Source organism: Ursus arctos, unplaced genomic scaffold, assembly GCF_023065955.2.
Source record: "Ursus arctos isolate Adak ecotype North America unplaced genomic scaffold, UrsArc2.0 scaffold_23, whole genome shotgun sequence".
Lineage (NCBI taxonomy): Eukaryota > Metazoa > Chordata > Mammalia > Carnivora > Ursidae > Ursus > Ursus arctos.
In genome coordinates, this window is record NW_026622908.1 from 46,052,925 (window position 1) to 46,121,333 (window position 68,409).

The 68,409-nt window shown below is 58.0% G+C and overlaps 2 protein-coding genes across 25 annotated transcripts; one reads left to right on the forward strand and one right to left on the reverse strand.

The window, feature by feature from the left end:
* Positions 1 to 6,320: 6,320 nt before the first annotated feature.
* DHCR7 (7-dehydrocholesterol reductase) lies at positions 6,321 to 22,510 on the reverse strand. 4 transcript variants are annotated; one of them, XM_057317246.1, is made up of 10 exons: positions 20,653 to 20,825; positions 19,983 to 20,428; positions 18,505 to 18,634; positions 15,975 to 16,078; positions 15,201 to 15,423; positions 13,621 to 13,711; positions 12,679 to 12,892; positions 10,672 to 10,876; positions 9,747 to 9,878; positions 6,321 to 7,745 (listed from the first exon to the last, which is right to left on the reverse strand). In XM_057317246.1, the coding sequence occupies exons 4-10, from the start codon at positions 16,070 to 16,072 to the stop codon at positions 7,281 to 7,283; spliced, it is 1,428 nt and encodes a 475-aa protein (XP_057173229.1). In that variant the 5' UTR covers positions 16,073 to 16,078; positions 18,505 to 18,634; positions 19,983 to 20,428; positions 20,653 to 20,825; the 3' UTR covers positions 6,321 to 7,280. The 4 variants fall into 4 exon arrangements, with proteins under 4 accessions (XP_057173229.1, XP_026338736.2, XP_026338739.2 ...); XM_026482951.4 differs by lacking the exons at positions 19,983 to 20,428; positions 20,653 to 20,825 and adding an exon at positions 22,402 to 22,510; XM_026482954.4 differs by lacking the exons at positions 19,983 to 20,428; positions 20,653 to 20,825 and adding an exon at positions 22,364 to 22,479.
* A 2,440-nt stretch (positions 22,511 to 24,950) lies between these two features.
* Positions 24,951 to 60,167, forward strand: NADSYN1 (NAD synthetase 1). 21 transcript variants are annotated; one of them, XM_044378377.3, is made up of 21 exons: positions 24,951 to 25,122; positions 27,025 to 27,085; positions 29,915 to 30,031; positions 32,921 to 32,974; positions 33,386 to 33,475; positions 37,921 to 37,972; positions 40,724 to 40,812; positions 40,939 to 41,056; positions 41,732 to 41,863; positions 44,659 to 44,733; positions 45,453 to 45,577; positions 46,083 to 46,131; positions 46,510 to 46,612; positions 47,045 to 47,213; positions 48,157 to 48,292; positions 48,876 to 48,982; positions 55,171 to 55,302; positions 55,833 to 55,902; positions 58,719 to 58,847; positions 59,320 to 59,496; positions 59,652 to 60,167. In XM_044378377.3, the coding sequence occupies exons 1-21, from the start codon at positions 25,038 to 25,040 to the stop codon at positions 59,679 to 59,681; spliced, it is 2,100 nt and encodes a 699-aa protein (XP_044234312.2). In that variant the 5' UTR covers positions 24,951 to 25,037; the 3' UTR covers positions 59,682 to 60,167. The 21 variants fall into 21 exon arrangements, with proteins under 21 accessions (XP_044234312.2, XP_026338731.2, XP_057173231.1 ...); XM_026482946.4 differs by having other exon boundaries at positions 59,934 to 60,167; XM_057317254.1 differs by having other exon boundaries at positions 24,961 to 25,122; positions 47,006 to 47,213; positions 59,934 to 60,167.
* Positions 60,168 to 68,409: the final 8,242 nt, after the last annotated feature.

The window sequence follows — 68,409 nt, forward strand, 5'->3', positions numbered from 1 at the left end:
AGGTACATCCAAAGTGGGTCCTCACTTGGAAGAACAGGTCTTTCATTGTCCAGAGCTACGCTCCGCCTGAGCCCGTGTCCCTCCCCTGGGGAGAGGCCTGGAAGCCTCAGAGCCTGAGGGCCAGGCGGCCCCGGAATCCAGTAACAGGCTTCTGCCGGGGCGGCGGGGGGGGGGCTGAGAGCTGTGCTGTCAGGGACTCCTCTCCGTGGGGTGACTTCGACCGGGTGTCTCCGCTCGGCCCTCTGGCCTGTTCTGGGGAGACCAGGAGTTTCTGCACTCAGTGAAACCTGTGTGCCTGCTCTCTGGTCTTCCTGAACCTTCCTGAACCCACACCCCTACCCCCCCGTGTCTCCTCTCGCTCTCTGGGGCCCACCCAAGCTTCCCACTCTAGACCCCCTGCGAAGCTTGCAAACCCACCGCAGCGCCACTGGCCTCCCATGCCCCAAGCAGCCCCCAGTGCGTGGAAGCCCCGGTCAGCATTGTTGACATGGGGCGTTTCCAAAGCCCGAGCCATCAGGGCCTTGGACACTAAGCTTTGCCGGAGAGGATCCAGTCACAGAATCCCTGCCACGTCGATCTGATCCTGGCTACGCTATTCCCGGTGCTCCAGTGGGCCTTCCCTCCAGACTTGGGCATGGGAGGGGAGGCGGGAGGCATTGCAGCTCCAGGTCCCTGTCTTTTCCCTGACCCTGCATCACAGACACAACTGTGGACTTGGCAGTGAGGCTGTGGAGCGGGAGTCGGGACGAAAACAGCTGTTTCCCCCTGAGTCTTGGAGGGAGGGCAGCAAAGGTGATGTCAGGAGCCCTGTGCTATTTCTTCCCCGCCCAGGGGCAGTGAGCTGCTGCACTGGGGGCCACGACCCTCTGCACCTCAGGGCACACAGGGATGTCATGCTCAGGGGAGCCCAGGACCACTGACGGAACGGCGCCCCGCCCGTGCACACGGCGGCAAGTTCAAGGCTGTGCAGCAGACGGAAAAGACTGGGGACAGCTTGGTGCAAATCCACAGGAGGCTCCAAAAAAGAATAGAGCAGTTAACTGATGAGGAATGATAGGACGTGTGTGCAAGAGAGCAAGGACGGTGCAGGACAGAGTGTTGGTAAGCTACCGTGTGTGTTTCCAGAAAATAGACCCAACACCTGTGCCCGAACACATCCAGAACACCCCCGGGAGGGCCACCCAGGAGAGGGGCGCTAGGTGGCTGGGGCCAGGGGTGCCATGGGACATATTACCTGCTTTTTAAACTCGCTTTTTCTTTTGAGATAATTGCACATCTGCGTACAATTTTAAGAAATCACACAGAAGGACGCTGTGCCCTTGAGCCCATTTCTCTCATGGAAACACCTTGCAAGCCAGGACTTGACATCGACACAGCCCACCAGTCCTGCCAGATTCCCCCGGTGCGTGCGTGCGTGCGCATGTGGGGTTCTCTGGGATTGTGTTACGGTGCACACTCACATGTCCACCCCCACAGCCCAGCTGCAGAACCCTTGCGGTCTCCTCCAACCCGAACCCCTTCCAGAGACCCCACCTCCATGTGCCATTCCAGTGAGGGTCAGGGTTTCAACAGAGGGATTTGGGGCGACACAGACCTTCGGTCCTTGGCACTGGAGTATGGACAGACCCGTTAGCTTAACCATTTGCTGCAGACAGACTTCTGAGTTATTGCTGATGTTTGACAATGAATAAAGGTGTTGGGAACCTTCATGTACAAGTTTTTATGCAAACGTACGTTTTTATTTCCCTGGGATAAATGTCCAAGCATGCAAAGTACTGAGCGTACTGCCTATTTGAAAACATTAATAATGGAAAAGAACGCTGTGCAGAAGACAGACAAGGTGCTCCCACGCGTCCTGCCTGGAGGAGGCACTCGGTGGTGGGAGGGGGAGGCTGGGGGGTTGCAACACCGCCTCCTGTCCCTCCAGGCCCAGCCCGCCTCCCCCAGAGATTCTTCCACGCACAGTATCATGAAGATCTCGCACCCTGATGTATGTTCCAGGGCTGGCACTGCTGCTCCCCACACAATCACCTCGCTGTGTCTTCATCATCAGGCTGGAGGGCTGCGGCCCACGCTCGCCCGCAAGTCACTGCGGCCTCCCACGTTCATACTTCACCGGCCAACTGCTCGTCCCCGGGCCACATCCTTACCTCTGGCTCATCGAGGAACGCGCTTTCAAAACTACGTAGCTGTCCGGCCGGAGCTCCCAGCGGTGATGAACCTGGACCCCAATGCAAAGGACTCGGTCAGTGGAGGGTGACAAGGCTCGCACTCTTGCGTCGTGGCAGAACTCTCCCGCCAGCTAGATCCCCCTCCACGGGCGGGTCTTTCCTCTGCACGGGCCTGCACGTGTCCTGCTGCTCACGTCGTGTGTAGCCCCCTCCCACACTGACTGTGTAACCAGCAGGAGGTCTGGGAACGATGGAGCAGGGCTCCCGAGGCCAGACATAAAGGATCTTACGTCTCACCACGTCTCACCACGTCTCACCGTGGGGAGGCCGGCCGCCGTGCCGTGAGGACGCTCCCACAGCCCCGCAGAGCGGTCCGTGTGGCAGGGAACTGAGGCCTCCCGCCGCCAGCACAGCTCTGCAGACCCAAGGAACGGCCTCGGGAGCAAAGGCTGCGGCCCCACATAACGCGGCCCGAGCTGCAACCTCAGGGGAGAGCCAGGACCCCTGGCCGGGCTGCCTCTGTGAGATCATGTGTAATGTCGGGGCAAGCCGAGCAGCTGGGGGGAACTTGCACCCCAGCGGTAGCTAATTCAGCACCCTGCCCTTCTGGGATGACTTTCTGACCCACAGGTGGGCGCCATCCATCGCGTGGGAAGCACGTGGGAGAGCTTTCCATCTGGCCCACCCCGGTGTCATGATGCAGCCTTCTCGGTTATTTCAGGGTCCCCTGAGCGCTCCGGAGAGTGATGGCTAAGGGCACAGATCTTGGCTCCCAGCACTGCAGCTAATGAGCCTGGAGCCTCGGGCACATCCCACTATTGATCTGTGCCTCAGTGTCTCCCCTTCTAAAGCAGGGGTGGTAAGGACAGTGCTGACCACTGGGATTGCTGGGAGGGTCTGCTGGCGCATGTCACGTCCTTGCAACGGTGCCCACACAGGCCGGGAGCGCATGAGTAGTGGCTGGCGTGTGGTAGCCCGGGTCCTGGGGCTGGGGACACACCAGAGAACCCAGGCATTAGACGTTCACCGTCCCCGAGTTTGTGCCCTGGGGTGTGTGCAGGGCTGATAAACAACGTAAGCTGGTGATCGATATTCTGTAACTGGAATGTCAGTTCCACAGAGAAATATAAGGCAGGGAGCCCCTGCGAAGGGGACGTTCTGGCAAAGTCTCGAGGGCCCTTGAGGGAGCCATAGGGGTGTTGGGAAGGGGGCTCCCGGAAGAGGGCACAGCCCATGGACAGGTCCGGGCCTTGGAAGAGCAGCGAGGCCGTCAGTGTGGCCGTTGCTGAGTCAGTGCGACCCCTTCCAACAACCTTGGCTGTTATTCTGAGTGGCTGTGGCCTGATCTGATTCTGTTGTGACAGGACGAGTCTGGCTGTCATGCTAAGAACACACCGGGTGGCTGGCGGGCCTCTGGCGGAGGGAGAGCAGCTGGGGCTGCAGCCACGGCGGTGGTGCGAGGTGCTCAGACCCCCCGGATGGACGCAGTTTGCAGGCACAAAGGACTTTCTTCTGACTGCGTGTGGAGAAGGGAGGCAGGGACAATTCCGTGTTTGGGTCCAGGGAACTCAAGTACACACTTGCCATCACCCGAGGGCAAATTCCGTGGAGACATGAGGAGCTGCTGACATGTGGGGTGGGAGACACCTTCTGGACGCCCAAATGAGGTACAGAGGACACATCTGGACACATGGACAGGGTTCAGGCCAGAGAGGTGTCAGGAGAGGGGCCCCTGGAGTTGCCCGTGTTTGGGATGTATTTAAAACCTTGAGACAGGTGAGGTCACCTGGTGAGGTGCCTGTCACCACGAGCCCTTCGTGGACAGACTGACTTCGGGCAAACCTCCAACCCCGCCCACGTTCTGAGGTGACAGGGAGCTGCCTGATGTGTGCAGGGCTCTCTGTGGGTCACAGGTGACTCGCCAGACGGGGGACACCGAGTTTCTGGGAGCCACACCCACCCCTCCCTGTCTCCCAGTCAGGGTCTTCCCATGCAACACCCAGGACACGCTTTTCAAACACTCCGTCATAGATTTGAAGACTGGAGTTTGGTGAGGGGCAGAGAGTTCTGTGAGGTGAGAACAGCCTGCCCGTCCCTAGAAGGTCAGTGCGCAGAGTGGACTCACTTCTTAATTTTGTGTGTAATGCTCTACTCAACGATACTGCGTCGTGGGCTGGCCTTTCTCCTCCTGACCTCCGTCCAACAGAACCGTCTTGCAGACAAGAAAGGGAGATGGGAGAAACAGACGAACCCACGCCTGGGTCTCTGTCTCTCCCGGAGAGGCTTCCTCCCCGCGCACAGCGGCCCTGAAGCCAACCCCCCCCCCACCCCGCGGCTGGTGGCACGTCTCTGGAGCGGAAACCAGCCCCCCTCCCCGAAGCCCCGCTCCTCTCTGTCCCAGCCACACGCAGCGTTCCTAATCTGTGCTGCAACCCCGCTGAGCGCTTCCTGAGAACTTACACTGAACACAGATAGAAACCGATGCGGAGACGAATCCAGTGCCCCACCACGCAGCTCGGAGCCGCGTCGGCACGCGGGTGCTCCTGTCTTTCCTGCAAGCCCTTCATCAAAAAGTCTCATTCATCGTACTTGTAAGTTCCAGGCTGAGTGGGAAGGCGGTGGAGGAGGGAGACGCCGAGCTCACCTCCTCCCACGGACGCACCAGGGCTGCAGCAACCTGCACGCGGAGAGCTCGGCTCTCCGGGAGGGACCCCACGGCCGGCAGGGCGGCTCGGCCACAGCGAAGGAAATGCAGAGGAAGCCACTTCCAGAAGCGTAGCGGGGGCAGGCCCAGGCTCTTAGGAACCAAACCCTCAGCAACGGGACCGCGTGTGGGGGAGGTCTCAGCTTGGAGATCCTCCCTCGAAGGGTTCAAGCCCCACTCTGGGCACTGTCTGGGGATCTGCACGGAGAAGATGAGCCCCCACAATGTCTGGCTTTGAAGATCAGCGGGACTTCCCGCTGGGGGAGCCGGAGGGCTCGGGGAATGTAAGACCCCAGCCCAACAAGGGCCAGCATGCTATGTCCCTCGGTCCAAGACCCAGCACAGAGACAGAGGGCTGAAGAGCACGTGGGCCGCTGGTAAAGGGCATCTGTTTACTGAGTCATTTTCGGACATGCGCTGGAGGCGCAGGGATCTGCGGGAACTTTCTCCAGGAGCAGAAGGGCGGCGGGCAGCATTTTCTCGTCCACCTTCAGCACAGCGGACGCCGGCAGGGGCAGCTCTGACCCTGTCCACCGCCCTTGCTAGCACTGCTCGCCCTGCCCTGGTGTCCCCCTGCAGACCTCTCCCGTCCAACTTGCCCACCCCAGCAGACACCCCTACAAGGCAGCTCTGGCCCCTGGGATGAGGGGGCCGCCCTGCCCACCAGCACACCTGCAGGGTCATGCCCAGCCAGCCCCCCACGCCCCTGCAGCAAGTGAGGCCCAGGCACAAAGGAGGACCTGCGGCCTATGCGGGGGGACAGCCCTGGGGCACTGGCTGCTGGTGCCTCTGAGACCCACGGGACGCCTTCCACGGCAGGCCACGACCTTCCTGTGGCTGACCTCCCTGAGACACAGAAGCAAGTACAGCCAGTCGGACAAGAGGAGGAGACAGGAGACCATGTTCCAAACCAAGAAAAAAGATGCCACCATAAAAAAATAACTTCTGGAAACTGTTGAGCTGACCTCATGGGTCACAGAGTATCACTCTCCCAGCCAGCATGGGTGGGACCCTTGCTCTCACCCTCTGCTCTGCTCAGGAGGCTACCTGCCTATTCAGCCAGTTCCTTCTGGAAGCAGGGGGACCCTGCCTGGCACCACGCCCCCTGCCCGAAGCACCCTCCTCTCCAGTTTCTCCAGGCAGAAGGCAAGGCTGGCTCCTGAGGCCCCGCATGTCTGTTCACTACCATAGGCAGGCAGCCGGGCTGGGATTTCTTCCCTCGGCAAATGGAATAGACTTCCGCTCCCAGCGCGAGAACAGCCCCACAGAAGGCTGATGGCGGGGAAGGCTGGCACCGGCCCCCGAAATCCCCCAGTGAGCGTCCACAGCTCTGAAGCAGCCCCTGAGCAGGTCATCAAATGAGTCTTGGGCACCCCTTTTACGTACCAGAAACCGAGCCCCTACGGACAGTCAGGCCCAATTCGGAGAGAGAGACCACACAGAGGTTTAAACAGGGGAAGTTTAATATAAAGAATTATCAAATTGATTAAGGCAGTCATGTCCAAAGAGAGCTTTCATGAAAATCCTAGGGTTGAGGGCAAATGCTTAGGGTAAAAAAATTCACTCGAAGGCATTCCCTCCCGAGGCTGGATTCAGATCTTGTTGGAGGCCCCCTGGATGGTGCACAGGTGAGCTGAGTTGCCGGCACCAATGTGGACGGTCACCAGGCAAGCAGGAGGCACCCTTGCCGAGGGCAGGCAGGCCGAGGCCGGCGGCCAGATCTCAGGGGGTTGGACACCAGAAGCCATGGCCGCTGCTGGGACACGTGCATGCTCTGGGCATGCACCTTGGCTGTCCCCTCACTGCACCCCTGCAGCCGTGAACAGTGGGGCGTGCAACATCACTGAAACGAGAGAGAAGCCCCCTCCTCCATGCAGAGTCCCTCAAATTTAACAGCAGGCATGCCTCCAAGGAGAGAGGTCTACCGGGTCCGGCTCACAGTCACAGAGCAGGTAAGGAAGAGTGCATCTGCAGCCAAAAGGCCACAAACGGGTAGCTGGAGCACCTCCTGTATCCACGTCCCCCCCTTATGTCGTGAGGACAGGTGACCGTGAGCGGAAGATGTCCGTTCCGCATCGAACGCCCGTGCGTCTGGTCAGCGCAGCCGCTGGGGTTCCCAACACACAGGGGAAACGCGGTCATCACGGGCATCAGAGGAGAGCGGGCCCCTGCCTGCCCGCGGAATGCCGCCCAGAGGAACCTGGTCCTTTCTGCTTACGGGCAGGCTGGCGGCATAAACGCTCAGGACTCCCCTGGGGACAAGGGGAGAGGAGGACACGCCAAGCGCCAGGCTCTTTCCATTTCGGCTGAGGGACCGGAAGCTCCTGGGGGGGAGTGGGGAGCCCCAGCAGAGCCGGATCACGGGCTCTTCACGCCCCCTGGGGGCTCCTCCCAGGGGCGGGGCTTCAGAAGATTCCGGGCAGCAGGCGGTGGGGCACGGCGGCAGTGTAGCGCTCCCAGTCGCCGCCGTACTTGTTGGCACAGCGGTGCTCGTCCCGGAGGCAGCGGTGGGTCAGCAGGATGGTCATGTAGACGATGTAGAAATAGGGCAGCAGGTGGCCCCCGCCGCAGGCCAGGCAGTACGCCAGGCTGCCCATCAGGTCGCCCGTGTAGTTGAGGTGGCGGGCCATGCCCCAGAAGCCCGACACCAGGAGCTTGGTGTGGTGCTTCTGCCCGTCAGCCGACGTGTACACGCACTCGATGACCTTGGGCTTCTTGCCCCAGATCAGGCAGCGGCCGTCCGTGCGGCGGAACAGGTCCTTCTGGTGGTTGGCCATCCGGAAAACGTAGTAGCCCAGCAGGCCGAGCAGCAGGACGCCCGCGGCGTGGGGCGCCGACAGCTGCACCGGGTGGTAGACCAGGTATAGGCCCTGCAGGGGGACAGGGAGCAGGGCCTGGGGTCCGATCCCGCTCCGCCCCTACTGGCCACTACCACCCTGTGCACCTGTTTCCTCTACTGCGAGTCAAAGCACCTGTCTCGGGGGGTTGTGGGGGTCAAGTGAGCGAACAGACACCCCTGTGTACCTACCTGCCCTCCTCCCCATCCACGTGCCCACACGCACACACACGCACACACGCACACACACACGTGCGTCATATGTAGTGTAACATATAAAATATCATCTGGATATGACTGTACAACGGTTACCTTTGTGTCACCGTGGCTAGGCCACGCGCCCAGATATTCAGTCAAACACTGGTCTCGCTGCTGTGCCCACGCGCACACACGCACACACAAGCGTATGTAACCCGTACGTGTATGTAACAACCACCCCATTGAGTTTGTGTCTGCGCAACTCCAATGCTAATACATGCACACACGTAACGTACAGACAGAAACCAAAACCAGGCCTGGTACCCAGCGAGAGAGACATACAGATGATCTCACACACACACACACACGTGTGATCTGCCATGTATGTGTTACAATCTGCTGTTAAGGGTTTGCACGCCTGGGACACGGAGTTCCCAGAATCAGGGAGCCCAGGCACGTGCGACCAGCCAGGTGGAGAAACGGGTCCGGGCAGACCACACGGGACACCTGAGGGAGGGTGTCCTGCATGGTCACCGACAGCATGAGGACAGCGCTCTGGGGCCCCCAGCCCACGGCTCCTCCCAGCCCCAATTGAGGGGACGCTGCCCTAGCTTCCAGAGATGTCTGGGTGGTGCTCAAGGCCGCCTTCCCTAACCCGTGTGAACCCAGGTCCCTGTGCTCCCCAGGCCAGCACCTTGATGCCTGAATTCCGTGGGGCAGGCCAGGACTCTGCTGAGGGCTCTGAGCCCCCTGAGCCTCGCCCTCTGAGCCCTGGCCCGTCATCCTCTCGACCTGACTTTTCTCGGTAGTAAGTCTCAGCAGATGTCAGTCCACCTGTCTGGAATGTTCTCACCTCCAGCGTCTCCACTCTGCTCTCAGCCCGGCTGTGGTTATCTCTGGAGGCATTGGCCAACCACTCGAGGCAGGTCAGGGGACCCTCCTGGGCTCTCTCTCGGGAGCCAGCACCCCCACTTCCCCCCAGCACCTCCTCCCTGCACCAGGTTGCCTATTCCGTGGCCTGTCGCACCAGCCATGAACCCAAGGGGGGCAGAGCCCACACACGTCTCCTCTGCTCCTGAATCACCAGCACACGCCTGGTGCCCCGCTGACCCTCGTCATGTGTTTAAGGAACAAAGGTAAGAAAAAAAACCTCTCAACCTTCGACTGTTAAGATTTGATATGAATATAAACACCCCCTCTATCCACCCAGTTCAGCCAAATCACTCCTTTCTACCCAAAGCCTACACCATGTCTTTTCCTTTAAGTGTCACATGCTGAGCTAATATTGGAGTCCTGACCCCCAGCACCCCAGGATGTGGCCACATCTGGAGATAGGGACTTTACAGAGGCGCTGGAGGGAACAAGGGGTCACCGGGGTGGCCCTGATCCAACGTGACTAGGGTCCTTACAGGAAGAGGGGCTCAGGACATAGACACGCACGGAGGGACGACCCTGTGAGGACCCAGGGGGAGCACAGCTGTCCACACACGAGGAGAGAGGCCTCAGGGGTCCCGCCCTGCCCAGGCCTGCATCTCGGGCTTCGGAGACCAGGAGACAGTGAGTGTCTGTTGCCCAAGCTCCCCCCCCTTCTATTGTATTTGTCACGGAGCCCAAGCTGACTAATGCACCAAGCCTTCCCTTCTTCCTGGAAACAGGGAGCAGCCTCCCCCTCCAGCCTCCGGCCTCCAGTGCCTCCCAAGCACAGCACTTGTGCAAAGCTCAGCATGTGCTCGGCTGCATTTCCCAAGGGCAGCCCCGGATGTGCCGGGGACCAGAGAGCTGGCTGTTCCACGGGGCGTGTCCCACAGCCGGAGGGGCTGGCGCCCCGACTCCTCACCTGCAGGGTGTAGAGGTACGGCAGCCAGACGCAGTCCCCCCAGCCCAAGTACCACCCGAAGTGGTCGTGGCAGATGTCAATGGTTTTCAGGTACCAGGCTTCGTTCCAGAAGAAGTCCAGCACATAGATGGCCTGCAAAACAGGAGGAGCCGGATACTGACCAAGGGGCACCCTGGGGCCCGCAGGAGCCCATGCTGTCGCAGATGAGGACGTGGCACCTGGGGTGTCTCTGAGCTCCTCGGTGACCTGCTCCACTGGGCGACTCCCACGTTTCCGCCCACGGGGGGCTGGGGGGCAGGTACAGGGGCCCTTATCCTCAGAGTCTGCAGAAGTGGGGCACCCAGCAGTGCCCGGGGAGGCGACACCCAGGTTGTGGGGCTCCGGGAAGAGCAAGGTCGTTCCCAGCAGAAGGGCTCGGGACGGCCACAGGGAAGCAGCCCCGCACGCCAGAACCCACGCCAGCCTGGAGGCCCTTCGCCCGTGGGCACCCCAGGCTGTGCCCTGCCAGCTGCCCCTGCAGCACCGAGACACACATAACATGGCCAGCATGGCCAGTGACCAGTGTCCTTCTATGCAGACAGGGAAAAGGCGCAGATGACTCTCCGTCCCTCCTCCCCACCTGAGAGCCATGGGGACCGTGCGGGGAAAACACTTCAGAGACATAAATTGTGAATATGGCCAGCACCGTGGACAAGCTGTTAACACGCATCCCCTGGGAAAGAGGCCCTGTCCAGCATAGCACCCGACTGCAGTGACAGGTCCACCCCCACGTGCTCACTGCCCGCTCCCCAGAGATGCCCGGGAAGGGGGCCAGCTCCCTTCTAAATGCAGCGGGTTAAGGTTTCTTGAAAACGATCTGGCCTCCAGCCTGCCCGGCCCCCAGCAAGCATAGGCGCACCCGCCCCTTTGGCCGCAGACAGGCTACCTGCAGGACGTTGACCAGGACCATGGCATTGGTCACTTGGCCGTGGAGCTCCCGCTGCTTGGCCGCGAAGGACAGGTTGATGAGGGTCCAGGCGACGATCCCAGGGCGTCCGTTGAAGAACAGCTTGAAGTCAAACCACTTCCCAATTCGGGGGTTGAACTCAATGCCCATCATGTAGTTGTAAAAGAAATTGCCTGTGAATTTGCTGGAAAATAGAGACAACACGTATGCTAGCCAGGGCGTGCGTCTCACACCACGGGGCCGGTGTGCGCGTGGACACAGGCGCCGAGCCCAGCCCTGGCGTCCGCCGCGGAGGTGCGGGCAGCCCGGTCCCTCCTGTTTCCCACTCAGCTCCGGCTTGGCAGAGGCACCCTGCGAACCAGGCGCCCGAGCGGCCTCCCGGGGTGGGGGGAGCCTTCCCTTGAACGGCCAGGCTTCTCCCCACCCTCCTCCAGGTCCCCTTGAGGCGCGGCCCAGGTGAGCCGCACAGCTGGCTGGACTGCATGAAGATCTTCGTTTGCAGCCCAGCACGTGGTTGGTGGTGACTCACAGGGTGCTCGCGTCCCCGCACGCAAGCGACATCACGAATCCCGCCCAGGTAGAGAGTGAGTGAAAGCTGCACGCTCAGAGCCGGGTGCCCGGCTCCAGGGCCCACCACGAACCCTTGCTCGACAGTTGCTGCCCTGGTTTCTGACCCCACAGCCCTCTCTGGGGTGACCAGAGAGTCGGCCAAGATGACTGACGTGGAGACCTCCCTCAGGTAGAGCTGTGAGACACACAGGAATCTCTGCGTTCGTGAGAAAAACATTTTCATGTCCACCTCCCTCATTTACAGTAAGTTAGAAAAGCAAAATATACAAAGTCTAGGACAGGCGATTGATTATAAAGCACCGAGAATGATTCAGACGAGCCACAGAAGACCAGCCTCGGTGCCTCGGTACGTAACCACCACACATGCCACAAAGCACCACCATCCAGAGACATTTCCCAAGAGCAAGAGTTAAAGGGAACACATTTTGTCTTTTTTGGGCCCCTAAATGCATCTGGGACTCAACTGTAGGCACCCAAGCAGAAGAATCTTATTCACGACCACTTACACCCGTCTGCAGGAGGAACCCAACCAAAATCTGTTGGTGGAGGGAGAGATGGATGGAGGGATACAGGGAGGCAGGGATGAAGGATGGGAGTTGGATAGGAAGATGAGTGGGTGGGTTGAATGGAATAGATGGGTTGGTTGGGTGGATGGGTGGATGGGTGGGTAGATGGATGCATAGATGCGTAGGTGGGTGGATGGGTTAGATGGAAGGATGGATGGGTGGGTAAATGGGTTAGATGGATGGGTTAGATGGAAAGGGAACTGGGTGGGTGGATGGGTTGAATGAATGGGTGGGTAGGTAGGTGGATGAATGGGTAGATGGGTGGATAGAAGGATGGAAGGGTGGGTGGATGGGTGGATGAATGGGTTAGATGGAAGGGTGGATGGGTGGGTGGATGGGTGGATGAATGGGTTAGATGGATGGGTGGATGGGTGGGTGGATGGATAAAGAGCTAGATGAGGAGATGGCTAGCTGGGGGGCTCACAACGGTCCAACCCAAAGCTTCCATGAGAAAGCACCAACCAGTCAGGCTCTCCCTGGGAAGCTCCTACATTAAAGCCACCGAGATAACAAGACTCCGCACTAAGATGGTTTCAGGCCACACACATGTTCCAGAGATGGAGGCGATGTGCTGCCTTTCCCACTTCCCTGCTCCCGCAACAGCCCTACAGGGGGTGACTTGGCCAAAGATGGAATTGGCCACCTTCCACCACATTCTTCCTAAGGCAGAGGAAGCCCCCCAGACATTTGAGAAAGGATGTTCCCCAGAATCAAACAAGATCCGTTACGCATCTCATTCAAGGATTCTCAATCCTCAGAGCTTTACGACTTCCTATTCTAAGTTCGTAGAGAAAGGCAAGGGGTGGAAGCATCCACGTTCCACTTCCGCTTGACCAGCGGAAGAACGTACCAGTCTTTGGCATTGGTGGGGAAGAAGTAGCCCTTGAGCATGGCGAAGGTGGAGACGGCGTAGCCGAGGATGTTGGCGCACCACAGCAGGGGGATCCAGTTGTCGAAGATGATGGTGGGCGAGAACCAGGACAGGAAGTGCGAGTTTGCAAACCAGAGAAGGTGCGTGATAAGCCACGCTTGTAGGCCGTTGATTTCATACTTGTTGACAACGCCTGCGGAGGGAGATGCAACAATCAAAGAGTTTTTCCGACTGAGACAGCAGCTGGCCCAGGCCCTGCCAGCTTCGTGGCCTGTCTAGGGCACCCGGGCTGCAGCCCTGAAGCTGGTCAGCTCCTGCTCTAACCTGGGTCCCCAGGTCAAAGTGCCAGGAGCACAGGCGACGCTGTCAGCCCCGGTATTAACTGCTCCTGCTTTCGGGGTCCTGGGAAAGGGCAAAGGGGGCAGACTAGTCCCCTGGTTCTGATTCTCCTCGGCCGCATGCAGGCCGGGTCACCAGTCTGCAGCTTGCTAGAGAGTGAGGATGCCCCCACGGTACTGGCCGGGAAGCACCCCAGCCTCCCGCCGCCCTAGGAGCCCTCTGTAGGCAGGGACAGGGTGGATTCCACCTGCGGGGCTCCTCCTGGCTTCCTGGTGACTGTGGGCATCTTGGGAGAGATGTGGAGTGGCTGGGGCATCCGGTGGGGAGAGGCTCCAGCAGCCTGGTTATGTCCTCCAGCCGTGGGGGCGGAAGCCGCTCTGTGCCCTGTTCACTGAAGACCGTGGTCTCCAGCCCCCAGGCCAGCTCAGCCCAGGGCCGCCCTGGACGGCGGCAATGCCCAAGCAAAGCTCGTGTTCATTTTGTCAGGGAGCACACTTGGGGGTGGAAGCAGCACGGGGCGGGGTGGGTCCGTGAGACAAAGAGGCAGGGAGAGGAGAAGGGGGGCGTGTGGTCTCAGGTTACCTGCGGGGGTCACGGCACCCTCTTGAACGCCTCCCACGTAGCCTGGCAGGAACTTGTGGCAGAAGTCTGGAAGGGCCACGTACAAAAGCACCTGCCGTGGAGATTTGAGGCTGTGTGACCCGCCGCCCGGAGGGCCTGGCTCTTTCCACACAGCCTTGCTTTCGTTCACTGACACGACTCACGCAAAAGCACCACAAGAATGGCAGAAATCCTGATGTGGGTTGGTTAGTGCTTCCAGAAGAGTTCGTGGCTCTGGGAGCCCTGGCCGCAGGCCTGGTGGGGCTCTGAAGGCAGTAGAGCCCCGAGCAGGAAGCTCATTACTGTCTAAAGCAGCACGAAGCAGTGTCTCCCCAGGAGAGCCCATGGGTCCTTCCCACTCACGTTTCTGGGGCCACTTAAAAAAGTGAGAGAATTCACATGCCATACAATTCACCCTTTTAGACCCTTTCTGGGTCATTTAGCACATTCACAAGGTTGTGCAAAACTACTATCATCCGGCTCCAGAACAGGGCCATCGCCCCCAAAGGGAACCCCACCCCCATTCGGCAGTCGCTCCCTGTTCCCCTCCCCCACTGTCCCCCAACAACCATTAACCCACTTTCTATTTTTTCTATTCCGGGCATTTCATATGAATGGAATCATGCACCACGTGGCCTTCTGCGCGTGCCTTCCTTCACACAGCGAACGTTCTCAACGTCCATCCCCACCAGAGCACGCGGGAGGGCCCCACCCCTTGTCACGGCTGAGCAACGTTCCACGGCAGGGATGGACCACGTTTTGTTTTAGCCACTCATCCACTGACATTTCTACTCTTAGGCTACTGTGATTCACGCTGTCCCTTCTCATTTTTCACCCAAAGGGACCAAGAGACCAGAAATGAAAGGGACCCTGGAACCCAGAAGTTGGGACCCTGAGAAGAAACTGCTACTAAGGGCGGGAGCCTTCCTCCAGGGAGGAAAGCAGGGTGCGGCGGGGAGCCCTCTCCTGGCTCTGTCTCCCTGGATTCAGATAATAAACGACGTGGCCTGTTCACCAGGTTCTTTGTGCAAACAGCCCCTTCCTGGTGAACTCCTTCTGCTCTCAAAGGCCAGCAAGGTCACAACAGAGCTGAGGATGTCCTCAGCCAGGAGCATGCGGCCCCCTGCTGGGAAAACGGGCGTGGCTTTGCCAAGCGGTGTCTCCTATAATGGAGAGCACCCCTCTGGGGGCTGGAATGCTCCTTCCCATGGGCTGCTGCTAAGAGAAGCTTCTGTCATGCACAGGGCTTCCCCGGGCCAGCCCTGCCTCACACCCTCCCGTCCTGCTCCGTACGACTACGCATGTCATTGCAGGACTGCACGTGGTCCTGAACTGCGGGGAGGCTCACCCCACACGTGGGTCAGACACCGTGATGCCGCCAGGTGCCTTCTATCAGAAGACAGAGCTAAGTAGGTCAGGCTCCAGGTAATGCCCTGCTGGGTCCTGGGAAGGAGAATGCCACCCTAAGCCGGGGCTCCATCTCCCAGACAAATGGCCAGTCCCAGCAAGAGGGACGCTTGGCACCCGCTGTGCCCCGACGATAGTGGCCAGGGAGGGCTGACCTGGAACGTGACCCACAGGGTGTAGAGCTGGGCTGCTCTCTTCGTCACAGGTGGCGTCTTGGCCCAGATGTCTGAGAGCCGAGCATGCCCGGTGGCGACGTCCAGCACGGGGGCCGTCAGAGAGCAGCTGTACTGGTCACACGCCATGATGAAATAGTACACGATGAAGGGCGCGAAGAGCAGCAGGAAGAGGACGCTCGCCAGCGAGAACCAGTCCACCTCCCTGCAACAGCGGGCAGCACACAGTCACGTGGGGCCCGCCCGGCGGGGGCCGCACAGACAATGCTTTGTGCGTCCTTACGCGTCCCGTTGTTCCAACCAGGGCCTCAGAGACGGCTGCTCGCTCTCAGTGCGGAGGCCTCCCCGTTGCCTGGAAGAGCCACTCCACGCGTGCCCTACCGCGAGCTGCAGGGAGCTGGATGGACCCGTGGGCACCCACAGAAAGCCCAGAGCCCCGAGGCCTTCTGTCACTCACAAGGCCAGAGGCTTCCCGGTTCTGGGCGAGGGGGCTGCTCACCCACTCCCAAGTCCCCACGCTCTCTGGCCCAAGGAGAACAGAGACAACAGAAAGCTTCACAGCCAGGGCCAGCCTGTTTTAGTCAGTGTTTCGCTTCCTCTTCAATTCCTTACTTTATAAAATGGGAAATTGCTTACCCTTTATTAGTCTTGATGATAAAAATTGTATTTACTAGGTCCCCAAAATCCCAGAGGCTGGCAACCTCTCAGTAAGACCTCGCTGTATTTTCTAGCTGGGAAGGCTGGCAAGATCCTTACCAGGCACGGCCCCACTGCCCTTGAGTCACCGCTCTGCTGTTGGCGATGCTGCCTGGACTCTTGGTTTTGGGAGCGTCATGTAGGGATTTTGCAGCCATTGGGCCCTGAGGGAAGAAGACACACGCTGCTCAGATCGCCCCATGAGGAACAGCCACCACATCCCCCAGCCACATCTGCCACTGCTCATAGACTCTGCAGGACTGGCCTCTCACCACCTACTCACTACCTTGTCCTGAATGGCAGATTCCAGGCAAGGAAGAGATGATGGATTGTTTCAGTCTCTCCTTCCTGAAATCTGCGACAACCACCTACTTCTCTTGATTCAGTCTCCAGATGGTGGCAGAATGCCCTCTTACCATGTAAAACAGACCATCTGTGGCTCAGAACCCTCTTGCGATCTGCTCCTGCCTCCTGTTCTCCCCACTCTCTTCTCATACCTTCTAATTCAGGTACATAGGATCTGTAACGATCCTTGAATATGGTTCATTTCATTCATGATACCTGTTACTTCTGCTTAGGACATACTTTGCAGGTCTCCTCATTCAGATCTTTTGTAAAATGTTCCCTCCTTAGTATGACTTTTTATTTTTCCTGGAGTTAATTATTGCTGCACTTTTTGCATTTACTAAGGTTTCTATGCATGTCACTAATTTTTTTTCTGAACACTCTAACAGAGCTATCATACATTTCAGCAATTTTTCTAGACACTCCAACACAACAGAATTTATTCTTTCCATTCTCCCTCTCCCCTATAGCCATTCATCTTGAAACAATGTACAAGCCAATCAGCTAATCTATGTCGCTTGTACCCCAGACCCCTACCAAGTCACTCTCCCTATTTTATTTTCTTAATAACTCTTTTCATCATGTAGAATGCTTTTTTTTTTTTTTTAATTTGAGTGCATGTCTATTGTCTGTCTCCCTCCATTAGAATGTAAGCTCCCCAAGGGCAGGAATCATGTGTCCTATTCATTGCTGTACTACCTAGTCCTAGAACATGATCTGGTACATACAGTGCATTCAATAAATAATCACTCTACCAAAAAAGGTGGAAGAACTGAACTTTTTTATGGAGGAAGCAGTGACATCTACACTTCCAGAACAAGTTCTAATTGTGAAGTTTTCAAAATATCAAGGATAAGAAAACATGATATTAAAAGCTTTTAGAGAAAAATCCAGAATAAAGAATCATACTAGCAGCAAGTTAGATTCTAGAAAACAATGATGGAAAGCTTTAAAAACTCTGAGGGAAACCGTTTTGCACCCTAGAATTCTATTCCCAGATTAACTTTCATTCAGAGGAGACAACACAGGATCCGAAAGAGCTGTTGAAAAAAGGCCCAATGAAAGGACAAGAGGATGAGAGCCACGCAGTGCACCAGACAGTAACCAGTCCACACTGGTACTAAATGAATGGCTATAGCGGGAAGGAGAATAAAAATGATGAATTTTATTGTGTGAAAAAGTATTGATAGTGTGACAGCTCTAGTAGAGCATTCAGAAAAAAATTAGTGAAAGATGCATAGAAACCTTAGTAATGGGGAAAAAAAAGAAAGAAACCTTAGTGAATGGAAAAAGTGAGGCAACCATTAACTCCAGGAACAATAAAAAGTCATAAGGGGGGGAAACCCAAACCATAACTGTAGAACATTACTTGGCTTAACAGTAAATAATAGCAACTTCGTCATAACAACATAATACCTGGCTATAGACTGACTACTGGATGTGTAGAAGGATACATAAAGCTGTGAGTGACAAAAGCAAATTATTTAAAAATAAGCAGGTAAAAACAATAATACAAAAGTAACTAAAATAATGAAACGTATTTTTTTCTGGGAATGAACACTAAGGGATGAAGCGGGGAACTGTTTATTCTACATATAAGCCTTAAAAGCCACTAACTTGTTTAAAAATGTGAACATGAGTTACTTTAACACAAATGTACCTTCATTTAAAAAAATTTCAGTGACAAAAGGCATTTTCATGTGCGGTGTGGGAACTGTAGCCACATCACTTAATTTAATTTTCACAGGTAAGTTTATGGAATCTCTGTCTATGATGTACAAGGCAGGATGAAGAGTTCCTTATGGACCACCCACTTCTATAGCCCCGAAACAGAATACAGAGAGTGGTGCATAGCAGTCACTTTCACTAAACACGGTAGAAAACTGCAAAAGGGCCAGAAATGTAGAGCCTCAGAACTAAGTGTGAAAAAGCCAAATAGAAAATGCGGCTGAAAGAAAAAGTGTATCTTCTACAGATTCAAACAAGCCCAAATAAAAATTTTGAGATTGCTGAGTTCATTTCACCCAGGAGTCTCCTCTGTCATGAGCACCGAATCTTGTAATAAATGTGTAAGTTATATCCTTGGAAACAGGTAGCCAGAGACAGGGGAGAGGGAGGTGTTTGGGGTGTTTTATTTTATTCCTAAGACTCACAGACAGGAGTTGATATACCAGCTGTCTTTACTTTTTCAAAGCTAAAAAGTCACTATCTATGACAATGACCAACAGCGCTAAGATGTGCTTACCTCCAAAGTCTTGTCTAGGGGGTTCACAGCAGAATGGAAGTGCTCCTTCTTGAACGGGCCACTCTAAAATCTCTAGACTCTCTTGATTCAAAAGGCCCACTTGATCCTTCTCAACCCACTGAACAAAGTCCTGCAGGGACACAAAGATAATGAAGACACTCAGGGAGCTGACATTTCAGGATTGAAGGCAGATAAAGACCCAAATGATATTTACTCAAGGCCCACTGTTGGAACCAAGTGAGAAGTGCAAACTCAGTGCTCAGGGGTTCAAAAGTGGAAGACAGCCCATGTAGGAGGGGAGAGGGGAGGGAATATTACCACCCAGTTTCTATGCCTGGCACACACAGTATCTGGCAAATAGTAAGTACTTAATGATAATGGGGGATTGAACCGACGTCTTCATGGCGGCGTCACCCTGGACATGAGCCTTAGCATAGGCAGATGCAGAACTGACGAGTAGCAATGAACAGAAAGGCATTTTCTTTGAAGCAGCCACATATGCATCTGAAACATTTCTAGAAGCTTCTTTGTGCCACCAGCCCGATTCAAGCCCTCTGGAGCTAGCATTCTAGGAGCCAGTGAGAGCCTAAGAACATGGAACAGCAGTGAGAGTGATCTGGGCTTGGAGCCTGGCTCTCAGCAGACTCGCGGGACCCAGTGACCTTCCTGAGTGTCTTGGGTCATGAATGCCTATACACGTGAGGACTTGCAGTGGTTGTTAAAGTGGGGTGAGGGAGAGTTAGTGTCCCATACCTGGGGATAAAGACCAGCCAGAGAAGGGGATGGGGCTTTCTGGCAGCCTGGTCGGCTCCCTTGGCTGGTCTTTGAGTTCCACGGGCCAAATCTAAAGGGACATGTCCCCCGAGAGTTTGAGAATGACGCAGAAGTGCCTGACCCTAAGCTTCTGATCGGCAAGGCATTCATGGCAAAGACATCCATCTCTAATAAATACACTGCCAGCTGCTGGCCCCAGCTACCAGCCAACCAACCAGAGAAGGAACCAGGCCACTCCCACCCATACGTCCCCTTTCAGAAAGCCCTAGGTGGCCAAGACACCTGACCACTGCAGTGATCCCCCCTTCTTCCTGTGCCCTCATTGCCACTCTTATGCTTTAAACTGGCCAATAAAGAGTGAGCCCATGAAACCCCAGGTCCCCACCCTTGACCCCAACAAAGGCAGAGGCCCAGGCCCACACTCTCTCTCTCTCCCCATGACCTCACTGTGGCTCGGAGCATGTTGTGTGCCCTCCAGGACCTGTGAGCAAGAAACCCTGCTCGTCAGAGCTCCCCGAGTATTGCTGAGGCGCGTCCTGCAATCCTAAGACCACTAGGGCTGGGCCAGCCATGATGCCCCGGGAGGGAAACTGGGGGGTGGGAGAGGGATGCCCCAGTAGTATGAGCCCAGGAGGGTGCTTCAGGCATCCCCAGCCCACAGTACCACTATTTACAGGCTGAGACCCACACAACAGGTGACTTACGCCCCTTGACAGCTTCTTGGCATCTTGAAAGTTCAGACGTTTGCGGGTGCGTTAGCTGCCCAGGAGCATGGTGGAGACTTCTGGGGGCCGGCACCGGGAACGTCCTGGAAGTCCCACGGTCACCACCAAGGCTCTGAGTTCTCAGCCGCAGAGGTCTAAGGGCCGCGCATCCCCGATGCCCAGCCACAGAGCGTTCTGGTTCCCCCCTGCACCTAACCACGCTGCAACCTGGTGGCTCAGAAGTCTTTTCATCCTTTCCCATTGCTTCTGTGGTCAGGAATCTGGGAAGACTGGCTAGGCAGCTCCATGCTGGGGGGGTGCCAGAGCAGCCGTCTTCATGTGGCCTCTCCGTGGGGGCCAGCTGGGCGTCCTCACAGCCTGGTGGCCTCAGGGCCATGGGAAGAGGTTCAGGGAACCAGCAGAGTTGTACCGCCCCTTCCGAGGGCCTGAGAAGACAAGTGAAGGCACTTCCAGCACGTTCTACCAGTTATGGGGAGTCCCAAGTCCACATTCTTTCAAGGGGCAGGGACTCAGTCTCCACCCCTTGATGCAGGGATTGCAGGATATTAGAACACACGATACTGCTCGGGCCATCCCTGGGTGACTCAACCTTGACAGATAGTGGGTATTTACGGAGCATCTGTGGAGTTCTAAGTGCCCGGTATCTTACTGAGCTCTCGCACCGACCCCGGAGAGTCAGCATGACGGTGTCTGTTTGATAGATGAGGAGGTTGACATGAACAAGGTGGAGTGCGTTCTCTGCTCACGCGGGCCTGTGGCGACGGAGGTTAATGAATCCTGGGGGTGGACTGGAGGAAGAAGAAAGGCAAGGACCTTTACATTTGACTTCTAAACTTGCGTTACAGTGAGCATATGTTTTGGAGAGCAGAATCCTGGAGCCACGGTCAAAGCTGCAGCTTACCCTTTGAATCAGGGCTCAGTGTCTCTGGGCATTTCTTTCCACCTAGGGCACATGTCTACTTCTGAAGGCCTCGGAAACTGCCCCAGGAGCAGCTCTGCTGGGCCACCACTGGGCCCTCAGTCCTCTCAAGGTAAGCCAGGCCAGAGCTTCCCGGCGCCAAGAGCTTGGCGGGGCCACACATCTTCAAAGCAGCCCCTGCATTTGGAAGCGAGGCCTGTGAACTGTATGTGTGAGTTGAGGGAGTGACCACTGCAGAAGGCCCGGGGTCAGGGGGCAGGGCTGGGGGGTGGGTTGTAGAGAAGCTGCAGGTAAACCAAGAATCACCCCAAAGGTCAATCCCACCATGCCTTGGGAATGGTGGGGGGATGCACAGGCGACCTCCCTGACCCCCATTCAGCCACAAGTGTTCCCAGAACTATGGGTCTTAGGACTCCAAGAGCTGTTTAAAAACTCTTTCGTTGTTGCTAAATTGTTGTATTACATCAGTCTGTTTTCTGGAAAATAGGAAAAGAACACCTGTATTCCCATCACCGTTTAAGGTTTCGGTGTATAGCTTTTCAAGTAGTCTTTTTAAGGACAGACTCTCTCCCTCTGGCCCCTCTTGCTGTGACAAGCCAGGGAACTTGTTTCCACGCCGAGCTTTCCTTTCTACAGTTGCCAGGTATCCCACTGTGCAAGCGTATCAGGATTTCTCTGACCTTCTCACTGACAGGCTTTAGTTGCTTCTGGTTTTCGCATCTGCATGTTTACACAGCCATCTGAGTACGTCCCGGCATAAACTCCCACAGGTTGACGTTGGGTGGACACGTAGTTCTACCCGGCCTCTAGAACAGTCTTCACGACCCTTCACCGATTCTGATATTTATCGTTCTTCGTCACCTCAGGTTCGGTTTGGCAGGTCTGTATTCTTCAGTCCCTACTACTCTTGGATTCACAAATTCCCAAACCAGACCCGGGGCTGTTCAGATAAGGTTCCAAGAAATGTTTCCATATTCAAACAGTACCTGGCACGGCCCTCAGAGAGATTACCTGCTATCATAGTTACCTGAATTTCACAACCAGGCCTCTCCATGCCCCCATGTTTCTCAGCTACCCCTCTCCAGCCATCCATGTATTTTTTTGAGAAAATACACAAGCGCACTCAATATTTTATTAAAAAGGAATTCGCCAAATTGCGCTCGGGAAGAGCGGGACGTTTTCTGCTCCTACGAACAGTACACAAAAGGTCTTTTTCGCTTCACTGGGCAGCCCAGTCCCTCGCTGCCCATGTCTCAAATCTGGGCACCCAGAGTGGCGCCCGGTGGGGCCCGGTTCCCTTCTCTTTACCTAAGGAGCTGCAGGAAGAGCTCAGGTGGGCACAAAGAGGGCACTGGTCGTCAGACCGGGGCGCTTCTGAGAGTAGACCACCCCCGACCGCTCACCTGGACGTCCCCCACCTTCATGCACCACGCTCACTCACCTGGGCGCCCCCCCACCTGCGCGCACCGCGCCGCTCACCTGAGGGTCCGGCTCCGCGCTGCGGTCCCCCACTCCAGGCGTGCGGCCAACCCCGCTGCCTAGAGGGGCCGACCCGAAGGCCCGCCCCCAGTATGACGTGATACCGTAGACAACCAATCGGAGGAGGGCCCTGAGCGGCCGGCGTCCCTGCGCCCCTCCATTGGTCGCACGCCTCGCCCCACCCCCTGAGCCGACTCTGGGCCACCCAACGCGCCCACTCGGCGCCGCTGGGGCGCGAGATTGATGGCCGAGGGCCCGCCCCCCGGATGGCTGGCTGCCGGGGGGGAGCCTCCCCCCGCACCCACGCTAAGACCTGCTGAGCATTTGCGAGGGCCGGCGCTCCATCCACCCGGTGGCCGCGGGCAAGCTGCTTCCCCTGCGCCCGTTTCCTCTTTCTGCAAATGGGCCTTCCAAGGCGCGCAGCAAACCTCTTGCTGAGCCTCTGATGTGTCAGGCGCTGGGTCCACAGCAACCCACAAAATGGACAACATCCCCGCTCCTAGGGGTCAAGTCTGTTAGGGGCGGGGCGGGGGGAAGCAGTAATCAATAAACAATAATCAAATAGGTAGAGCGTCAGATGGTGAACGTGCTGTGCAGAGGATTAGAGCAGGAAGTGTAGGAGAGGTTGAGCGTGTGAGTAGCCGTTTGATTTGGGGGTGTCAGGGAGGGCTCTGTTAGGAGGCCTGGCAGGTCTGGTTCCCCCAGAAGTGAGGGAGATGGAGTTTCGGGTTGGGATCACATCTGTGCATAGATGAGAGGGTAAGAAACAGCAGCGCTGGAAAGAGGGAAAAGTTGAACTGCCACGCAAGCCCGCCTGGGGCTAACATCATGGGGCAGATTGAGTGGTAAGAAACATGACAGTTGTCCCGCTTGGCAGGAATGCCCAAGCCACATACATACTCCTCCCTGCAGAGATCAGCCACTGGACAAGGCCACCCTTGCCAGGATATGACCTTGGGCAGGGCAGCGGTGCAACCCAAGCAGCCCCTGGAGGGGTGGGCAATTGAAGGTGTCTGCTGGCCCCACTCCCAACATTTGGGACAAAGATCTTGTTTGCATAGGGATCTGGTTGGGACAGCTCTGTGTCCCTCATGGAGATATTTTTTTTCTGCAGTTTTTTATTTTGAAAAATGTCAAACATACAAACCAGTTGAATATATACTAAGGTGAGCACCCATATACCTAGGTTCAGCAGCTGCCAACAGTTTAATTTCTTTCTCTCCCTTTTTCTCTGTATCCACCCCCCACTTTTTTTTCCTGAACCATTAATTAGCTGCGGGTGATGTCTTCTTCCTAAAGACTTCAGCAACCATCTCTTACATTACCAAAATAAAACATTACACTTTGGAAATTTTGTATCAACCTAAAGCTATTATCTAGTATATTGTTCATATTCAGTTTCCCCCCAATCGTCCCATTCATGTCCTTTATAGCTGTTTATTAAAAGTCAGGATCCAATCGGGAAACCACTCTGTGCATAAGGTGTCACGGCTCCTTAGCCTTACTCTAGAGCACTGCCCCAGCCTTCCGCTTTCTTTTTTTTTTTTTCTTTCTTTCATTTCCTTTTTCTTTCTTTCTTCTTGCTTGCTTCCTTACTTTCTACCGTCCATCATGAACAAGCATTCCTTTAGAGACGGGGGTGGGGGGTTTAAACGTATTTTAAATGTGAAAACGTGTAGGACAAAAGCATCGCAAGTCGGGAATAAAAGACGGAACGAAGTTCAATCAATGACAGTGAGAGTTATTTATTCATACGAAAAAAAAAGTTGGATTCCTACCCTAAATGGACTAAGAAGAAGTGAAAACCTGGGGGCGCCTGGGTGGCTCAATCCTTACGCGTCTGCATTCGGCTCAGGGCGTGATCCCAGGGTCCTGGGAATGAGCCCCACATCGGGCTCCCTGCTCTGCTGGGCCCCTGCTTCTTCTTCTCCCGCTACCCCTGCTTGTGTTCCCTCTCTCGCTGGCTGTCTCTCTCTCTGTCAAATAAATAAATAAAATCTTTAAAAAAAAAAAAGAAGAAGAAGTGAAAACCTGCCGGCAGTAGCTCGTTGCAAGCGCTCCAGGAAAGAAATGTGGCAACAGCACACCCGCTCTCCGCCAACCTGTGCGCCTAGGGAAACGACGCTCTTGGAGAGGAACTAGCAGCGGGGCGCGGGCGCGGGCGCGGGCGCGGGCGCGGGCGCGGGCGCGGGCGCGGGCGCGGGCGCGGGCGCGGGCGCGGGCGCGGGCGCGGGCGCGGGCGCGGGCGCGGGCGCGGGCGCGTTGGCCCCCTGTTGTTCCCCACGCAGAAGCCCTCCGGCACGGAATGGACGGCCCGGCTCTGGCCCCACAATGCAGCACCCAGCTGCAGAGGAAGAGTGAAAGTAACGAGTCAAGTCGCCGGAGCACATTGGGCGCAGTTTGTGGGGAGGTGTGGGATAAAACAGACGTACTGCGGTCCCGGTACCGGCGACCGTCCCCGCGGGAGTGGGGGGCGGAGGGGGCGGGCCTCCGTCCTGCGCAGGCGCGGCCGCGAGCTCCGCGGGCGGGGCGGGGCGTGGGCGGGGCGTGGGCGTGGCCTGTCGCCGGGACTCTGTAGTCCATGCCCGGCCAGAGCGGTGGGGCGACCCGGAAGAGCCCAGGCCACTGCGGCCAGGATGGGCCGGAAGGTGACTGTGGCCACCTGCGCGCTCAACCAATGGGCCCTGGACTTCGAGGGCAATTTGCAGAGGATTTTAAAGAGTAAGTCTGCGGGCGGCGGGGTGGGGGGGGGGAGTGGGAGGAGAGGGTCGGAAGGGCTGGTGGGGCGGGGTGTGGGAGGGGAACGGGGGTCCGGGAGGGGGACAGGGTACGAGGAGGGGACGGGGGTGAGGGGACGGATGTGGGGGGGACGGGGGAGGACGGGGGGCAGAGGGGACGGAGTGGCGGGGTTATAGGGTGGGGGGGTGGGCGAAGGTCCAGGCCGACAGGCCCCTGCTTGCTTGTGATGCAGACACATCCTTGCTCTATGGAAAATTGCAGCCCTGGGCTTAGGGACAGATAAGATGATGCATGATGACCCCCCCCATAAGTGCCCAGGGCCCCTCCTGAATTGGGGGTAGTTTAAGTGCCTGGGGGGACCCATGGTATACACTGTTGGTAGGAAAAGCGTGGCTGCAGAGGCAGAGATGGAGATGAGAGGCTGAGGCTTCCCTGTTCTCAGATACGTCTGGGGTCCAGTGTGGCTTAGCTAGGGCTGAGCTGCCTGAGAGGTGCTGAGTTGCCCATGTTTAGAGGCATTTAAGGGGGAAGGGTGGCCAACCACCAACGAGGGTGTTGTGAAGAAGTATCCCACGAAAGGTGGTCTTGTTACCAGACAGAGAACTGGTTCTAACTCAGGTTGGGCAGCTTGCCATCAACACTCGAGAGACAAGTGATGGGAGGTAAGGAAGAAGTATGCCTTATTCAGGAACCAGGCAACCTGGGAAGACGGTGGACTAACGTTCAAAATCCATCTTCCCCATCCAGGGGGAGCCTGAGTGGTTTCAAAAGGGAAGGTTTGGGAGGAGGGAGGGGGCGGCGTGCAGGAGGAGCAGGTGCCCAGGCGGCAGTCAGATGTGGACATGACCCTGAACGGACTCGCTGGCATCTCCCCCCCCACCCAACTGTTTTCAAATGCTGTCAGGGTTCATGGTCTGGGAGAGTCAGGTCCTTCACTCCATGAGGCCAGTGCAAATCTCAAGGAGAGTAGGTTAGTTCTGCTACAGATCCAGGGACTTAGGTCAGCAAACAAGGAGCACGTGAGTGTAAAGCAAGTCAGACTTCAAGACAGACGGAGTGCTGTAACTGTGTCTGGTGCCTGGAGACCGCCTTGATGGGGAGAAGCCGGCCCCAAGAGGGAAGCTGTGTCAGGGTTGAGCTTGCAAGCTTAGAGACTAGGGTGTGGTTGTCGCGGAGGCCCCCATGTAGTGAGCCTTGGCTCCAGTCCGTCTGTGAGCATGAAAGGTCCAGCTATTCATACCTACAGCCAGAGAGGGGCTGTCCCGGGCAACCGCGCAGGTGTGCTCACGCCAGGCCTGCGCACGCCAGGCTGTGTTGTTCTGAGCCGCTCCTTGCAAGAGGGTTTGCTAAGAGCAGTGAGAACAGGAGGACACAAGCAAGGGCATTTTCGCAGATACGTACCCCACACCTTCAACCTCTTCTTTTCAGCCTCAGCCTGCTTTCAGCTCATTCGAGCGCAGAGCATATCTAGTGGGAGCAAAGGCAGTCGTGGCCGGACCGAGTCGTGCATGTGGGCCCTGCTACCGCGGACCAGAGGCTGCTGGTGCTGGGCTGGTGCCACTGTAGGCTGTGGTCCTTCAGGAGTCCTGCCTTCTCCCTGCACACGGTCTTCCACATCTGCCTGTTAATGAACTACCAGGGTGTGGCTTCCTCCTCCTCCCCCGTGCTAAGGGTCAGCCCTGCAGGCCTTGCATCTTATTTCCTGCTGGTGTAAGCAGGGTCTGCGGGAGAGCCGGTCCTTGGCTGCCTGGGGTCAGGGAGATCACCGAGTGCTTTTGTTTGTGGTTTGGCTTTTTATCACACCTATTACAGTAGTGTTTATCTACCTTTGACCATGTTGTACGTGCTGAGATTGCTTCTCTCTCTCTCTCTCTGGACATGTAGGTATTGAAATTGCCAAATGCAAAGGTGCCAGGTACAGGCTGGGACCAGAACTGGAAATATGGTGAGAGCCGAACACACAGACCCCCAGGGTGGGCAGGTGGAGGGATCCGCATCAGCTCCCCGCAGAGGAAACGCAGGGAGGGGGGGTGGGTATGGAGAGGTGCGGCTGTGCGGGCCTGTTGAGGGGCATTGGAAGCCCGCGAGTGGGCCCACTTGACGCCCAGCCTGGCTAGGCCGGCCTGGAGTCCCGTGTCGGGTCGCTAGAGCAGCGGAGACCCGGCAGCGGGGCTGATGTCCAAGCCGCTTCTGCAGGCCTCCACCCTTCCCAGGCCCCCCTTTCATGTTTGGCCACAAGTGTGTTTCACTTACTGGTCTGGGCATCTCTCCACAAGCCAGTGTGAGTGGTCACTTCTGCTCTGCCTGTTCGCAGTGATAGGGAAGCCCGTTCCTCCTTGTCCCTTATTCAGAAATAAGCCAGCAGTCGTCACGTGCAAGTGTCTTATGTACTACGGTTGTTTTGTCACGTGCAAGTGTCTTATGTACTACGGTTGTTTTGTGATGGATGTCAGCTGCCCTCTGGGTTCCCACATGTATACAGGTCCTGGCCATTTGTGGGATCAGAAGTCCCACCTCAGGCCATGTCCCCGCCTCAGTTTCTGGGCTTCGTGTAAACACAAACCGTCTCCTCCCAGGTGTCTTTGTATCCGACCTCGAGGCTGCCCCTGTCTTTTTCCTCGCTAGCTGGACTTCTGTCCTTGGAATCGCGACTTCAGCTTGGGCTGTGTCTCCCGTGGCTGCCAGGAGCATTTGCGCCCTCACTTAGCCTGGTCTTCAAGACCCCCCTCAGCCAGCTGCCAGGGCCCTGGAGTCCTGGGGTGTCTCGGTGAGCTCTGCTCCTGAGCTCCAGGCTCGGTCTTTATATTTTGTCTGTTCTTCCCACTGGAGGGTTGCCCTCCACAGCCCTGTCCCCCTGGCATAATCGCTGCCCTGCCACCTCCAGGTTAGGTGCTTGCCCCTTTCTTTGTCCTGTGCTCTCCCCACACCTGGCCCCCAAATCTGGACCCGTCACTTTAAAAGGCAGAGGATTTTAATTACAGGATCCCAAGATGGTATATTTGTATCGTGTCATTTATAGCCCGCGGAGCAGGCTCACATCTGTTATTTGCAACAGTTTGCAGAGAGGAAGCTGGGGCAGGAGGGGAGCCAGGCCAGTTCACGGAGCATGCCCGCTTCCTGTCTCTGGTGGTCAGGGCTCCAGCTCCTGCCCCAGAAAGGGCACTTGGAAGGGGAATGAGGAACCAGTGCCACTGGGGCAGGCTGACTCCTGGATCTAAAGGTCCTTTGCCAGAAAGGCTGGCTGTGTTCTTTGGGCCAGTTTTATTGACTTTGAGGGTAGAAAATGGGCTGGGGGCACTTACAGCCCCTGTTACAAAATGTCGCTCCAGCTGTTGGCCAGCCGAAGGGGCAAGGGGTCTGCTGATGGCTGCATAGGCACGGGACGTCTGGCATGCATTGCCATTTAGCATTACGTGTGGCCTGGGAGTTGCCAGGCTGTAAAAACCCCTGAAACAGGAATCTGCCTGTTGGAGAGGAAAGGCCAGCCCAGGTCTTGAGCCCTCCCGGGGGGTGTCTCCTTGACCTCATTTTCATCAGAGAACCCGGGCTTTCCTTCTCAGAACTGAAGGCTAAGAGGCCTGCTTTCCAGACGTTCAACATGCAGATGCCAGTTTGGGGGTCTCCGTCCGTGTGCACAAAGTTTGCTCAGCACCTGCAGCATCGATGGCTCCTTGGCTGCTGCGCAGGAGTAAGGAAAGGGTTTTGAAGATTTAGAAGTAGTTTACAGGCACTCTCTGCTTTGTTCCTGGCACGCCCGTGCCAGGAGACTGCCCGCAAGCCCATCTTCGCACTTCACGACGACCTGGAGCACTGTATGAGTTTTCTGGGGCTTCTGTAAGCACAGTTCCGCAAGCTGGGAGGCTTCAAACAGCTGGGGTTGAGTCTCTCACAGTTAAGGAGGCCAGAAGCCCCAGATCAGCCTGCTGGCAGGGCCCTGCTTCCTCCAGAAGCCCCAGGGGAGGGTCCGTCCTGCCTCCTCTAGCTTCGGCTCCCAGTCCCTTGTCCTGTGGCTGTGGCCCTCCATCTCCGTCTTCTCACGGCCCCTTCTCCGTGACTTCTCCTGTTGGATTCAGGACCTGCCCAGGTCATTCGGGCTCATCTCATCTTTAGAGCCTTAATTACCTCTGTAAAGACCCTTTTCCCAAGTACGGTCCCATTCATGGGCTCTGGAGGCCAGGAGGTGGACACACCTTTTTGGAGGACACCGTCCGGCCTGCTACCAGCACGAACGACAGCAAGAACTAGGAGTGGCTCTGTGAGTGGTAATGGAAGGATATTAATGATCCTTGCCCGAGGAACGTGTTCTGTGGGTCCAGCTTTGTAGATCAGTGTGATTTTGGCTACATTAAAAGTTTAAAAAATATCCACAGGCAGACGGACGGGTTGACACAAGAGAGAATTTCTCATTGTAGCTTAAAGCTAGGAGAAAGAGCCTGGAATCAGAGGTCTCTTCATTTCCAGTGAACTGGATCCTCTTTTGTAGCAATGATCCTAACTCAGGTTGCACAGTGGAATCACTGGTCTCACCCCAGCACGTTCTGACCCCATGGGCCCGTGGGCCCCTGCCGGCCCCCCCGGCTGCCCCGGTGCATCTTGGGGACTCCCTTGCCGCCCCTCACCAGCTCCCCCTGTGCGTCTCCGGGCTCCCCTGCTGCCCCTCCCCAGCTCCCCCAGGTCCCCCAGTGCGTCTCCGTCTCCGGGACTCCCCTGCTGCCCCTCCCCGGCTCCCCCTGTGCGTCTCCGGGGCTCACCTGCCTGCTCCTTTCCTCTGCAGCGGCTACGGGTGTTGGGATCATTATTACGAGTCGGACACCCTCTTGCATTCGCTCCAAGTCCTGGCTGCCCTTCTGGAATCTCCGGTCACTCAGGACATCATCTGTGACGTGGGAATGTAAGTGCCAATGCGCGGGTCTGGGAAGGCAAGCTCAGAAAACAGGGAAGGTTCAAAGTGGGTGCTATCCTACCTTGAGGGGTATGGAGTCTGCACATTCCGAAGACAGGAAAGGCCTTATGTTGAAAAGTGGGTTTTGTTCCTGCCCCAGACGATAGACCTCTAAGTCCCCCAGCGGAGGCGGCTCTAGGAAGCAGTTTTTGTAGGTTCCCCAAAAGCTCCTGGGTGTGTGGGAGCACACTGTGTGCAGTGGGAGCACGGTGTTCACCCTGTCACATATGGCACCTTCTTCACTTAACGGTAAGTCCTGGGTTGATGCCACGTCACTCCACCTCCACACGCGGACCATATGGTTCCGGATGATGCAGGGTCCACAGGCACAGGTGTGTACGGCGCAGGTACGTAAGGGGCGGGGTGCACAGGTGCAGGTGTGTACGGTGCGGGTACGTAGGGGGCGGGGTCCACAGGAGCAGGTGGGTACGGCGCGGTTTTGTAGGGGGCGGTGTCCACAGGCGCAGGTGTGTACGCTGCGGGGTCCACAGGCACAGGTGTGTACGGCACAGGTACGTAAGGGGCAGGGTGCACAGGCGCAGGTGTGTACGGTGCGGGTACGTAGGGGGCAGTGTCCACAGGCGCAGGTGTGTACGGTGCGGGTGCGTAGGGGGCGGGGTCCAGGGCGCAGGTGTGTACGGTGCGGGTACGTAGGGGGCAGTGTCCACAGGCGCAGGTGTGTACGGTGCGGGTACGTAGGCGGCGGGGTCCACAGGCACAGGTGTGTACGGCACAGGTACGTAAGGGGCAGGGTGCACAGGCGCAGGTGTGTACGGTGCGGGTACGTAGGCGGCGGGGTCCACAGGCGCAGGTGTGTACGGCACAGGTACGTAAGGGGCAGGGTGCACAGGCGCAGGTGTGTACGGTGCGGGTACGTAGGCGGCGGGGTCCACAGGCGCAGGTGTGTACGGCACAGGTACGTAAGGGGCAGGGTGCACAGGCGCAGGTGTGTACGGTACGGGTACATAGGGGGCAGTGTCCACAGGCGCAGGTGTGTACGGTGCGGGTGCGTAGGGGGCGGGGTCCAGGGCGCAGGTGTGTACGGTGCGGGTACGTAGGGGGCGGGGTCCAGGGCGCAGGTGTGTACGGTGCGGGTACGTAGGGGGCGGCGTCCACAGGCGCAGGTGTGTATGGCACGGGTCCTTAGCGGGTAGGGTCCGTATGGCGTGGGCACATAGGGAGCGGGGTCCGCATGCGGAGGTGTACATGGTGGGGGTGTAGGGCATGGGTACGTGGGGGCGGGCCCACTGGTGTAGCTCGTATGGGTGGGATTCCACTACTACTCGTGCGTGCGTGCGTGTGCGCCATCCCTGCCAAGCCAGAGCCCCTCAGTGGGCTTGTATGTCGTTCCTGCTTCTATCCTCAGGTCCGTTCTGCCTGACGGGAGTGGGGCCGTGTTTGCTTTTCTCTGCTTAGTGCAGCCTTGCTGTGCCCAGCCCTTCCTTTCCATCCCCTGTGACACGTGTTTATTGGGGCTTCGTTTCAGCAGCAACACAAACAGGATTTTTAACCCAGTGTTCAGGTTTATCATGACTCTTGATACGTTTCCCATCGCTGCTGTGACAAATGGCCGCAAACGTAAGACACAAAAGGAACACAGATTTTTTGTCTTGTTTCCGGACGTCAGATGTCTGAAAAATGGGTCAGCCAGGCTGGCTCCTGGAGGCTCCTGGGGGGCAATCCCCCGGGGCCCCTCGTCCACCTTCAGAGCCAGGAGTCGTCCTGCGTGTGCTTAAGGCTCCTGCTCTGACCCGCCCCCCCCCCCCCCCCCCGGGGAAGAACCTGGTGACTGTATGTGGCGGCCCCAGGTAGTCTGGGGTAATCGCCCCGTCTCAGGGTCTGTAACTTAGTCATCACGTCTGCAGAGCCCCTCTGACCATGTAGGGGGCTCACATTATAATCCCTGGGGCCCAGGGAATTAGGACATGGGTGTTTCTGCGCGTCCTGGTTCAGCCCTCACAGGGGCTTGGTCCTGCTCGGGTCCTCTTGTCTTCCTCTCATTTTCCCTTCTTTGGTTGCTCTTCTGTGCTCCACTTTCTTCTGTTGCTTGGTGTATAATCCTGTTTTTAAAAAAGATTTGTTTGAGAGAGAGAGAGCAGGGGGAGGGGCAGAGGGAGAAGCAGATGCCTCGCTGGGCAGGGAGTCCGACGTGGGGCCCCATCGCATAACCCCAACATCTTGACCTGAGCCAAAATCAAGCGTCAGACACTCAACCGACTGAGACACCAGGCGCCCTATAATCCTATTTTTATTTTTCTACTTTTTGCTCTTCAAATGTTAATAAGCATATTTATAAAGTTATTTTCTTTTCAACTTTTTTACTTATAAGCTCTGAATAAAACAATTATATCACGATGTCCTTAATACCGGGCCAGCCCCGCCCTAGCAGAGCCCCCGGCTTCCTGTGAAGGGGGAGGACGCGGGGGCGGAGGCGTGAAGCCCAGTATCTGTGGGAGGGGTCCAGACAGAGTGCCGGTCCCTAGAAGACCCGCCTTCTAGAAGGGGCGCAGCCCACAGGTCAGGGGGTGTTCTGAAGGAGAACCAGGAAGGCTCAGGTGCCTGAGGCCAGTAGGGGACGGAGAGGTGACAGGGTGACAGGGCTGCGTGCAGATAGGGGGGTCTGAGAACGTTCCAGGAGAGAGGACGAGCCCTAAGAGGGGACGACTATGCTCATTAGAAGAGTTTCTCCCGCTTTAGAGCCGACAGCCAGGCAGAAGCCCTCCGAGAAAGCTGCAGGGGGCCTTCCGCTTCTCTTACAGGCCCCAGGAAGCTTCGTCCTGCAACAGACATAGCACTTTGCTGTTCACAGACAGGCGCGTGTGTCCCCTCTCTCCACAGGCCTGTCATGCACCGAAATGTCCGCTACAACTGCAGGGTGATCTTTCTCAACAGGTAGGTGGCAGCCGGGAGAGAGTGACCTGCATGCCGCCTCTCCCAGGCTCTGCTGCCCTGTGGTGTGCTCCCTCCTGGGAGCCGCACGGTCCCTGGGAGCCGTGTGCTAGGAGACCACTTCCGGAAATGCCCAGTCCTTAGTGTCACTGCTTCTCCCGGTCTCTGCCCACCACGGACCCCTTTGGGTATTAGAAGGACAGACCGCAGGGTGGGGCTGCTGGCCGGAAGTCGTTGGAGGGAGGGTGGTGTGCCCTGTTCCCCTGGCAGACCCCAGACGTCCGCTGCCCACCCAGCACCCCTGCTGGGTCTCGGCAGCTCAGTCATGTCCACCGTCAGGGGAGGGTGGACCAGTGGGCCGTCCCTTGTGACCGGGGGCTCATCTCAGGAGCTGACCTGTCCTCCTGCCTGCAGGAGGGTCCTGCTCATCAGACCCAAAATGGCCTTGGCCAACGAAGGCAACTACCGGGAGCTGCGCTGGTTCACCCCATGGTCACGGAGCCGGTGAGTCGCCGTGCCCCGCCGTGGCCTCTCCGTGGATGCTTGGGTCACATCTTCCCTGGGCGGAGCCGTGGTCCACGTCACGGGGGAGATATGTGAGAACTGGGGGCAAGTTCCTGCTGTTTTAGGTACGGCTGTCTTGAGGCTGCTGGTTACAGTATGGCCACGTTATCACGGAAGGCTCGTCGGCCGCGGCCGTCAGGCATCTCGTGTCCGGAGCCATCCTATATGCCAGGGTCTCTCAGCCCCGGCCCGAGGCTCGGGCTGTCCCATGCGTGGCACGCGGTGCAGCAGTGCCCCTGGCTTGCCCCGTAGGTAGTCCGTTTGTGACCAGCCCGGATGCGTCCCGACTTTACCAAATGTGCCCTGGGGGCACAGTCACCCCTGGGCGAGGAACCTGCCCTGTGCTCTTGCTGGGTTCCTGGCGCACATGTCGCTCTGCTGCTCTTGCAGGTAGAGCCTTTAACAGCGTGTCTCAAATGCTCCGTAGTTGGATGTAGGAGAGCGTCGGGGGCTTGTGTATTTCCGCCACCCCCTTCCTGCACAGTTCTGTGGGACTTTCCTCGCTGTCCTGGGCTCCAGCTGCCTGCACCGCTGTCTCTGACGAGTTGCTCATTCGCTGGCACATGGCTTAGTAGATTCCAGAGGTTCCCACCACCCCCTCCTGAGGTTGATGTCTAGATCACGGTTTAGTCTTCAAGGATATAATCAGGACAGCCAGGTGGGAGAGATGCACGGGGCCGGCCGTGGGGGTCCACTGCTGTCCCCGGATCTCCAACGCAGTCGCCAACCCGAGAGCTCCCCAAACCTCCTCGTGCTTTGCCGTTTTCTGGAGGCTTCCTTACAAGGCATGATCGTTGGCCTTTGGCCACTGAACTCAATCCCCGGCCTGGCTCCCTCCCTGGGTCCCAAAGCTCCAATTCCTTGATCCGCCGGGTTGGCTCCTGCAACCTGGGGCCTTTCCCACTGACACCATTAACATGGAAACACCTTTATGGCTCTTATCTCCGGAAAATCCATGGGCTTTAGCTGCTCAGTGCCAGGAAGACCAAATATATTTCTTATGATAAGTCGTAACGTCATACTTTCTAAGCAACAGTCCACCAAAGGTGAATTTTTGATACCTTGCCTGCCTGCAGATGTCTTTATTGGACTCTTATGTGTGGTGATTAGTTTTGCAGAATTAAAAACAAAACCCCTAGGTTAAAAATAACCTTCCTGTGTAGGTATCGTTTGTAGGATTGCTTTTGGCTTGTGCCCTTGCTGGGAAGAAGCCCTGGTGCTACTGCGGGTCTGCTTTGCTCTCACGTGATTATTTTCTTTTCTCCAGGGCATGCGGAGAAGTTTCTCATTATCTTTGGTCTTTTAAAATTTTGTTATATGGGCCTTGGTGTGGGTCTTTGGGCCTTTGTGTGAGGCCCTCTGACCCTGTGACCCGAGGCCCAGGTGACTTAGTTTTGGGAAAGGTCATCCGGTCCTTTCTGGGCAAGTTTCCATTCTATTTTTTGTTTCTGGAGCACCTCTTGATGGGGATTCGATTTCCGGGACCGTCTTCTCTAGCCGTCTTATCTTTTCTTCCCCACATTCTAGAAGATTCCATCATCTTACTCTCTGTCTCTACTGAAATTTAAATTTAGCTATCTTTTTTTTTTTTTTAAGATTATTTATTTATTTGACAGAGATAGAGACAGCCAGCGAGAGAGGGAACACAAGCAGGGGGAGTGGGAGAGGAAGAAGCAGGCTTATAGTGGAAGAGCCTGATGTGGGGCTCGATCCCATAACGCCAGAATCATGCCCTGAGCCGAAGGCAGGCACTTAACCGCTGTGCCACCCAGGCGCCCCTTAAATTTAGCTATCTTATTTTTCATTTCTGAGAGCTCTTTCTCATTTTCTCATGCTTTCTTATGTAAAGCACCTGTTTTGAGTGCCCTCTTTGATCTGAGCCGCACAGGGAGCCGGTTTGCAGCTCTTACAGAGCAGGTGTCTCTGGTGTTGGGAGGTCGAGCCCACCTCTGCCACTTGGCTGGCCCTCTCTGGGCCAGCAAAGTGACCAGACCTCTCTGCGCCTTGGGGACAGTCTCGGCAGTGATCACGTGGGGCTGTGGTTGTGGGGATGACACGAGTCTGTGCGTAAAGTGCCAAGCGCAGCATGTGGAGAGTGTTTACGTGGCATCCGTGTCCTTGTGGCTTCCTTAGTTCTGAGAAGAGTGCTGGCAGGTGGGGGGGACCCAGCAAATACTCGTCGATTGACATGCCCAAAGGCTATTGCTCAGGGTGTATAGAGGACTCCTAATCAGCAAAAAACAGAAAAAATAATCAGAGAAACTCAAACAAAAATAAAGGTACAAAGAAAATGGAGAAATCTGATAGAAGCAAAACACAAACATGCGAACCGATGCTGGATATCGCTAGAATTCAGGCCGATACAAACCGGCACCACACAGATTTCTTTCTGCACCACGGAACGGTGCAAGGTTGGAGAGCGCCAGGTCCCAGCGAGGGCGCCAGACCAAGGGGGACTTTGGAAAACAGTTGGGCGTTCCCTTGTGAGGGGCAGTGGCCCGCCTCCCCGTGCAGTGGGCCTGCAGGCACCTCAGGGGATGAGGCAGGGGTGAGGCGGAACGCCCGCAGTGAGCAGGGACAGTGTGAGTCACGTCGAGGCCGAGAACAGGTGCACTGGCCGTAAGGGCAGAGCTTCTGCCATGCTGGGCCTCTGCTGTCCTCATCGTGTGCGCACAGCGGTTTTGACGTTACTGTTGGGACTTTAATTTTTTTTTAAAGATTTATTTACTTATTCATTTGAGAAAGAGAAAAAGTTCGCACACGAGCGGGGGAGGGGGAGGGGGAGATATAGCCTCCCCGCTGAGCAGGGAGCCTGCTGCGGGACTCGATCCCAGGACCCCAGGATCATGACCTGAGGTGAAGGCAGACGCTTCACCGATGGAGCCCCCCAGGCGCCCCTATTCTCAGGACCTTGATTTCAGGAACGTTATCTTATTTCCCATTTCCAGAGGCTTTTGTCCTCTTGCTCTTTGTGTCCTGGAGCCTGTGCTGTCGGACAAGTCCGTGGATGTCTTACGTGTCTTTCGTCTGCTCTCTGCCCGCTTACTTGTATTTTCTCTTGCAGTGCATTCCCCTAAGTCTGTCATCTGTGCCGTGCTCAGCGGGGGGCTCTGTTCTTCAGATCTGTGCACGTTTCCAGTTTTTCAGATCCTTTTCATCGTGTGCAAGCTCCCTTTTTGTCTTTTTCTACTGTCTGATCGTCTCTTCTTTGAGATCTTTTACGGGGGCGTGTTGGCTCTGAATTTCCTGGGAGTACGTCTCTCTCATCTCTGTCGCGTGGATGCGTGGGTCTCACGGTGGCTCCTTCAGACGGTCGTTCGTGTGGTTATGCCTGTGGAAGGGGTGGCGGCGGGCACCGAGCTGGAGCGGCTGGCTCACGCTTTGGCTCCGTTGAAACGACAGAGATCTTCACCCTCTGGGTGCTGTGCCAACATGGTCGTGGTAATTGGGCACGCTGCTGTGTCCCCACCGTAGTAATGACCACAGGACAGGTTCGGGCCTCTTCAGAACACAGAAAAAAATAACCCAGTTCTTGACTGCAGAGAATTTAGGAATCTGCTCATTTTCGTGATGTTCTTACACGCACCCCCAGACTTAAGCACGGTGAGACGGGCCACAGGAGCTCTTGTAGCTCCTCGGGGGTGGAGAAGGCTTGCAGTCGGCATGGCCAAAGCTGATTTCTTGGCAGGAGTACACAGCTGGGATTTTTCTAGAGGGTGTTGGCTGGGAAGAAAGGGCATCCAGCCAGAGAAAGGCCTAGGCTGTGAAGAGGAGTCAGGCATGGGGACCGTGGGAGGAGATCGGGCCAGCCTGAGCCAGGTGTTGGGTGACAAGCTCCAGTGCAGGACTTATCCTCACGCTATTTTGGGTCTTGATGAACCCCGGTGAAGCTCCCTGGCCACAGGCAAGGTGATCGCTGGCCTTGGAGCAGAGAGTGAGCGCGGAGGCGAGCGTATACCGTCTCCTGGTGGTGTTGCTTTGGTCTGGTGCTCGGTGGGTCTTACTGGGCTGGAGGGGAAGGAGAGGAAAGGAGAAACCTTGGTGGGAGCTCTTCCTTTTAGAGTGAATTTTGACGCCGTGACATCGTCATCAGCAAACCTGCCCGTGGTGGATAGAGAGCTCACTGTGGGATGGCGGGGCAGCCGAGACGGTCAGAGCTCCCTGGGCAGCGTGGTGTCAGCGAGGAAAATGCACGGAGCTTCCTCTGTTCACCCCACATGCTTCTCCTTCTCTGAAGGGGTAGTTAAGGCGTGTGGGAGCGGCTGACAGTTCTCTGGCGATCCGGGGGTTCGAAGCTCCTGGGTTGGTGTTTGTTCCCATCAGGATGCCATCCGTCCTGCTCTCTTTGATGCTTGTCCTCAGGCCTACGGTGTTTTCCTCCCCAGGCAAACAGAGGAGTATTTTCTCCCCCGGATGATACAGGACGTGACAAAGCAGGTGAGTGTTTGGGAATAGATCTCATTTTCCAGCCAGATGTCACGGTTCTAGGCTGACGGTGCACCACGTGGGGCAGGACCCTTTGGGTGAAAGCCCCAGAACCCGCCCTGACTGGTGAAGGAATAAAGCCAAACAAGGGGAGAGATTCCTGTACAAGTAGGGAGACTGGAACCCCGGGGGTGCTGGGCACTTCCTTTCTCTTACGTCAGTGATTCTGTGCCTGTTCATGCCAACCCCTCTCCTCCGGCTCACCTGCTGGGGTACCCTGGCGACCCAAATTTTGGAGAGGGGAGGGTTCTAGTTACAAAACTAAGGAAGACTTTACCTGGCTGCCCCTTCAGTCCGTGAAGACCCAGCCTCGGACACCTGCAGGGTCTTGTGGACCTGACTGGCCTGGTCTTCAGGGCTTCGATCTTCCAGCCTGATCTGGGCGCCGCGTCCACCTCTTCCTACAGGAAGCTGCTGGGGTGACGGCTGGAACCCTGTTCTGTCCACTTCCCACAGGTGGCTGGAAGCCAGGGGCACAGGGGGTGCTTTAGGGGGGCCCTGACTTCTCTAGTTTCTGCCTGAGTTCCCATTCTGGTTGCCAAGTGTATTAATTTGCTCAGACTGCCGTAAGCAAGCAGCACAGATGGGGGGGGGGACGTTGTTGAATAACAGATACTTAGCTCTCGGTCCCAGAGGCCGGCGTCCGAGATGCAGGTGCAAGCAGGGCGGGTCCTCCCGAGGCCCCTCTCCTCGTGTGTGGACGGCCATGCTCTCCCTGTGTCCTCAGGGGGTCGTCCCTCTGTCAGTGTCTGTGTCCTGTTGTCCTCTTGTTACAAGGACCCCTGTCACACTGGATCAGGGCCACCCTGGTGACCCCGTGTTAACCTTGATCAGCTCTGTAAAGGCCCCAGCTCCAGATAGGGTCGGGTTCTGAGGTGCTAGGGGTCAGGGCTCCAACACAGGAATCTGAATGGGACACAGTTTAGTCCCCAGCACCACGTTCTCTGTACCCCTAATGACTGCACTTCGGGCATCTCATAACGATTTACGGAATCTCTCCAGTGGAGGGTTGGCAGGGAGTCGGCTGGACCTTAGGGACAGACCTGAGCCAGCAGGGGTCCCTCTCGCCTGATTCCCACTGGGTTCCGGCTCCATTTGCCTCTTGGCCATCGGTGGCTTCCTCTGCTTTTCCCTGGAGGACGTTGGCCGCCCCAGCCCTTGGATGGAGGTTCCCTCTGCTCGGGAGCCACGCTGGGTCTCTGGCACAGGTCTCGGTTTGTGAGTGAGGCCCTTCCAGGGGCCAGCTGGGGCTCAGCGCCTTCTGCACGGACAGTCAGGGACAGCTGAGGTTTGGACAGGGACTCTCAGCCAGGTCTGGTCATCTCCAAAGTGACCTGGAAGCTCATTTGACCACGAACTGCAGCAGGGAGCACAATCTGAAATCATCGTGACCCAGAACAGACTCTGTGTCTGTGCCTGAAACAGACGTGTCTGCAGCAATCCTGACGGTGAGATGCTCCCCATTTCATTCTTCTGGGATCGTCGTATGTCCTAAAATCCATCTGAGTGGAGACGCACTCAGCTGACGTGGGACAGAGGCTGCAGCTGGAAGGGTTTGCCTGGTAGCTGACTGAAGGAGGTTGCATGAACTGGCCCTGGTAACTGTGAATTGAAGTTCAGGAGCATGTCCGGGAACAAGGCAAGAACAGCCCAGGACCTGCGCCCCGTGGACAGCTCAGGCCGGGGGGCAGTCAGTGAGCATGGCTTTGGATGTGTGATTACCAGTCTGTTGCTCTGAGCCCTGGCCTTGCACAGCACAATGGTGTGTGGATTCCAGCCATGCCCGTGTGCTCACGTTTGCCAGGCCACGGTCCCACAGTGGCCGGCAGGGCTCCTGGGTGAGGGCTCACCTCGCAGCCACAGCGAACAGCGACTTTGTCTATGGCAGGGGGCATCAGAGAAGAAAGGGCCACGTTTACACTGTGGCTCTTGCCGTCGGCAGTAAAGGGTGTCAAACTCACAGACGCACACACCCACACATGTCAAGGAGCCCGACCAGGTGTTCTAGGATGTGTTCCAGGCCTCAGGATCATTTCTTGGCTAAACAAAGTAACGCCTCTTCTGTGACTTGGGGATTAAGGGAGGAGGCCAAGTTGGACCCAAGCCGGCACATACCAGAAGCGTCAGCATGCCTGTCGGAGCATCCCACGCTCGCATGACCAGTCAGCACACGGTGGGCGCAGGGGCCCACAGACCTGTCTGGCAGCCAGGGGAGCTCCCACCACAAGTGGTTTGTGAATGTGGTTCTTGGTGACGGACACACTTAAACTCTGGCCCTGCCACTCGGGAGCTGGGCGACTTTGCTCAGGTTTCTTGAATGAGCCTCAGGTCATTCTGGGCACAGGGATGGGACCACCCAGTCAGACTGGTGAGAGCGTGAGTGACGCAGTAAAGTGCATAGTGCCACGGCCAGCGTAGAGCGGCCTGGCTAAATGAGACCTTTTAACTCTTAATAACGAGGATGACCATGGGGATTTGTGCCAACGGAAACTTCAAGAGCAGAGTGACAGTTTGTCACGGCCACAGTGAGCCCTGCAGCCACGCAGAGCACAGCCTCCAGCTAGTGAGATGCCCGCCGGTGCTGGGCTGCCGGGTCTGGGGATGCTCCACGCTGGGGCTGGGAGGAGAAGAGCAGCGAGGCCAGGATGCAGCCCAGACAGGGCACGGCCAAGAGATCTCGTATGCCCTGTCCTCCGACTGCAGGAGACCGTGCCCTTTGGAGACGCGGTGCTGGCCACCCGGGACACCTGCATTGGGAGCGAGATCTGCGAGGAGCTCTGGACCCCTCACAGGTCAGCCCTAGCCCTTTGCGTGCGGCAGCCCTGGTGGCATGGCCGTGGGCTGTGGAGACACCGGGGCTGGGAGGGCGGGGCGGGGAGGGCATCCCGTCTCTTCCTGTCAACTGCCTGCGCCCACAGCCCGCACGTGCACATGGGCCTGGATGGTGTGGAGATCTTCACCAACGCCTCGGGCAGCCACCACGTGCTGCGGAAAGCCCACGCCAGGGTGGATCTGGTGACCATGGCCACCACCAAGGTAGGCGTTGGGCCGCGATGCTGGAGCGTGCATGCTGCGGGGCCAGTGCCATGTCCCACACGCCCACGTCCCCGGAGCCCAGGCAGGCAAGGACACATCGGTGTCCATAGTTAACGGCCTGTGCTCAGCAAACGTGCATGGACTCCTCTTCTGGGGCCCCACCCTCCTGACCTTATTTAACCCTGGCAACCTCCCGGGGACGCGGGCACTGCTGTCCCTGCTCTCTAGAGCAGGACACCTGGTTCATGGCATCCAGTGGCCACGGGCTCACACCCCAGCATCCAGCCCTGGGCTCGAGGTCAAGACACTGGCCACAGGAGGGCTGTGGGCTCGCGGGCACCACGCCGGAGCACAGGGAGTGCCCTCGAAGTGGCCACTCTTGCTGGGCAGCATGACATGGTCACTTACGGCACAGTTTTGGGTTCAGTGAAGCCAGGTTTGGGTCTTACCTTTGTCCTGTGAGGCTTGTCTTCCATGGACCTCCTCCAATCGTGTGAGGAGGCTGGGAGGCAGTAATGACGTTGGGCCTGAGGCCTGGTGCCTTGGAAGGCCCACAGGTCCCAGCCCCAGGCCCCCGCTGCGTGCCCGCAGTTTCCCTGCAGGGATGCTATTCATGGCACAATGGGAGGGCTGAGGGAGGGAAGGTGATGTCCTGCTGCCACTTGCGTTGTCCAGAACGGTGGGATCTACTTGCTGGCCAATCAGAAGGGCTGTGACGGGGACCGGCTCTACTATGACGGCTGCGCCCTGATCGCGATGAACGGGCACATTTTCGCACAGGGCTCCCAGTTCTCCCTGAACGACGTGGTAAGAGTGAGCTCGAGCACACCCATGGGAGTGACTGCGCTGTGGGGGGCAGGCTGTGTGGTGGCAGCAGAGCAGGGACCCCGGGGTCCCCCCGGGAGGACGTGGGACTGGGGCCTCCTCAGGAATAAGCAGGCATGGTCCTGGTCCCCGCGGCGAGGAGGGTCGTTGGACGGGGGGCCCTCATCCCCAGGAGCGGAGCAGAGGGGAGCTCGGGGAGGCCACTCAAGACCCACTCGCTCTTCCCCACGCATCCGGGCCCATGCGTGTTCACTGTAGGCCTGATGCCACCCTGCCCCCGTGTCCTGGGAACCCCGGTGCTCCTCTGGGGGAGGCCTCACTCCGTGGGGTCGTGTGGTCTCACTGGACACAGCCAGCCACTGGGGCCAGTCGTGTCTGCACAGGGAGCAGTGCGGTGCACTCAGAAGGACCGTCGCTACAGTCCCCGGGCACAGGGACAGGAGAGGGACAAGCTGAGGGGCCCAGGCCTCGCGGAGCTGGTGGAAACTCGCCCTCCTCCTCCAGAGGACGTGGGTGTGGGTGCTGTCTGTCCCGCTAGTCCATGTGGCCACGTTGGATGTGAATGTCCATCCCGGTGGAGGCATCTGAAGAGAAAGTCCTTATGAAGAATGGTTTGCTCTCACTTTTGTTTTTTTCACTTTTAAATTCAAAGCAAAAGGAAATAGCTGTTATTGCCAGAAATGGGCATGAATGCCAGTCCCACCGCAAGTCCAAATCGTCAGCCTGTGTTCACGGTGGGCCCTCACACGGCATCAGCCACCCTGACTCTGAATCCACCTGCCTTCGGGGACCGGTGGAAATGCTAATTTAGAGGCAGAAGGCGTCAGCGCAAGCTCATGTCACGTCATAAATCCTCCGCAGCTCTGGCCTAATTCACTATTGTGGCCACGTCAGTGACGTGACGTCTGGTACCTTCGCAGCCTTGCTGGGGTTGTCGGCGAGGAAGTGGTTATAAAACCGAACTCGAGTTTCAAAGCGGAGCCAGCGAATTCCATGCTGCTTTCTTGTCAGAGGAGGGGCGGGAGTCTGGCAGCAGGGACGCTCCCTCCCTCCCCCACTGTCCCCCAGGCCCTGCTTGCACGTGACAGCATCCCCAGAGGCCTCCAGGTGCCAGCGTTAGCCACAATCAAGACGGAAGGGTTTGAAGGAAAAGTCAAGTTCTTGCAAAAGGCATTGCATCTCCCTCTGTCCCACTGGAATGACCAACTGTCTTCAGGCTGGGTCAATGCGGCCGAGACGCTGGGCCGCACGTCGGAGCCATGGGCACCTTGCCCTGGACTGACTGGCAGTGGCCTGGGAGTCACCTGCACCAGGAACAGCAGGTGCGCGGGTCCCTACAGGCTCTGGACCCCAGACAGGCCTCAGGGCTGGACCCCTGGGGATCTGCATTTTAAGCACACACCCAGGTGATTTGTAAGCACATGAAAACCTGAGGACTGTTGCCTCACATTTCCCCAGGCGGGCTCTCAGGCTAGAATTACCTGATTTTGTCCGAGTGCTCAGGGAGAGAGGGCATCGCTGTCCTCGGGCTAAAGGCCGTGCTGTCCTGCCACGTCCTCCATGATCCACCTAAAATGATCAGAAGAAAGTGTGTGGCGCACGGAGCCATCGCACAGAGCAGAGCTGCTGGTCCTTCCCTGGGACGCATGTCTTGGGGTCTTCCGAACCTCACGGGCTCACTGGCAACATGAGTGCCTCGGTCAGACGTTTATGTTGATACTAACCCGTTTTGGGAAAAAGTGGAATGGGGCCTTCTTCTCATGAAAAGATTCACACCATCCAGGGTCTTTTGTTTGTTGGGGCCTCACACGTCCCTTGGCTTTGTCGCGTGGAAGTAACAGTGGCTTTGGTGGCCCATCACTTTAGGAAGTAACGGGAGAACCAGAGAACAGAAGAGCTCCATTTCCTCCTTCTCTCTGTGGGTGTGTCTAGCTCGGGTCAGGCCCGGTGTTGACAGTGGCAGCTGCCCACAGGCCTGTTAGCAGGAGTGGGGGGGTCGCAGCCTCCCCGTGTCACGCGGTGGTCCACGGGAGTAGCTCTCGCTGTCCCCAACTTGCATGCAATGACCCAATATTCTAGTGACGTAATTTAACTAGGAGTTTTTTTTCATAAAGAAAAAATAATATAAATGAATTAAAACCTTTTTATTGTTTTCTGAAATTTTGTTCTTTTTCTATTTTGTACTATTTTTGTACTCTTAGTACTCCTGTCTCATCTGGGTTTGAAGGCAGGGAAGTGTCACCCGTGAGCACACGGGCAGCACGTCCAGTCCCCGTGCGTGGGTTGCCAGGGCTCTGGCTCCACCTGTCCGCCATACGCCAGCTTGGCCTCCTCTGTGTGGGCTGGGATCTGGGGTTGCCTCTCCTCCTGGTCACAGGGTGGCTGCAGCAGCTCCAGCCATTTCATCTCCACACAGCCACGTGTAAAGCAGAAAAGGGGGCACATTGGATCCTTTGAAGAGGGGAGAAGCTGTCTCAGAAGTCCGAGGCAGATAGGATTGGCCGAATCGGGTCCTGTGCCGTGATTGAGGCACCGCTGCCATGTGTCTGAGTTCACCGGAGGCTCTGGTGGCAACAACGAGGGGGAAGGGCTTTGGTTCAGCAACAACACTGGCTGTCCCCTCTCCCTGGTTCCCTGGGAACCCACAGCTCCCCAGTCCCTGCCTTAGAAGGTGTGACTCTCGCGTGCAATTCGGCATACCTGTGAGAACAGCCAGATCACACATGTGAGTGGGAAACACAGGAAATCACGCTTTCTCTCTGAAACCCCGTCTCCAGGAAGTCCTCACCGCAACGTTGGACTTGGAGGACGTCCGAAGCTACAGGGCAGAGATCTCATCTCGAAACCTGGCGGTGAGTTGTGGAGACGCCCGTGGGTGCTCAACAACACCCCGGGACTCTTTTTTTTACATTTTTTTTACTGACTGTGTTACTGAGCTGTGGTTCCCATGCCACACTGTGGCGTGGTGAGTTTGGGCGCACTCACAGGGTTATGCAGCCGTCAGCACAAGAAAAACCTGGAGCCGCTAGCCTCACTCTGCATCCCCTCCCGCCCTGCACAACCACCAGCCTGCTTTCGGTCTCTGGATCTGCCCCTTCTGGGCGTTGCACGCAGACGAAGTCATGTCTGGCTTCAGTCACTGAGCAGGACATTCACAAGGTCCCTGTCCTAGCAGCTGTCAGGGCTTCGTGCCTTTTTCTGGTCCACGGAATGGGTGCGCTACACGGTGATGACCCACTCTCTGCTGAGGACACGTGGACCGTGTCTGCTTTCTGTCTCATGAATGACGCTCTGCGAACATGTGTTTGAGTTTTTGTGCAGACGGTTTCTCTGGGGGGTGCACCAGGGTGGGGCACTGCTGGGCTGCACGGTTGCTTCGTGCTTTTGTCTCGAGGGACTGTCAGACTGTCCACGGCAACGGCCCCTCCACGTACGAGGGTTCCAATGCTGGGTCCCGTCTGTCTTTGACTCCAGCCGTCCCGCGGGGAGCCAAGGTGCCCCTGTGGCTCTGACACGCGTTCCCGCGGGCTTGCTGCCACCGGGGTGTCATATTGCAAATCTCCATCAGCAGGCCAGCAAGGTGAGCCCCTACCCCCGCGTGAAGGTGGACTTCGCCCTCTCGTGCCACGAGGACCTGCTGGAGCCGCCGTCGGAACCCATCGAGTGGAAGTACCACAGTCCCGCGGAGGAGATCAGGTGGGCCATGTCTACACGCCCGGAGGGAGGGGTGATGCTGGCCCCGGGGCGCCCCCCTCACCCGATGTAGCGGTTTGCACCTTGCTGGCGGGCACCTGGTTCCCGGAACCTGCCCGGGGTGGCCGCGCGGTGAGGAGGAGGCCGTGCAGCCTTGAGGCTGAGGGTGTGGGGGGCGCAGCCAGTCAGCCCGGCTTCCACGCGCAGCCCTGCTGCTCCCTCGTGCTGGGGCCGTGGGCACAGAGGTCCTGCCTGTCCTTTGCTTTTTGTGTCTCAGTTTTTCTCTTTCCAAATGGGGCCAAAAGATAATCACCTACCTCCCAGGGCTGCTGGGAGACAAAAATGCATTCATTCCCATGAAGTGCTTAACACAGAGACTCGGTGAATTGGGAGCCCCCCCCTCCCCGGCAGTTCTCCCTGGCGCTGCTCCTACCCTGGCACCTGCACCCAGGGAGATTGCGGACCAGGCCAGTGGCTCCCAGACCTCACACGTCCCCTTGCCCCGCAGCCTCGGACCCGCGTGCTGGCTCTGGGACTTCCTGCGACGCAGCCGACAGGTGAGATCGCCAGTGTTTGCGTCTGATTGTGCCGCGGGCTAGTCATTCCTTTCGTGCTGCCTCCGTCAGCTGCTTACTCTGCGTGAGGCGGAGGCCAAAGGGCACGGGGAGGTTTGGCTCCATCCCTGGAGTCCTGTGTGATGACACTGAGAGTGACGAGACAGCAGCTCCCGCGGTTCCGTGGGCCTGACGTCTGTGCTGTGGAGAACAAGTCCTAGATGCCCTTCACAGTGAGAGGTCTCTTTTCCTTCTAGAAAATCCATCTGAAGTGTGCAGGGCATCTTTCCTCCCCCATGTCTCTGGATGGAGCTGGGCTAAGTTCGGGGCACATTGCTCCTCCGAGGCTCTGCTCACACTGCCTTTGTTGGCCCGTTGCAGGCTGGGTTTCTCTTGCCCCTGAGTGGCGGGGTGGACAGCGCAGCCACCGCCTGCCTCGTCTACTCCATGTGCCACCAGGTCTGCGAGGCCGTGAAGCACGGAAGTAGGTGGCGTCCACTGGTCTGAGCGCGGCTCCAGGGGGCGGGGACTGGGCTGAGGAGAACCCCAGGTCCTGGCCGTCATGGGTGAAGGAGGCTCTGCAGATGTGCTCAGATGTCACAGCAGGACCTGGGGACAGCAAGCTGTTAAAGCCCTACCTGGGGCTCAGGCCCGTGTGGCCATGGCCATCGAGCCTGATGCCCACTGCTGCTGCTGGGCGTTGGCAGTGTGGCCCGGGCTCCGGGCTAAGGCAAACCCAGGTCGAGATCCTCCCCCACGCACTCTGTGTCGACTGTCCCCTTAGCGTGCACGCCAGAAACGTGAGGGGGAAGCTACGTAGGTGGAGATGTTGCCGGGCAAAGCAGGGGGACTGGGCTCTGAGCACCGCCCCCAGCAGGGGGCCGCTACCTGCTACCCGCCGTCTGGTGGTTTTCAGACCAGGAAGTGCTGGCTGACGTCCGGACCATCGTGGACCAGCTCAGCTACACCCCCCAGGACCCCCGGGACCTCTGCGGGCGCGTGCTGACCACCTGCTACATGGCCAGCGAGAACTCGTCACAGGAGACGTGCGACAGAGCCAGGGAGCTGGCTCAGCAGATCGGCAGGTAGAGGAGGAGGCCGGCGTCGGGTGCGGGCGGGCCTCTGCGGTGGGACCGGCGCCACTGGAAGCCCCGCCCGAGCCCGCACTCGTGGTTAGATGCGTGTCCAGAGTTGAGCAGGTTGCTGCGGTCTCTCGTGAGCCAGGTTTTAGGGAGACTGTTTCCGTTCCCCCTAGAGCCTAGCTGTGTCTGATCGCCAGCCCTGCTTCCCGTCGTTCTTGCGTCCTGGGCACTGGCCAGCAGGGCTCATGGGCTCCCCGATGTGGGAGCCCGGGACCACACTCACAGCGCTGGGGGGTGCGCTGGCTCTGTGCTGGCCCGGCCGGCTCCCTGCACCTGAGGAAGTGGGGGGATGGCATCTCTCCCGACGGGGAGACTCGGTGCATTCAGGGTCTTCGTTTCTTCTGCTGCTTGGGGAACAAGGCGGAGCTGCCCGTCGTCTGTGCCGAGCTCAACTAAAGCCCCCACCCCAGCAGGGCTGCTCCTCCGTCCCCCGAGGAGCTGAAAGCAGGGGCTCAAACAGACATTCGTGCCCACACTCACGGCAGCGTTGTGCGCAGTAGCCCGAGTGCAGAAGCAGCTCGAGCTGTCTGGCGACAGACGGATGAGTAAACGAGGTCTGGGCAGAGAGTGGGGTATCGGTCAGCCTCAGCAAGGAAGGACCCCGACACCTGCTACCTCGTGACGACCTCCGAACTCGTGATGCTCAGGGAAATCCGCCAGGCACCCGGCGGCACGGACGGCGGGAATGTCCAGGATAGGCAGCCCTACAGGGACAGAGCAGGGCGGGTGCGGACGGGCACGCGGCCTCCCTTGGGCGCAGGCGCGTCCCGGAACCATACACAGCGGGAGCTCAGCCTCTGGGCGTGCACTTTCATGTGGTCGGAATGGTGAATCCGGGGTTAGTGGGTTCTGCCGCACGCGCGCACACCCACCCTTTCCCCGGCAGCCACCACATTGGGCTCCACATCGACCCGGCGGTGAAGGCCGTCGTGGGCATCTTCAGCCTGGTGACGGGTAAAAGGCCTCTGTTTGCGGTTCACGGAGGAAGCAGCAGGGAGAACCTGGCCCTGCAGAACGTGCAGGTGCGCTGCCCAGCCGGGCCCATGTCCCCGCGTGGGAGCCACCGGGGGCCTCGGGGACAAGGCTGAGCGTGCGCGTGCGTGTGAGCATGCGAGAGCAAGAGGGCGCGGGGCTGCCCAGAGTGCTGTACGCGTAGAAGCGTGTGTGCGCGTGAGTGTGAGTGTGCAAGCGTGTGTGTTAGAGTTGGCGGGTGACACGTGACGCTTGTACGTGTGAGCTTTCTGTGTCTTCACATGCCCTACCTCTGGGGCTACTGAGGGGGAGCCGGACCCCGGCTGGTCAGTGGGGGGAAAGAGGGACCCTGGGCTCCAGCTGGGGGGCTCTGTCCCATGTCTGTCCCTTTTCTTCTGGCCGCAGCAGCCTTCCCTCCTCCGGGTCCGTCCATCTCAGATATGGTGCCGCCTGCGGTACGGACACACATGCCACCGCGGCTGTCAGGCCAGGAGGACCCTGCTTCCTCTGGACACTAGAAAGCTCCTACGCTCCTTGGACCCCCTCTCTCTGGAGCTGTACGGGGGGGCAGGGGCCGGTGTGCGTGTGCCCCCATGTCCAGCACAGGGTGACATTTCCTGTTGTGTCCCCCAGGCTCGGCTAAGGATGGTCGTGGCCTATCTGTTCGCTCAGCTGAGCCTCTGGGCCCGGGGTGCTCGCGGTGGACTGCTGGTGCTCGGATCGGCCAACGTGGACGAGAGGTGCGTGTGCCCGACTCCCGAGCGCCCCAGTTCTCCGAGGGTTCATGCTCCCCAAAACGGTGTTTCCAGCCCCCTGCCCATTCTCACTGTGTCTGTGAGACGCACGGTGTGGGGGTCACATTACCCTGTGGCTCAGGCCACGCCTGGTACCCACAGGACGTCATTGCTCCAAACCTTCACAGTGACTCGGGTGTGGAAACGGGTCAACACCATTTTCCTCTGGCTCCCCACCCACTGGCCTGGCTCAGACCAGCTGCCCCCAGCTTGGGGCTCTTCCTTCACGCTGGGTATGGAACCTGTCTCTCCACCTCACCTCACTCGGTGTCACCCATCTCTTTCTCCTGGGCAATTCTACCGCGTCCTAGGTCCTTGCTCTGTGTCCAGTTTTCACTCCCAAGCAGATAGCTCATCTCTGATGTAGACTGGAATCCTTTCTCATGTTGCTCGCTGGTCAAAAAAACTCACAGCCTCCCTATTATTCTCCAGATAGATTTCAGCCGACTTTTAGGGTGAGCAGAGATTTCAGCCGACTTTTAGGGTGAGCAGTGGAGGCTGGGAGGACTCCTCCAGCCTTGGTTTCTCCACTTCTCTCAGGTGGGCCTTGCTCAGGTGTTCTCACTGCTCCTTGTTAGCAGAGGAGGTCAAGAACTTTACCCTTCATGTATTCGTCTATTCATCTGTCCATCAGTCTATCCATCCATCCGTCCACCCATCCATCCATCCCTCCACCCATCCATCCACCCATCCATCCATCCATCCATCCATCCATCCCTCCATCCATCCATCCATCCATCCATCCATCCCTCCATCCACCCATCCATCCATCCATCCATCCATCTATCCACCACCCATCCATCCTCCCACACACCCACCCATCTGTCCATCAGTCCGTCCACTCATCTGTTCATCCGTTCATCCATCATTCTAACTATAGCATGAATGTCTTAAATGTTTCTACATTTTTGCATGTTTGCAAATGTGTTCTCTGTTGAATTACTTCAGACTTTTGGATACTATTTCCTGATTATGACAATTTGAAATTAGCACCCCGCAGCTGGTGAAAACTTCTCACCGTTCTCATGCACATTTTGTCAACGTTCATTGCTTTCCTGTTGCCTCCGGTGTTTCTGTAAGGAAATGAGTTTTCGGTGGGGGGGGGGACGGCTGGTGCCCACCCTGAACCCGACGTAGTTGAGAATGTTGGTGTGTTTTAATCTGCTTGCTTTTGAACACGAGTTTTACTTGTCGTATAATTATTTTATTGCGTCATTTCCCCTCAGCAATGATTTTTTCCGGGGTGGGAGTGGGCTGCTGGGTGCTCGAAGGTTCTCTCTGGCATCTGTTTACGTGTTCGTCTGTTTTCATCACTTTCTGCCCTCGGGTCTCTCGTACGGGTACGTGAAGTCTGTCTGCAGCCGCAGAAACTTTTCAGTTGTGCTTCCTCGGTTGTTTCCCGTCCTGTGGGGACAGCGGTCACTCGCGGCGTCCCCATCTGCCATCTCCCTGTTGCGCACACCCCGGGGTAGGGCCTCCGGTCCGCAGTCTCTGCCGTGCCCGTTCTCGTTTAAACGTTACTTCTCACCCTAACGTTGGTTCCCTTGCGTTCCGGTTTGCTCAGCCCTCGAGGAACTGATGAAACGTGTGTCACGTGTCAGGCGGTTTCCTTGATGAACAACACAGAAAACAATTCCCGTTTTACTCTAGTGGAAGGAGACGGTTAATAGGAAAACTGATCCCGTGTGTAAGAAGTGGGAAGTCTACAGAGAAAACCAGGGGAGGCACGGGGAGAGTTTGGGAACTTGGGCTGTAAGTAGGGTTGCCAGGGAAGGCCTCTCTTGAGAAGTTGGTTTATAAAGGAGGAAGGGAAATACAGCCCAGAGAATGGCCTGTGCAAATGTCCTGTGGTGAGAGCCCACCAGGACAGAGAGCGATTGTCACCCCTCTGCAAAGCCCCGTCTTGTCTGAGGGAGGTACTGGGAGCCCAGCTGGGACAGGTTGAAGGAGAGTGGTGGGTGAGGGGACCGGGGGTCAGCTGTTTCCAGAAGTTTCACACTGCAGGAGAGGAGAGGTGCAGGGTGGTAGCCGGCAGGAGTGGTGAGACAAGGGAGGGTTTTCTTAGGGTATGATGAGAGAGGTCTAACAGGGAGGGAACAGAGTTGCTGATGAAGAAGGGGATGTGGGTGGAGAAATGTCCTGGTGTCACGAGGAGGTGAAAGCAGGTGGCCAAGCGAGGGGCTGGCTTTATTGGGAGCCCAGCTAGTGTGTCCACGGAGCAACAGGAGGCTGTAGAGTGGACGGCACAGATGCAGCTGGGGGTGGTGTAGGGTCAGGGCCGTGACGTCCTCGGCGAGGCGGGAAGCAGGGTCACCAGCCGAGCGAGGGTGCAGAGCAGGCATTGGACGTTCGAGGGGAGTGCTGACGAGCGAGCGAGACAGGTTGGGGAACCAGGCGGGCAGCCCCGGCTCTAAGGACGCCTCAGAGGTGGGGCCGCGCTTTCCAGCCAGCCGTGTCCGGCTGCGGACACGTGGGGAGCAGGGGAGCCAGGCGAGGGTGGCAGAGAGAGAGGGACGCGGGAGCTGAGGAGCTGCAAGGAGAGGTGATCGGGGGAGCACGAGGCGGAGGACTGGTGACCCACAGACTCCGGGTCCTGATGCATGGAGGCTGCAGGAACAAGCCGCCAGCCCCGTGTGGCGTGTCCCGTGATCGCTGGGAGACGGACTGAGCAGCAGGTGGTACTCATGGCTGTGGTTGGTTACAGCCTAACGGTGCAGAACAGAAGACCAGGCTCAGGCTTCCAGAATCATCTCCCAGGGAGCTTTGCTGGTGTGCTTCCTCCCCTGGCAACACGTGTGACAACAGGGCTTATGCCGGGGGCTGTCCCACAGGCACCTTCCCCTTGGCACAGACCAAGGTTCCATCCCAGAAGGAGAGCACTGGTCAGCACCAAACAGTGTTTGAACAAAGAAGAAACAGGGACCCACTGTTTGCAGTTAGGGGACAGTGGGGACACTCCCCAAACCCGGCTGCCAGCCGAGCACCGATCGTGCAAGCAGGCCTCTCCCAGGACATGGTGCACACTCTTGTCTGCACAGAGCCTGGCAGACAGGAGGCTCTGAGGTCTCTGGGGGGCACCGTCCCCCACAGCAGGAGGTGGGGGTGCGGTTGGGGCCCTGATGGACCAGAGGCAGGTTGGAAGTCAGTGATGAACGCAGTGGAGGGGCTGGGAGAACCAGGAGGCCAGGGGCTGTGATGCGAGCCTCTCAGGGAGCGTGGCCTGTCCTGTTGGAGGGGGTGGTGGGTCAGGAAGGGGGACATGGACCACCCCCCACATCTGCAGGTCCCCGTTTCCCTGGGCAGCTGAGGCCAGCGTCGGTGGGAAGCCGTGTAGCCAGCCCCCTCCGACTGTGGGCAGTGAGGTGACCGGTCCCGGTTCTCCTGGAGGCTCATAACATCTAGTCAGGGAACGTGGTGGGGGGCACGCAGCGGGTCCTCAGTGGGTGGGACGTCCCTGGAGGGTCTTTAAACAGGTGTAGCCAGTGTGCCTCCTATCCCCCCAGTTCACGCGGCCTGGCACGGTGGGGCCGAGGGGCGGCGAGGCATGCTTGGCTCCTGGTGTATCTGGGCATCAGAGGGAGAACCGACAGGATTTGCTGGTGGACCAGACTTGGGGTGAGGATGCCCAGGCCAACCCGAGTCACTGAAGGATGGACCGGACTTTGGCCTGATGTGGGAGGCACAGGAAGTGGGTGGGGAGGTCAGGATCCAGTGTCGGGAGTGTCGGCTTTGACGCATGTTCCAGACATCCCTGTGGAGGTGTGTGGTGGACAGCTATATGGAGATTCCGGAGTCCAGGGGTGAACCGCACCCCCAAATCTGGATCCGCAGAAGGCGAAATGCCATTTAAAGCTACGAGAGCAGCTGGGCCTGTGGGGCTGAATGTTGACCGAGAAGGGAGTGGGTCTGGGGGGGCCCAGATTCCTGATATGAGGAAGCTGCAGAGGAGGGGTGAAGCAGCCAGCCGGTGGGCGTGGAACCAGAGCACAGTCCCCCAGAGCCAGGCAGAGGGGCTGTGTCGGGGCTGCTGGTGCTCGTTGCTCGGGTATGGGGAGGACTGGAGGCTCACTGGAGAGGCCAGGGCAGGAAGCTGGTGGTGAAGCTCGAGAGAACAGGGGGAGAGGACACGGCCCTGAGAAATTCCGCTTGGGGGCCAGGGGAGCGTGGGCCGAGAGAGGGCAGAAAGGCAGGGGCCGCAGGGCATTACTTGTGCTCACAGGAGTGGGAGGGGCTGGTTGTTGGAGCTTGTGAACCTGCCCGTTAGCTGGCCTTCCCAGCCCGAGGGCACCACAGCAGGCCAGCGAGCTGGGGCTGAGAGCCTGGCCCCGGAGGCTGTAGCCGGCCATCAACACGCAGCCACTCCGTGCCTGGTCTGGCTCCGGGCCCCTTTCCCGGCCCGCAGACGCACCTTCTCCCGGCAGACGGCAGATGGGGAGAGCTTGGCGTCTCCTGTTCTGGTGAGGACACTGGGCTTATGGGATCTGGGCCTCGCCCTTATGACCTCAGTTAACCTCATGACCTCCTGAAGACCCACCTCCAAACAGTCACACTGGGGGTTGGGGCTTCAGATGTGAATTCGGGAGGCACACAGACACTCAGTCCAGGACAGTGACGTCTTCAGCAAAGCTGTCCTTGGAGTCCAGCCCGTGCGCTAATAACCGGGGCTTACACCCAGGCGGAAGTCTGTCCGTTTTTCACATGTAAACATGGCCCTGCCATCCCCAGCCTCCTCCCTTCTGGACTTCCATGCTGAGACCCAGACCAGGCAGGCCGGAGCCTTGCCCCGAGTGGGTCTCCTGGGCAGTGCACCTGCAGGGTCTGTCTCCGACACCATCTGCTCCCGGCGCGTCTCTGAGCGGGCTAGAGCAGGCACGTGGTGGAATGGAGCCCATCGTCCCCTCTGGCCAGGAGACCCTGTCCCCACTCGGTGGCCCCTTCAACGGGACAGGGAGCGGCGGAGCGCCCAGCTCGGGGTGGATGGGCGGAGCCCCCGTCCAAGGCGGCACCAGGCTTTACCTGCCCCTCTGTGTTGCCCTTCGGGTCTTAGGCCCAAGGCCCTGCGCCCTGGCAGGGGTCCGGAGGAACGAGAGCTGGGTCTCTGTCTTGAGCAGCAGTAAGTCAGTTGTGCGGGTGCAGGTAGGACGGGGCCCCGTGCTCACGGGGCAGGACGTCAGGCAGAGCGAGCAGCTGTTTTGATGCTGGTGTTGAAGTGTGGGCTTGGACGACACAGGCAGAGGCCAGGCCCTGAAGACCACCACCAAGGGGGTTCAGGGGCATGTGGCGGGGTCGGGAATCACCTTGGGGGGCTGGGGATGTGGGCAGAGACCTGCCGTCCTCCAGAGGTGGGTGGAGACGGAGGCGTCCACTGGAGGGCGTGGGTAACGAATGCCCAGGGAGCCCGTGGCTCAAGCACGCAGTGTCCTCTTGCCGTTCTGTAGGGTCCAAGTTCAATACGATCTCGCTGAGCTAAACTCAGGTTGTTGGCTGGGCGGGTTCCTTCTGGAGCTCGGGGCCCCGCCCTCCCCCTGCAAAGCCCCCAGGGCAGCATCTCTGCCCTCCTCCCTGCGCATGGCTCCCTCTGGCTCGCCCCCCTGTCTCCCTCCTACACCTGCAGGGATGCTCTTGACTGTGTTCGGGGCCACCTGACAATCCAGGTCCTCAACGTAATCCCATCTGCAGCCCCGTTTGCCCTCAGGGTCCCGTGTTCACAGGTTCTGGGTAGAGGATGTGAATGTGTTTGGGGGCTACTCTTCTGCCCCCACAGGAGCTGTCTGGGAGGGGAGCTGACCCGACCGCCATGGGTCAGCACCCACATGCTCCTAAGGACTCGGCCCTCAGCCCCCGTTCTGCTGGCTCCAGCCCTGCCCTTCAGACATGCTGCTCCCAGCTGGATGCGGGCCATTCCAGGAGCGTTCCGGTCCGTCTCCGGCCCCCACGCCTTCTCTGGCTCCCCGAGTACTTCCCCTAGGTCATCTGCTGCCTCTGCCCCGTTGCGGTCGGCTCCGGCTGTGCTGGGCGTCCGAGACCCTCCAGCTAGCCGAGCTCTGGCTCCGGGTGTTGACGAGGGACCGGACCAGGCAGGATCTGTAGCCCCTTGGTCAGCCACGCGGAAACCCCATGTTGTCTCCCCACAGTCTCCTCGGCTACCTGACCAAGTACGACTGCTCCAGTGCAGACATCAACCCCATCGGCGGGATCAGCAAGACGGACCTGAAGGCCTTTGTTCAGTTCTGCATGGAGCGCTTCCAGCTTCCTGCCCTGCAGGGGTGAGTGCGCCCGCGAGACCGCGGCTGCACCCAGCCTCTCCCCGCTGCACAGCTCCCTCCTGCCTGATGGAAACAGTCCTGCCCTTCAGCGGGCACTTGGGGTCCCGTGACCAAGCCGGCCCCCTTCGTGCCGGTGCTGCCCCGGGCCCCCAGGGACATTGGGCAATGTCTGGAGAGCTCTTTGGTGATTGTGGCAGAGTGTGCTCCTGGCGTCTAGTGTTCCTAGGTGGCTGCAATGCCCAGGATGGCCCCACAAGAACGCGTGACCTGCCCTGAGTGTGGGCGGTGCTTTCGCAAAAGCCCTGTGGGGTAGCCCCTCCCTTCAGCTCCTGCCCCAGGTCGTGAAGCCCCCGGCATCCACACCCCTCCCCCCAGGAAAGCCCAGCACCGCCAGCCCCAACTTGGGGTCAACAGGGGCGTTGCTGGAGACCGGCCATTGCGCTTGGGACAGTTGGTTTGGGGATTTTCTCCCCAAGCTCGTGAGCACTGCAGCAGCCATCATGACTGACCTCTGTGTGTCTTGGCCGCAGTATCCTGGCAGCACCGGCCACCGCAGAGCTGGAGCCCTTGACCGATGGGAAGGTGTCCCAGACGGACGAGGTAGTGCTGGTGGCTTTGTCACCGTTCCCCGTCTCCCTGCTTCCTCATGTCTGTGCTGGGCTCCTCCACGGCCTCCTTCTTGCCCTGAGCAGCCATGTTCTGTCTCCAGGTTCCTGGCCAGAGAGCCCAGGGCTCAGTGCCTGTCCCACTGCTGACCTTTGACATTTCGATAAGGCCTTCTTGAGGCTGGTGCCCGGGAGGAGGGGTGAGTGGGGCAAGTCTCTCGCAGGTGGCAGGGGGCTCACTCAGAAGAATCGCTCTTGACCCCCCCATCCTGAGCTGGCCTGCGAGCCATGAGGGCCGGTCAGCTGTAGGCTGGTATGCAGCATCCGTGGTCGAGGCGGGAGTGGCCGTGAGCCGTTGCAGAATCTGTGACAACTGACCTTCCTGCTGCCAGTGCCTTTGGTCACAGAGATTTACTTGTGCTGCTTCTGGGGTTTATAGATTTACCCTTCTATTTAAGTCCATTGGTGTGATTGAGTTAGTTTATGTGTGTGGTGTGAGGAAGGGATCCCACTTGGTCGTCTTGCGTGCGGACAGACAAGTGTCCAGCACCGTTTGTTGAAGACGATTCTCCCGCTGAGCGTCTCGGCATCCCGGTGGAAATCGGTTGGCGGTACGTGTGTGGATCCGTTTCCAGACTCTGTTCCGCTGACCTGTGTGTCCGTTCCTGTCCCCAACCTCACTCCCTCGGTCACCACAGCTTGGAAGGAAGCTTTGATACCGGCAAGTGGGAGTCCTCCAACTTCGTCACTCTCTTGGCCCTCTGGATTTCCGTGTGAATTTTGGATCAGGGTGTCATTTCCTGCCGCGCACACAACGCCAGCTTGGATTTCCACGGCAGGTGCGCCGAGTCTACCGCTCAGTTTGGCAGGTGTTGTCCCCCTGAGAACGTGAGGCATTCTGAGGCCTGGACGTGGCATGTCTCCCTCTTCATTCTGGGCTTCCTCCAGAGGCAGCGTTTTGTAGTTTCCAGAGCATGAGCGTGCACTTGTCTTGTTAAATGTATTTCTAAGCATGTTATCTTCTTCGTCCTACCATAAATGGAATTGTTCTCCAAGTTTCTTTCTGGGTGGCTCATTGCCAGCATCTGGACGCACCTGACTTTCTGCAGCCCCTTTCTGTCCTCTCTTTCTCATCTCCTGCCGCGTGCTTGAGGGTCCGTTTGCGCTTCTGCCCTTGTGGCATAAGGTGGAAAGTGAGGTCTTCTCTTTTAATAAATTCCTCCCTTACCGCCGCGCCCCATACGCCACGGTATGCCATCTCTTCATTCTCCTGCATCTCCAGGCATGTTCTAATTTTCCTCGTGATTTCTTCTCTCACCTGTTGGTTACTCGAGAGTGTGCAGTTTGAATCCCACATATTTGTGAGTTTCTGAAATTTCTTTTACTGAATTTGTAATCCTATTCCTTCACGGTCGGAGAGCAGACTTTTCCAGTGTTCTGAAATTCATGAGGCCAGTTTTATGGCTTGGCGTCTGGTCTGTCCTGGAGAACGTTCCGTGTACCTCAAGGAGAATGTGCGCTCTGCAGTTGTGGGCGGAACGTTCTAGAGAGGTCGGTTAGGTCTGGTTGGTTTGTAGGCTTCGAGTTTTCCATCCCCTTGTTGGTTTTTTGGTCTAGTTTTGTGTATTATTGAAAGTGGGGCATTAAAGCTTCCAAGTATTGTTGTCGAATCTAGGGAATTAAGATGTTTCACTGGAAAATATTCACCTCACGCGGAAGAAAGCAGTAAAGGAATCCATGGCAGGACCCGTGGCCACTGGGGCTCGGTAGTGAGCCAGCTGGGCCTGCCATTTACGTGAGTCCCCGGGACAGACAAGCAAGAAGTAACCATGAGGGCTCCAGGTGGCTCCAAGTGCTGCCCACACATTGACCCACACAGTGACCTGAAGGTGGCCGTGTCCCTCCAATAGGGGTCAGGACAGGCCTCCCCAAGGAAGTGACATTGGAGGTGAGGCCTGAGGGAAGGCCAGGGTGGGCAGTGGGGAGCACGAAGGTGGGCCTGGTCACAGCGGGTCCTGCGGACCCTGGTTGGAGGTGAGGGCTGTCCCGCTATGCCACGAAATGCCACCCTCACCGTCTCCTTCTCGTCAGGCTCTGGTTATATATTCTGGGGTGCAGTGGGAGTTGAGGGGGGATTAAAGTAAATACTGAGAGGTGCAAAAGGGGCTTGTGTGAGCCTCAGTGTGAGGCTGGCTCTTTTGAGCCAGACTGGGGGTGTCCCGTGGCCAGCGGGACCCAGATGTCTGTGTTGAGCCGTCTGTCCTTAGGGACAGTGGGCTCCCTGGGGCAGGGTGCAGGGCCCATCTGCAGGGGTCCCCTGCCTGACCTTGGTCCTGGCGTCGGCCTCCTGGAGCTGTGGAGCCAAACACCACAGGCCAGCGGCTTAAATGAGAGACCCGTACCCTCTCAGCGTTCTGGGGGCCCGGAGGCCAAAACCAGGTCCTCTGCAGGCCACGCTCCCTGCTGGGAGGCTCCAGGGGAGGGTCCTTCGTCCAGCTCCCGGGGCTTCCTGGGCCGCGGCCGTGTCCCCCAACCTCTGTCTTCACGCGGCTTCTCCCCACACGTTCTGTTCCATCTCGTGTAAAGGCACCCCACATCCAGGGCCATCTCATCTCAAGCTCCTTCACTTAATTACGTCTACAAAGACCTTTGTTTTCCCAGATAAACCCACAGTTTGCAGGTTCCAGGGCTTGGAGCATGGACAGACCTCGGTCCCTTTCTCCTAACACCGGCTCCGTGGCACTGGGCGGTGAGGGGGAACGAGGCTGGGCCCTGCTCGCGGCCCCATGGGGACCTGTCCCTCCCCCGCAGGAGGACATGGGCATGACGTACGCAGAGCTGTCCATCTACGGAAGGCTCCGGAAGATCGCCAAGGCCGGGCCCTACAGCATGTTCTGCAGACTCCTCACCATGTGGAAAGACGTGTGTCCCCCACGGCAGGTACGGCGTGGGCGGCACTTGGCAGAGGGAGCGGCAGGTGCAGTCCCCTGCGGGGAGACTCAGGCGGGAGGGAGTCGGTGCGGCGTGGCCTAGAACGGCCGCACTCTGTCGCCCGTGACACTGGCGCCCAGCTGTCAGCTCCTCCGAGTGGGGGCCGTGCCCGCTGTCCGGCTTGCGGTCCGGCCCGTTGGGACCCACGTGGTGGTCCCCACAGAACCGCCTGGAAGTCTCATGCGCGTGTCGTCCTGCGCGCCCTGCTCGGGTCAGCGGACGCAACGTCCTGGGGCGCCAGAGCGGGAGCCCACATGGGACGGCCCAGATGGCCGCCCCAATGCGCATTCATCCGCCACTGCCCCCGGGGAGGCTGGCAGGCGGGGCCGTTAGCGGGAGTGGCAGGTGCGATGCGGCCAGAGCCCCGGCCTCCGTCCCCGCGCCCTGCGAGCCTGCAGCCCCGTGTGTCCCCGCCCACCAGGTGGCGGACAGAGTGAGGCACTTCTTCTCCAAGTACTCCATGAACAGACACAAAATGACCACGCTGACCCCCGCGTACCACGCGGAGAGCTACAGCCCCGACGACAACAGGTTTGACCTGCGGCCGTTTCTGTACCACACCAGCTGGCCCTGGCAGTTCCGGTGCATAGAGGATGCGGTGAGTTGGGCACACGTGGCTTTTCTGGTGGGCGGAGTGCGGAGACGCCGCTGGCTCTGGGAGTGCCCAGGACGGCCCTGCCTCCAGACGAGGAGTCAGTGAGAAGCGGGGCTTGGCTCCCCAGCTGCACTCAGCAATGGGCTCCCCCAAATCAGGAGTGGGGTTCGGAGGCCATGCAGATGTAGACCCCTCAGAAGACACACGTGGGCAGAGAGACAGTCCGCTGGGATCTCCTCGTCCGGCAGGGACTATCGTGATGTGCCCAGGCCCATCCTCCCAGACTCAACCAGCGCGCGTACTCTGCGGCCTTCGCGCATCCTCACGCATCATGGGGACTGCTTTACGGGCTGCTTGTCCGGTCCCGTGACCGCCGCCCTCGCTCGGCGTGAACCGGTGTGTTTCAACAGCGCGGACGTTCGTGTGACTTGTCCATCTAGGTTCTCCGGCTCGAGAGCAGAGGTTGTCAGGACCTGGATGGAGTGGACTGACGCCAGCTCCGGCTCCGAGAAGGTCCCATGCGTTACATCAGCTTCACCAGTGACCGTGAGCAGGGCCTCGGCCAGTCCTGCCCGGAGCCGCATGCCAGCACCTTGTTTCACATCTCACGGGAGAGGGATCTGTTCCTTCTAGCTCCTTGAAAAAAGGCTTAAATAAAGAGAATGTGGTCGGGAGCGGTCTGTTGAATGTGGTGGGATGAGAAGCTGCCTCTTCCGTCCCCTCCTAGGCCCCTCAACTCCTGGAATCCTCTCTTGGGGGCTGGGCCCCAGGGGATCGCAGCCTCCCTGCTGCAGGTGAAGCTGAGACGGATTTGCCCCCACACACCCACAGCCCCCCCATCTCTGGGGAGGGGGCACAGTCAGTTTGGGGTCTGTGCTGTTCCCCTGCCCAAAAGCCTTACCCAAGAGAAGAAACTGTAAGCAAAAAAAGGAATTTATTGATTAACACGTGGGACAGTGCAGGGCTCGTGACGGCTTCAGGTCTGGCTGGATCCAGGGTATACCTGTGTCCTTAGAATTTGGTTCTCTTCTCCCCTGCCCTGCTCAGCTTCGCTGCCTCTGCTGGCTTCCTTCAGGCTCCACATCGGGGTCCTACAGCCCCAGCCCCGCAAACGCCCCGGTTTAACAGGAACAACGGGAAATTAGTGCGTGTATTTTCCTGCAAGGCCCTACGCCCATCCCTGAACCAGTTAGCTACAGCACAGGGGCCCCACAGAGGACCAGGAGGTGTTAGAGAAGTGAGAAGAGGGGATGGTGAGTCCCCAGGCGACACGCAGCCCCCCCCCCCCCCCATACGCCCTGGTCCACACCTGGGCTCTGGGAAGGCTCCACCGTCCTGTCTGAGGTGACCTTCCCCGGGGATGCAGCCGCGGGCTCTGGGCCTGCAGAGCTTGTGGGCAGACATTTCCCTCACCTTTCCACAGTGACCGCGAGGCCCACTAAGTAGAATCTGGCTGTGCCGAAGGTATGGGCCCAAGCAGAGGGAGTGCCTCATTTCTCTCCTTCCCCAAAGGCTGCCCCCATAAGACGGTGTCCATTCCTAGAATCCAGGACCCCCCACAGACCCAGGATTGAAATAACTACTCGTCCCCCCACCCCCAGGGGCCTGTTATTTTGTGACCTAAAGCCAACGTGAGAACAGCCTTTTACACAAGGAGGCAAAGCCAAGTTACCGCTCATTCCCAGAAATCCTTGGCCTCAGGGACCCAGAAGCCCATTGCTGCGGTCTGAACGCCTGAGTCCCTGCAAAACCAGATGTTGAAATCCTAACTCCCAAGGTGATGGCGTGAGGAGGCGGGGCCTCGGGGAGGTGACCCCCAAGAGCGGGGCTCGTGGTAGTACGAAAGAGGCCCCAGAGAGCCCCTTGCCAGGGCCTCACCTGAGCGCGACAGCCTCCCGATCTCCAGCTTCCCAGCCCCAGAACGGTGACTCATTCCCGGTGTCTCCGACGTACCATCGGGCTGCTTTTCCTGAAGCAGTTTACTCTGGAGGAGAATTCAGTCCTCCCGGGAGGATCCAGAAATAAAGACGCGACCCTCAAAGCTGTTCGCGAGCCGACCTGGCCCCGGGGGCGCCTGTGGCGGTTTCCCTCCTCCAAGGCCTGTTGCTGGCAGGGCGGGTGAGCCGGCAGTGCAGGCCCACAGGCAGCTCTCCCTGACCCCCAGGGAGCCCCCGGCTTTGGCCCATGGGGGCCTGGGAGTGGTGACAGACGAGATCCAGGAGATGTGAGCGTGGGGTCCAGCAGCTGAGGCAGGGACCCCCATGTCACTCCATCACCCCGAGATGACTGTCAGCAAGGGGGACAGCCTCAGTGCAGGCCTCATCACCCCACAGGTGTCCTGGGCAGGACGGCCCCCTTGCTGACGCCCCAGGGAGGGGGCGGGCACACCACAGGACATCAACACCCCCCCCCAGCTACAGGGTAGTGTCTCCCCAACTATAGGGTGGTGACCCCCAGTTATAGTGTCCCCCAGTTACATGGTAGTATCCTCCTGGTTATAGGGTAGTGCCCCTTAATTACAGGGCAGTGACCCCCAGTTATGGGGTTGTCACCAGAGCTCAGCTAATGAGAAGCTGGCAGTTTGCCGGCAGCCAAGAGCGTGTCTCCGAGGGACGCAGGCTCTCTTCAGACGCGTCACGGTCACACACGAGACCCAGCCTGCTTCCTGGGGAAGAGAACGAGGCCTTGGGGCAAACACAGAGCTGGCTCAGAGTCTCAAGGACCTCCTCGTGTCCCGAGAGCACTCCTGAGCCCCAAGACCCCCTCGAGCCTTCCTCCTCCCTGCTGGACGGTCCTGCAAGCTTCGACAACAAAAGCAGCCTGAGGGGCCTCAGGAAGATGTGGCTCATTGCACAAAGGGTTTATCGAAGCAGCCAAACCCAGGACTCGCTTCACGCTGTCCTTCCAGACGGAGCTCCGCCAACAAAGTTGCATTTCACTGGAATCCTAAGGACCAAGATAGAGTTTTGGAAGATGTTGCATCCAATGGGGTGAACCCCTTAGAAGTCTAGGAAGAAAAACTGTAATAAGACCCTAGAACATGCCGGAAAGGGACCAACCTACATCCAGTAGAATTTCAGCAGCATTACTTATGCAAGACTGAAAATGGGCAGAATTTTAAGGCAAAGGTTGAAACACCGACTCTCCACCGTTGGCAGGTGTGACTCTCTCAGCCCCCTTGACCAGCTTTCCGAAGGGTAATTTGACAACAGGCTGAAAAGGCCCCAAGATGTGCCCTTTGCACGGGAAGTCTGCTCCAGCCATTTGTCCTTAGTTCTGTATGCAGGGGGGGCCGTGACGGGACTTATTCCGCAAGTGCTTGACTTGGGGGTGCTCCTTCTTGCTGACCGGGAGGCGTGACTCCCGCCGGGAGATCACCGGACCCACTCGGGCACTTGCCGCCCGTCAGGGGGCCGCCATCTCTGTTTGGCGGGGCGGGTGCCGCTCCCCGGCTCTGCCTCCTGACGCAGGGCTCCCTGGAGACCCCCGCGAGGGGCGCCCTCGGCTGCTGCCTCCCGATGAAGAAGTAAATGGCGGGGTTCACAGCGCTGTTGATGGAGGACAGGAGGATGCAGATGTCATTGAGAGTCTGGTTTCCCACTTCCCACACCAGGAACCTGATGATGCTGAGGGGCATGCCGCACAGAAAAAAGACCAGGTCGGTGAGCAGAATGCCCAGCCACAGCTTTCTGGGCAGGTGCAGCTGGGTGCTCTCCCGGACCCGCAGGAACAGCAGCAGGCTGGATGTGCCCATGACGGACAGGAGGAGCAGAATCCACACGTTGGTGATGGTGACAGTCGCAGAGCAGAAACCGGTTGTCCGGAGGGACAGCTGAGGGCAGGCGTGGCCTCGCAGGATGGTCACCAGAAAGGTCAGGAGCCAGAGGAAGACGCTCACGATGGCTGACAGGTGCTTGGGACAATGGCACCGGTACCAAATAGGGAAGAGGACAGACAGACAACGCTGGAAGCTGATGGCCATCATGATACCCAGCCCAGTGAAATAGGAGAAGAACCTCAGGATCATGAAGATACTGGAAAGATGAAAGCAGTACTGGAGGAAAGACCTGAGGATCTGTCGCACACAGAACACGATCTGCAAACCCAGGTGCATGAAATCCGCCACCGCGAGACTGAGGTTGTAGATGCAGAAGGAGTTTTTCTTGATGGACAAACGGACAAGCCAGATTACGACTCCATTTCCCACCAACCCACAAAGGGCCACGACCACCGTGATGGACCGGAAGAGCACGTGGCTAGTAGTCTCCACTCTCAGCGACGTCCCTATGGCATCATTGCTGGAATCATTGATGACCGTGCAGTACAGGTCCATGCTGGGGAGGACTGAGCTCAGGAGGGTCCTGCTGTGCTCCTCGGACAGGTGGGCTCTGGGCACCCCTGGGCAGGCAAAGACAGAAACGCGGAGTCTCGGGCAGGTAAGCAGGTGTCTGCTCTTCCTCCGTCCTTCCCTCCCTTTGTCTCTGTCTTCCCCTTCCCTCTATTCCCACCCCCTCACCCCCCGCCCCGGCCACAGATGTCCTGAGCGAGAGGCCCTCCTGCTGTTCTCGGCTCTGCCTAGGGGATGGGATAAGCTCTCGGCTTCACCCTCATGGGCCGGGCCCCTCGAGCATCAGCATGGCTCACTCACGTCTGCATCCAGCCACCTGATTTGCCGGATGTCCCGTCCAGGTCAGGCTCCGAGCTGAATGCAGAGGTGGCGGGAACTGGGGAGACCCAGTCTCTGCCCTCTGGGAAACTCAGGTAACAACGATTTACAGGGTGATAGAGCTCTGAGACTCAGAGGAGAGAAAGAAGGGGCCGCCACTTGAGTTAAAGACATCGAAGTTATTGGAGAAGGGAAGCATGATGCACAGAACCCACTCGAGGAAGGGTCCAAGGTGTGGGGAGCAAGTCCACTGCAAGGGCGGAGCTCTGAGTGCGGCAGGCACGTGGAGAGCGTTTGGGATACGAGGGAGAGGACACGAGGCAATGTAAGGGTGAGCACAGGCATCTGGTCTACCTCCTTCCTTGGGTCCAGGTGGTGAGTTGGGTGAGCTCAGCAGCAGCCATGTGCACTGGTGCGTGCCGTGGGAGCCATGCCCCAACCCCAAAAGGGTCTCCCACACTGCCTCTGCTTCTGTACGACCCATGCGCTCGTGACCCCAAAGACAGCCAGCCCCCAAAGGTGCTCTGTGGCCCCTAAGGGCTGTGAGTTTTAGTATCCCAGGAGCTGTGGTAGACAGAAGACTGGCTTCTCCCAGAGACACCCGTGTCCTAATCCCTGGAATCTGTGAGTATGGGAGGTTGGCAAGAGGGAATGAAGGTTGCTAATGAGCTGGCCTTAAAATAGGGAGGTGATCCTGGATTATCCGAGCGGGTCCTAATGTAACCACAGGGTCCCTCTAAGGGGGAGGCAGAGGAGGGGGTCGTGGCAGCTGAGGTCGCAGTGCTGTGTCGTTGGCTCTGAAGATGGTGGCCCCCGGGAGACTGGGGACGCCGGCGGCCTCCAGAAGCCGAGAAAAGACCAGGGAACAGATCGTCCCATGGAGCCTCCAGAAGGAACGCAGGCCTCCCCAGGAACACATCCCAGCGAGACCACCACGGATTTGGGGCCTCTGGAATGGCAAGGTGACAGCAAGGTGACAGATGTGTGTTGTTCGAGGCAGCTAGATCTGGTGGGAAATTGCTCCAGGGCAGTTGGGACACTCACAGTGACCCATTCCGCCACTGGAGGCCTCAGGCTCCTGCCTTTGGGCGCCGTATTTCTTAGCTTTCCCTCCCTCAATTCCCAGCTTTTCCTAATTTGTTACTCGGGCTTCCTCGGCCCCTCTCCTGTCTTCTTCCCTGGAAGAAGGTGGTGGCTTCCAGGCCACTCTCCTTGGCATGCTGCTCTTTGCTCTTTAAACCATGTCCCTGTGTTCCAACCTCCTCTGTTCCCAGGGCTTCCTGTTGGTCCCTCAGTCCCCAGATAAGACGCCTTTCACCCCCGACTTACTTACCAGCCTGCCTACCGATCACACCACGTACAAGACCACCCCCCAAACCTGAGCTCTTCACTGCACGTTTCTTATTTCTACGGATCATGCAACCGCACCAGCCCCTCCGCTCCTAAACGTGGGGATCACGGGAGGCACTGGGGGACTCTGGCCACACCGTCGGGATTCCTGCCCACCCCCACGCCCCACCCACGGGTGCCTTTGTGCAACAGCCTCGAGCTCCCTGTGCCTCCGTTTTTCAACTTAAGTGGGGGCTGGCAAGCCTCTATGGATCGCAAATATTACAGGCCCTGCGGCAGCGGGTCTCCGCGGAGCTCGTCAGCTCTGCTGCTGTAGCCGAAAGCAGGCACAGACAACACGTAGCGGGTGAACAGCTCACTTACACACGCCGAAGTTTGAATTCCAGGTAATTTTCACTGCCGCAAGATATTATTGTTTTTTTTAAGTTTCCAAGCATTTAAAAACGTAAAAGCCATTCTCAGCTCACAGGCTGAACAAAAACAGAAAATGGACAGGATGTGGCCCACGGGCCATAGTTTGCCAACCTGTGGTCAGTGGTGATGAGGGTCATGATGTCCCCTCCTCACCGGGTTTTTGTGAAACTAAAGTCCCCGAATCCTTGTAAGACACTTAGAGTGATGTCTGGCACATAGTAGGTCCTCAGCGAGTGAGAGCTATTGTTGCCGTCACTGTCACTGTCCTCAACTCCTGCCTCTCCCTCTGTGCCCTCCATCCAGTGCACCCAGGGACGCTCAGTTCTGTCCCAGTGGTGCTTCCAGTCCACCTCCACGTGGTCCTTCATGGTGCGTGACGACACTGCACATAGTAAGACCGCCCTTCCCTGGGCCTGTGGTTCTTGAATACGGCTGTGAGACTAGTTCTGAACAAGAGTCCTCAGGGGAAGGTCACTTGTGATGGGAACTTTATTTCCTGGCTTGAGACCTTCCAGAGCTCCCTCTCCTTCCCCCATGGGGACCCACCTGGGGGCTCTGAGCAACTATGTCTTGCAACAGGCATGAAATGTGAGTAAAAACACAAAAAAGCAAAATGAAACAAATAAAAAACTTTGTGGTTTTAAGACGCTGAGGTTGAGGGATTGTTTGTTACCATGACATAACTTAGCGTGCGCTGACTGATACAATTTGCTTCTTTCCACTCCCTCTCTGTTCACACTCTTGGCTGTCTCGTTTGTTCCTCTGCCTCCAGCAGCGCCTGCTCCCGCGGATGATCCCCGCCATCAGCACACTGGCCTTCCCCTTCTTACCCCCTCAGAGGAGACTTCAGAGTAACAGCAGTGTGCTGCCCCCCGCCCCCCCTCCCCGGTCTCATCCTGCGGGTCCTGCTGTCTCCTCTGCTGTGACCCTCACCGTCACACTCCCTGTCCTCCGGGAATCCTGGCTTACCTGCGGTGCACGTCAGCCCCATCGTCTTCCCTGTCTCCACGGCTTTGCATAACGATTGACCTGTGCATCCTGCAGCCCTATGGGGATTATGTCCACATCATTCCTATCTGTCCTTCCAGGCTCAGCTCAGGAGTCATCTCCTCCAGGAAGCTCTCCTTAACCCTTTGCTGCTGGCCCTACTCTTCAGTTAGCATTCCCAGAATACTTTCTTCCATCATAAGGCTGGAACCAGGAGGACAGCCTGGAAGGGAGAGAAGTCTGCAAAGACTCCCCATCCAGGCCGTGGACTCCACAGCAGGCTTTGAGGGAGGGGCGTGAGCAGCTCACAGATTCGGTTTTAGTTATGATGCTTTGGGCCATTTACATCACGTCCAGGTGAAGACGGTGAGCACGTCCAGGTGGCTGCTGGACACAGAGGCTGGGATTTGGGAAAAGCTGCGGTCCGGAGGCACGGATTCGGCCAACATCATGATGCGAGTGTCGGCAGAGCCTCTGAAGAGGGTGACAGCACAGAGCGGGAAGGACAGAGCTGGGGGAGGACGCCATCCAGCACGTAGACAGGAAAGGACCAGCAGAGGCACACTGCAGGGGGCGGGTGCAGAGGAAGAAAACCGCACAGCTACGCGCAGAGCGCCCCAGCCAAGCGGACCAGTGTGGTCTCAACTCCTTGGAAGTTTGAGCTTGTGAGATAGGTTAACGGCCTGAAGGATTTAGCATATTTCAGGTTGTCCTAGACGGTAGATCCGTAAGGAGATGAAACAACCTTCTAGTAAAGTGGACGATGGATCGCTAGGAAACTGACGTGACCACAGAGAACTTTCACTTTGCTCACCAAAACGTCCCGGGGCGCTGTCTCCAAGGGAACCTGCTCCCAATGGCCGGTCACCAGGTCCGGTGGCTGCAGGAGGGTCAGGGCATCCAGGCCATGTCCACAGTGACGTGCTCACCCGGGTCCGAGGCCTCCTCTCGAGGGAGCCGAGCAGCTGCCGGCCTCCGTAGCTGTCTGGCGCGGCCGGTTTAAGGTCTCGCTGTGCTGCGCAGTCCTGACACAGCAACAGCACCGTCACTCCATCCAACGACAGGGTGGGAATGCTGGGGTGGCTTAGGCGGACAGGGGTGAGACACGGATTGGTGAAAACTGGGGAAAACCCCACTGGAGACCCGTCCAGAAGCTGCACGACCGAGGCCTCGATGCTCCCCACCCCACGGAGGTGTGAGACCCAAGCCCAGACGCCGGGAGACACGGCAGGTTCGAGGACAAAGCGATGATGATGGCAGGGGGGTGGGGAAGAAGCCTCAGACGCAGGAGGAACGCCGTCTGGGGCCCGACCTCCCAGGGGACACGAAGTGACAAGGACAAAGTGTGGATGACCAACTCTTACCTGGACGCGGGTGCGAGGGAGGAGCCGGTGGGCGAGGGCGGGCAGGGCCTCCCGGAGCTTCTGGGGAGGGCGGCAGCAGTCTCGCTTATCAAGGGGCTTCAGGTCCCGTGTGTCTTCCTGTGGCAGGGCCACGGC

Coding starts and splice junctions, on each gene's coding strand:
- DHCR7 (XM_026482951.4), bottom strand. CDS start 16,072: ATGGCTGCAAAATCCCTACATGACGCTCCCAAAACCAAGAGTCCAGGC. Junction 15,424..15,974: donor GGGCAGTGGGGCCGTGCCTG/GTAAGGATCTTG, acceptor CCGCTGTTGCAG/GGAGGTGGACTGGTTCTCGC. Junction 13,712..15,200: donor CCCTGTGGGTCACGTTCCAG/GTCAGCCCTCCC, acceptor TCTCCACGGCAG/GTGCTTTTGTACGTGGCCCT.
- NADSYN1 (XM_057317247.1), top strand. CDS start 25,038: ATGGGCCGGAAGGTGACTGTGGCCACCTGCGCGCTCAACCAATGGGCC. Junction 37,973..40,723: donor TACAGGACGTGACAAAGCAG/GTGAGTGTTTGG, acceptor CTCCGACTGCAG/GAGACCGTGCCCTTTGGAGA. Junction 41,057..41,731: donor TGACCATGGCCACCACCAAG/GTAGGCGTTGGG, acceptor TGCGTTGTCCAG/AACGGTGGGATCTACTTGCT.